At 38.8% G+C, this 72,089-nt stretch overlaps 1 protein-coding gene, 1 long non-coding RNA gene and 1 pseudogene across 2 annotated transcripts; 1 reads left to right on the forward strand and 2 right to left on the reverse strand.

Annotated features, from left to right (window-relative positions):
• Positions 1-5,478: 5,478 nt before the first annotated feature.
• LOC129890554 (uncharacterized) lies at positions 5,479-6,945 on the reverse strand. The gene is made up of 3 exons (XM_055966088.1): positions 6,777-6,945; positions 6,313-6,479; positions 5,479-6,141 (listed from the first exon to the last, which is right to left on the reverse strand). The coding sequence occupies exons 1-3, from the start codon at positions 6,943-6,945 to the stop codon at positions 5,479-5,481; spliced, it is 999 nt and encodes a 332-aa protein (XP_055822063.1).
• A 4,011-nt stretch (positions 6,946-10,956) lies between these two features.
• Positions 10,957-13,018, reverse strand: LOC129888282 (uncharacterized). The gene is made up of 3 exons (XR_008766612.1): positions 12,845-13,018; positions 12,009-12,059; positions 10,957-11,039 (listed from the first exon to the last, which is right to left on the reverse strand). It is a non-coding gene; the product is annotated as an uncharacterized LOC129888282 (long non-coding RNA).
• A 27,817-nt stretch (positions 13,019-40,835) lies between these two features.
• LOC129890555 (uncharacterized) lies at positions 40,836-68,435 on the forward strand (annotated as a pseudogene).
• The last annotated feature ends 3,654 nt before the right edge of the window (positions 68,436-72,089 follow it).

A 72,089-nucleotide genomic window follows, 5' to 3' on the forward strand; every position in this document is an offset into this window, starting at 1 on the left:
GATGCAACCCTTGGAAATTTTTTTGTCAATCTTTAAGGCACGAAATGAATTGACCTTTGAACACAGAATTAATACCCTTTCATTCTAGGATCGGCTCATTTGAAATTGAAACTTAACTACTCAGGCTCTAAAATTAATAGAACCATAACATGCATATAGCCAATTCATACCAAGGATAATATCAAAATTAGTCATATAAAGCTCAACTAGATCACATAGAGTAACTTTAAGTAAAACCAAAATTGGACAGTTTCTATAGACTATTTTAGCCACAACCGACTTACTACGGGAGTATATACGAAAAAAGGCTCTAACAATATTTTGGGTCTAACATCAAATCTTATGGCCATATAAGGAGTAACAAAAGACAAATTTGCATCTAGATTAAGTAAGGCATAAACATCATAGTGAAGACCCGTAACATACCAATAATAACATCGGGAGTCTCCTCCACCTCTTGCATACCATAAATAACATAAAACTGATTGTTGTTTTACCCACCCTTTGGTTGCACTTGAGCAACTTGGACTTGAGGACGAACATCTTTAAATTTACATCCCTTAGAATGATGACCCAGCTTGCCACATCGATAGAACACATTCAAACTGCTAGGTACTCTCCCTTGTGACTTTTTCCATAATTCTTGCATGCGGGGGTAACTTGGAAAATAGGAGAAACTCCTTGAGGTTTAGAGTTAGGCATCCTATCCTTGTTAAACCTAGGAGTAGCATTTGAAGATCCTTGACCAGAGAACCTTTGGCAAAAATGAGGACGCCCACCACTTCAGGACGTAACATAAGAAGAATCACCACCATCGGTCCTTACCCTTTTAGCTTCTCATCCTCTATTTGATCTGCATAAGTCATAAGTCTAGAGATGTCCACTTATCAAATCAAAATAGCCATATTTCACTCCTTAGAAACCACATCCAACCCCCCTGGACACAAACTTACTCATTTGAGGTCTTGGGTCGACAACCATGAATGGAGCATATTTTGACCATTGGGTGAACTTGAGAGCATAGTCCCTCACACTCATACCTCCTTGCTTAAGATTGATGAAATATTTTATCTTATCCTCACTCAACTACAATGGGAAGAAACGATCAAGAAACACTCCTTTAAATTCATCCCAAGTCAAAGGATCCACCTCTCTAGGCCGTTCTCTTTTCCATTGATCAAACCAAATTTAAGCGACACTCTTCAATTGATAAGTTGCCAACTCCTCCCTATCAACTAGGCTAACCCCAATAATATCCATAATCTTTTGAATGCTATCAACAAACTCTTGTGGATCCTTTTCTACCCTGGAACCCCAAAACTCGGGGGGATTCATCCTCATGAAATTTCAAACTCTTGTTGCCACCGTACCCATATTTGGGTTCACATAAACAACTACCTCATGATTTTCTTGAGCCATAATGGCTTGAGTAAGTACTTGAAAGTCCGTTCGAAACTCAGCATTTGAGACTTGGCCATTCAAGGGATCATTCAGAGCTTGTTATTCATCTTCAACCATATTTCTTCTAACGGGGTATCTTCTTGGAGGCATTTTCTGAAAATCGCAAAGAACAAGCATTTGAGGGAAAGACTTAATGTACCACTCTACCGCACGACATGAATCATGAAAGAAATGAGATTTTCCTAAGATGTTTCATAGCTTCTTATGCAAGGATGTGGTATACTTCACACCAATGAAAAAGACTCTACTTAAGTGTCATGTTAGACTCCCTAGAACACTCCTAAACCTCATGCTCTGATACCAAGTTTGTCACGATCCGAGCCTAGGACCTAGACATAAAATAGTGATCGGGATTAAAAAGGACTCCAACCAAGATATTTTAGCATACATCACATAAATAAGGTAAAGAAACTTAACAAAATAAGCAGAAGAAATAACTCAAAAGTGAAGTCCAAGAGATAGAAATACTCAAAAAGTGTCAAAAATGGACCACATCAAAGTAACGTCTAAACATGCCTCTAAGTCTATGTTTGATGGGGGATTAGGATAAGCTCCTAGCTCAATTGAATCATACGAAGAAATTTAAAGTAGCAATGTGAAAATAAATTTATGTCCTCAATGAAATGAGGACTCACCAACTCTTTCATAACTAAAACAAATCTAGTCACAAATAGGATGGTCACCGTCCGATCCTACATTATGAGTCAATGTAGGCAAAATATGTGTTAGTACATAGAGGGTACTAAGTAAGTGAGTTATGTATGAACAAGTAATAGTACATGAAAAATATGGCATTGGATGCATCACCAATCATAATCAACTTGAGTAAAGCTTAAAGCACATAAAACATATGAAAAATTATTGTCAATGCATCATACTTTGTAGTAAATCTCATATCTTAGCATTCAACTTGTGTGGGATAAGACCTTTAACCGATATCTTAATACCATGCGATCTATAACATGGAATTTGATGTAACTCCCACATCAAAAATAGAGGCTACTTCACAAGGTAGACTCTGTGAGAAACAACTTTAACTTTGTGTTCTATATGTGGATCCACTAGCTAGGCCATAAAGGCAACTGTCACGACCCAGCCCCGTGGGCCGTGACTGGTTCCCTATTAGGACACCCAAACGAACTTACATACCAAATTATCATATTACAAAATAATTCCAATTTAATATTAGTCTTAATCAGAATAACAGGCTATCCTTAATTTCAGTAGCCGCGTGTGCAGAAAATAATTTAACAAACCAAAAAGGGGCAACGAAGGGTGCGTCACCGGATACGTACATATATACAAACATATGGGCCATTTTGGCCGTTATAACAAAAGGGGCCTCATTAAGATACAAATCATATGCGAACGAACATACACGACCCATGACCCACACCTATCTCTACAGGCCTCTACCAAAGCATAACGAAAACATATGACGGGACAGGACCCCGCCATACCCAAATATTCAAATACATAAGAGTGTGTACATCATAAAGGCATATACCAAAATGCGGCTCCAAGTCAATAGAGCACTCTGTAGTAGAAGAAGGTATGCAGCCTATGCCGATGGATCCAGAACGTCTATACCTGCGGGTATGTAACGCAGCCCCCAAAGAAAGGGGGTCAGTACGAAATATGTACTAAATATGTAAAGCACACGTGTAAGGAATATAAATCATAACTGAAAGGGAGGGTACACGGAGCACATACCAAACCAGAACATTAAAATCTGTACTGAAAACATATGTACATAATGCAAGTAAAATCATGCATAAGGCATAAGAACGTGGTCACCACCCTGACACTGGTGCCACAACACATCATACTCCAGAAGGTTTCAAATCTCCGTACCAACCCCAAACATATCGTATCATCACAGCATGCCATATCATCAGAACATATCATATGCCATGTCACATCATGTCACCATAGACGGTACCCGGCCCTATGGCGAGGTCTCGGGACCCGTAACACATCATACTGCCGAGTATATTATAGGGCGCACGATTACAAAGCCAGCCCGGGTTCCGGCGAACGATATCATAGTAATATGCACGAGCGGAGTAGTGAGAAACTAATGCAGCACATATATATATCAAACATTTCTGAAATTATGTTTACAGTCCCAAAACGGGTATTAGAACATAAGGGGACGATCAGGATATTATTATTTTATTCTTAGTTTTTGTAGGAAAACTCATGGGCAAAAGTTATCCCTTTATGTTATATCAGAATAAACAAGATAGGAGAACTAGGTGAATTTCGGAGCTAGTGGGCCCACCTTTGGCCAAGCTGAGGTGGCGTACATAAATTTCAAACATTTGGCCCTACAGAGTCATCTATCAAGGTTGTAGGATGATGCGGTCATATAAGTAGAAGTTACGGATATTTGCATGTTTCTTTTCAACATACATGAATTTTTAATTCAATTTCACTGAATGGATTTCTAGGAAATTTAAGCTTGGATTCTCATGAGTAGAGTTTTTCCCGAGACTCAAATTACAACCTACTACACTTAGGATATGCCAAAACAAGAAAAAGAGGAGCTTTACATACCTTATCTGCTTCTTACGCTCACTCAAATTCAAATCCCGTTTCTTCCAAAATCTACAAATGGTCACAATTACCAATTGTAAATTATAAGCCTTTAAGAGTTCAATTTTTTTTTTCCTTTACTTGCCTACAAAAATTTGGGCAGCACCTCCCCTATAAATTCAACATCCCCGAGAATTTAACTCGGCTAGAATATCAACAACAACACCCACAAGCATACCAACAATATCAACAATTACTACAAAGCACAATTTACACTAAAAATCTTTCTTCTTCTTCTCTTTTGTCACATAAGGCCACAAGTTCTATTTCACCTCACCTTCAAACTAATATCAACATTTCATATTCATTTACTAGCTCAAGACCACGTAATCATAATTCGAAAGAAGTTAACATTATGCCATACAATATGTAAGAATTCCACCAAAACCATAATCCACCCAAAACTTCTACGAATGTAACGAAACTACCAAATTGCATTGTCTCCCTCCAAATTCATTAAGAATAACAATAATCCACATACTAGAATTCTATTTCCATAATTACACAAAAACTATACTAAAATCACATAATTCTCTATAACAACTTATAACCAATTTTAATGCCATCTCGAATCATTAAACTTTTAGTTACACCATAATCGCCATAACGACACCACTAACAAGCTAAATAAAGTTCAATTCCTCTTCTCCCAACCATCACACCACATGACCACACACACCCACTTGCACACCCACATGGTCACACACCCACATACATCATAATTACATGATTTCCACTTAATTCCACTAGCTACAACACATAGACTTCTTCCATAACATAAAAAGATAGAGTTCTTACCTTTTCTTCAATTTTCGACTTGCCACAAATGAAATTTTCTCGCTCAATTAATTATACTACGTTGAAGAGGGCCTCAAACTTGACAAGAATTCAAGAAGATAAGATTTTTGGATCAAAGTTGAAAAACTTGGAATTTTTCCCCTTTTCTTCCTCTAGTATCGGTCTCTTCTTCTCTTGGAAGATGACTTAGCTCTCTTTGGAAGTCTTGAAACTTCTAGAGACACATATACTAAATAGATGATGGGCCAATATAATTAATGAACTAAATTTTCAAGGCTTGGGCCATATCATGTATTGGGCCCTAATTTCTCTTATTCCTTATTATTATTATTTTGAGCCCAACTATAAGTCTTACTAGTAATTCACAAAATTAGTTTCCAAAATTTCCAATTTTTTTTTTGCCCTCGGTCTTCCTCCGTATTTCCACACCATTTTTTTTCATGAACATCACACCGGTACTAATTGAAATAAATAAAATAATCCAAAAATATTTTTTCCTCTTTCCGAATGCGCAAAGGTGCGAGATGTAACATCCTCCCCTCTTTTAGAACATTCGTCCCCGAATGTTAAATTAGCCTTATGGGTTGGATTCTTTATATGGGCGGCACACATAATTAATTACTAATTAATGTAATTAATTAAGAAATTTAAGTTACCTGACGGCATAGGAAACAGGTACAGATATTTCTTCTTCATCTCGCTTTCAGCCTCCCAGGTCATTTCCTCTCGGTTATTGTTCCTCCATAGAACCTTGACAGAGGGTACATCCTTGGTGCGCAATCTTCTCACCTGCCGATCTAAAATGACTACGTGATGTTCTTCATAAGATAGCTCTTCCGTTATCTGTACATCTTCTATAGGAAATATTCTGGAAGGATCACCAACACATTTATGAAGCATAGATACATGAAATACCGGGTGCACTGCCTCCAGATCGGACAGTAAGTCTAGCTCATAGGCGACTTCGCCTATCCTCCGGGTGATCTGATAAGGTCCGATATACCGCGGACTAAGCTTACCCTTTTTGCCAAACCTCATCACACCCTTCATGGGAGACACCTTCAGAAATACCCAATCGCCAATCTGAAACTCTAGTGGTTGACGTTGCTTATCTGCATATAATTTTTGTCGACTCTGGGTAGCCAATAATCGCTCCCGAATAAGCTTTACCTTATCAACTGCTTGCTGTACCACATCTGGCCCAATTAATTTAGTCTCGCCCACATCAAACCAACCAATCGGGGATCTGCACTTCCTACCATATAGGGCTTCATACGGAGCCATCTAAATGCTAGAATGGTAGCTATTATTATAAGCAAATTCAATAAGTGGCAAATGATCATCCCAGCTACCTTTGAAATCAATTACACAGGCCTGCAACATATCTTCCAGCGTCTGAATAGTGCGCTTGGCCTATCCATCGGATTGAGGATGAAATACGGTGCTAAGACTCACCTGAGTCCCTAATCCTTCCTGGAACGATCTCCAGAAGTTAACCGTAAATTGGGCACCTCTGTCAGTTATAATAGATACAGGAACTCCATGGAGCCTTACTATCTCCTTAATATATAATCTAGCATAATCCCCAGCCGAATACGTAGTCCGAACAGGAAGAAAATGGGCTGATTTTGTTAATCTATCAACAATAACCCAAATAGAATCATATCTGCGTAGAGTGCGTGGTAATCGTGTAACAAAATCCATATTAATTCTTTCCCACTTCAAAGCGGGAATTTCCATTTGCTATAGTAATCCAGCGGGCTTTTGATGCTCGATCTTGACTTGCTGACAGTTAGAACACTGACCAACAAACTCTGCAATGTCTCTTTTCATCCCGTCCCACCAATATAAACATTTGAGATCATGATACATTTTTGTGGATCCAGGATGAATAGAATATCGGGCATTATGTGCCTCGCCCATAATTTGCTGCCGCAGCCCTGCAACGTCAGGTACACATATCCTGCCTTCACATAATAATACCCCATCAGACAAAATTTTGAACTGAGTCCTTTCTTTGTTAAAAGCCACATTTTTGTACTGTAACAAATTGGGATCCTCGAACTGCCGCCGTTTTACCTCTTCCATAAGTGATGATTCAACAATATCTCAGATAGAAATCCCGGTATCTCCAGAATCGGCCAAACGAACTCCAAGGCTGGCTAACTGATTAATCTCACGAACCAATTCTTTCTTTTCTGGTGGCACGTCGGTTAAACTGCTCATAGACTTGCGGCTAAGTGCATCAGCTACCACATTGGCTTTCCCTGGATGATACAAAATATCGACATCATAATCTTTCAATAATTCAAGCCATCTTCTCTGCTGCAAATTTAGCTCTTTTTGCTTAAAAATATATTGGAGGCTCTTGTGGTCCATATAAATATCAACGTGGACCCCATATAAATAATGCCGCCACATCTTCAAGGCATGAATCACCGCGGCTAATTCTAAATCATGAGTGGGATAATTTCTCTCGTGCGGTCTAAGCTGTCGGGAAGCATAAGCTATGACTCGATCGTGCTGCATTAACACGCAACCTATCCCAATACCCAAAGCATCACAATAAATGACATACCCCTCTGACCCCTCTGGAAGAGCTAAAACTGGAGCTGTAATCAACTTTTCCTTCAGCAATCGAAAACTGCATTCACAAGCATCAGTCCAATGAAATTTTGCTGCCTTCTGAGTTAGCTTTGTTAAGGGTGTCGCAATAGAAGCAAAATTTTCTACAAATCTTCTATAATACCCAGCTAACCCCAGAAAACTGCGTACCTCTGTCGGTGTGGTAGGCCTGGGCCAATTTTGTACAGCCTCAATCTTTTATGTATCGACCCGAATGCCATCTGCTCCAACAATATGCCCTAGGAATGCCACGGAGGTTAACCAGAATTCACATTTAGAGAATTTAGCATATAATTTTTGTTGTCAAAGTATGCTGAGTACTGTTCTCAGATGATCGGAATGTGCTTCTGCTGATCATGAGTAAACTAAAATATCATCAATAAATATAATCACGAACATATCAAGGTACAGCCGAAATACCCGATTCATCAAGTCCATAAACACCGCTGGAGCATTAGTTAGCCCAAAAGACATCACCCTGAATTCATAATGCCCATATCGGGTCCTGAAAGCAGTCTTTGGAATATCTGCCTCTCGTACCCGTACCTGATGGTAGCCCGAACGTAAATCAATCTTTGAAAAATATTTGGAACCCAGCAACTGATCAAATAAATCGTCAATCCGGGGGAGGGGGTATTTATTTTTTATGGTCACCTTATTTAATTATCTGTAGTCAATACACATCCGCAGTGACCCATCTTTCTTCCTTACAAATAATACCGGCGCTCCCCAGGGCGATGTGCTGGGCCTAATGAAGCCTTTGTCTAATAAGTCTTTCAGTTGCTCTTTCAATTCTTTTAATTCCCTCGGCGCCATTCTATACGGAGGGATGGATATAGGTTGAGTAGCCGATAGTAAATCTATCATGAACTCTACCTCCCGTTCAGGGGGAAGGCCTGGAAGCTCTTCCGGAAATACATCTGGGAATTCATTGACTACCGGAACTGATTGGAGAACAGGTGTCTCGGCCTTAGTATCATATACCCGAACCAAATGATAAATATAGCCTTTTTGAATCATCTTTTTCGCCTTGAGGTATGAAATAAACTTACCCCTTGGTGATGCTGTACTTCCTGCCCATTCTACCACTGGTTCTCCTGGAAATTGAAACCGAACTACCTTTTTCCGGCAGTCGACATTAGCATAACAGGAAGCTAACCAGTCCATCCCCATAATAACATCAAATTCGATCATATCTAATTCCACCAAATCAGCTTTAGTACAACAATCACATATAATCACAGAACAATCCTTATATGCCTGCCTAGCTATAATAAAATCCCCAACTGGTGTAGCTACCTCAAATGGCTCTATAGGTTTGGGAGTTATTCCAATTTTACTAGCAACGAGCGAAGAGATATATGATAAAGTAGATCCGGGATCAATCAATGCATATACAGATCGAGAGAAAACCAATAATGTACCCTTGACAATATTTGGCGACGCCTCCTGATCCTAGCGGCTAGCCAATGCATATATGCGTTTCGAAGGACCGCTAGAATCAGAAACCCCACCACAACTTCGACTACGACCCGCCAGTGATGGCATACCTCATCCCGCAGAACGTACAGCTGGAGGGGTAGACGATTAACCAGCAACTGATCCTGTCGGCTGAACTACGCCAGCTGCACCACTCACCAACGGACAATCTCGCATGATATGGCCTTGACGGCCGCAAGAAAAGCAGGCTTCTGTAGCTCGGTAGCACTCCCCGGGATGTGATCTCCCATAATAAGAACACCGAGGCATAGGGGGCCTGGACTGACCAGAACCTCTGCTCGTCTGTGGACCTGATGCTCTGGAACTCTGGCCGGCCCCAGACGGCCCTGCACCATCAAGTCGTCTAACGGCGGACTACGTACTCCGACTTAACAGAGGAAGATATCTACCGGACTGCTGCTGAGGCTGCCCGCCTTGAAAATCTCTGGAATACCCCACTAATCTGGACCTCTTAGGCGGCCTCCTGTCACGATCTCTACCAGAATAATCTCCCCTGTCCCGGTCCTCCATTCCCTGCGCATAGGCCTGTAGTCGGCCAATATCCATGCCGACCTGAGATGCCATCGCCATACAACTGTCAACCAAATAACGATCTAACCCTATCACGTACCGATGCATCCTGTCCTCCATATGAGCTACAATAGTAGGTGCATATCGAGCCAGAGAATCAAACTCCAAGCTGTACTCTCGAACACTCCTGCCTCGCTGCCTCAGCTGTAAAAATCTATCAACTCTCGCCCGCCGTAGCTCCGGGGGCAATAAATGGCTAAGGAAGGCAGCTGCAAACTCATCTCATACCGCTGGGGGAGCACTCTCGCCCCTGGACAGCTCCGAGGACTCATACCAGTTAATCGCAATATGCCGTAACCTGTGTGAAGCTAACTCAACAGACTCAGTCTCAGAAGCCCTGACCAGTCTCAATGAGTGCTGCATCTGCCGAATAAAATCTTGGGGGTCCTCCTCGGGCTTAGACCCGAAAAACTCTGGAGGATTACATGTTAGGAAATCGCGGACCCTCAAACTATCACGTCTGTCATCATCATCACCTCTCTACCCACGTCCGTGAGCCTGACCCGCTACTATCGTCGTCAGCAACTGCACAGCCTCCTTCAGCATCCTATCCTCCGCCCCAGGCTGAGGAGTTGGAGGCTCGGGCGCTGGAGCCTCTGGAGCTAATGGGGGAGCTGCTCCAGGCTCCTCCGGTGGTGGTGTAGCAGACCCTTCTGACTGGGGCATAACATTTGGCATAGTCTGAGCACGAGCCCGGGTAGCTCTCGGCCTTCGACTCGTCCATCCAACCACTGCTTTGCCCTTCTGGGCCGCCATTGCATTCTTTGGAGGCATCACTGAAAAATACAACAGCCGATTAGAAAAGGAATTCATCCTAATAGCATAGCTCTCACGCATGATCTAAGATTCAAAGAAAAGTAACACCCTAAATGTCCTGCAGCCTCCTATTTATAGATGTGGTGCACAATACACCGATAAACAGGACTCTACGAGACATGGCCTGTAGACACTCCGAGGACAAACCGCTCTGATACCACTTTTGTCATGACCCAGCCCCGTGGGCCGCGACTGGTGCCCTATTAGGACACCCAAACGAACTTACATACCAAATTATCATATTACAAAATAATTCCAATTTAATATTAGTCTCAATCAGAATAACAGGCTATCCTTAATTTCAGTAGCCGCGTGTGCAGAAAATAATTTATCAAACCAAAAAGGGGCAACGAAGGGTGCATCACCGGATACGTATATATATACAAACATATGGGCCGTTTTGGCCATTATAACAAAAGGGGCCGCATTAAGATACAAATCATACGCGAACGAACATACACGACCCATGACCCACACCTATGTCTACAGGCCTCTACCAAAGCATAACGAAAACATATGACGGGATAAGACCCCGCCATACCCAAATATTCAAATACATAAGAGTGTGTACATCAGAAAGGCATATACCAAAATGCGGCTCCGAGTCAATAGAGCACTCTGTAGTAGAAGAAGGTATGCAGCCTACGCCGATGGATCCAGAACGTCTATACCTGCAGGCATGTAACGCAGCCCCCGAAGAAAGGGGGTCAGTACGAAATATGTACTGAATATGTAAAGCACACGTGTAAGGAATATAAATCATAACTGAAAGGGAGGGTACACAGAGCACATACCAAACCAGAACATCAAAATCTGTACTGAAAACATATGTACATAATGCAAGTAAAATCATGCATAAGGCATAAGAACGTGGTCACCACCCTGACACTGGTGCCACAACACATCATACTCCAGAAGGTTTCGAATCTCCGTACCAACCCCAAACATATCGTATCATCACAGCATGCCATATCATCAGAACATATCATATGCCATGTCACATCATGTCACCATAGACGGTACTCGGCCCTATGGTGAGGTGTCGGGACCCGTAACACATCATACTGCCGAGTATATTATAGGGCGCACGATTACAAAGCCGGCCCAGGTTCCGGCGAATGATATCATAGTAATATGCACGAGCGGAGTAGTGAGAAACTAATGCAGCACATATATATATCAAACATTTCTGAAATTATGTTTACAGTCCCAAAACGGGTATTAGAACATAAGGGGACGATCAGGATATTATTATTTTATTCTTAGTTTTTGTAGGAAAACTCATGGGCAAAAGTTATCCTTTTATGTTATATCAGAATAAACTAGATAGGAGAACTAGGTGAATTTCGGAGCTAGTGGGCCCACCTTTGGCCAAGCCGAGGTGGCGTACATAAATTTCAAACATTTGGCCCTACGGAGTCATCTATCAAGGTTGTAGGATGATGCGGTCATATAAGTAGAAGTTACGGATATTTGCATGTTTCTTTTCAACATATATGAATTTTTAATTTAATTTCACTGAATGGATTTCTAGGAAATTTAAGCTTGGATTCTCATGAGTAGAGTTTTTCCCGAGACTCAAATTACAACCTACTACACTTAGGATATGCCAAAACAAGAAAAAGAGGAACTTTACATACCTTATCCGCTTCTTACGCTCACTCAAATTCAAATCCCGTTTCTTCCAAAATCTACAAATGGTCACAATTACCAATTGTAAATTATAAGCCTTTAAGAGTTCAATTTTTTTTTTCTTTACTTGCCTACAAAAATTTGGGCAGCACCTCCCCTATAAATTCAACATCCCCGATAATTTAACTCAGCTAGAATATCAACAACAACACCCACAAGCATACCAACAATATCAACAATTACTACAAAGCACAATTTACACTAAAAATCTTTCTTCTTCTTCTCTTTTGTCACATAAGGCCACAAGTTCTATTTCACCTCACCTTCAAACTAATATCAACATTTCATATTCATTTACTAGCTCAAGACCACGTAATCATAATTCGAAAGAAGTTAACATTATGCCATACAATATGTAAGAATTCCACCAAAACCATAATCCACCCAAAACTTCTACGAATGTAACGAAACTACCAAATTGCATTGTCTCCCTCCAAATTCATTAAGAATAACAATAATCCACATACTAGAATTCTATTTCTATAATTACACAAAAACTATACTAAAATCACATAATTCTCTATAACAACTTATAACCAATTTCAATGCAATCTCGAATCATTAAACTTTTAGTTACACCATAATCGCCATAACGACACCACTAACAAGCTAAATAAAGTTCAATTCCTCTTCTCCAAACCATCACACCACATGACCACACACACCCACTTGCACACCCACATGGTCACACACCCACATACATCATAATTACATGATTTTCACTTAATTCCACTAGCTACAACACATAGACTTCTTCCATAACATAAAAAGATAGAGTTCTTACCTTTTCTTCAATTTTCGACTTGCCACAAATGAAATTTTCTCGCTCAATTAATTATACTACGTTGAAGAGGGCCTCGAACTTGACAAGAATTCAAGAAGACAAGATTTTTGGATCAAAGTTGAAAAACTTGGAATTTTTTCCCTTTTCTTCCTCTAGTATCGGTCTCTTTTTCTCTTGGAAGATGACTTAGCTCTCTTTGGAAGTCTTGAAACTTCTAGAGACACATATACTAAATAGATGATGGGCCAATATAATTAATGAACTAAATTTTCAAGGCTTGGGCCATATCATGTATTGGGCCCTAATTTCTCTTATTCCTTATTATTATTATTTTGAGCCCAACTATAAGTCTTACTAGTAATTCACAAAATTAGTTTCCAAAATTTCCAATTTTTTTTTTGCCCTCGGTCTTCCTCCGTATTTCCACACCATTCTTTTTTCATGAACATCACACCGGTACTAATTGAAATAAATAAAATAATTCACAACCTCATTCTTTGCAAGCCAAAAATATTTTTTCCTCTTTCCGAATGCGCAAAGGTGCGAGATGTAACAGCAACCTACTTGGACAACGTAGTTTGGGACTTTAGGTTGGTACTAGGATTCTCTTGGGTAACTAACTGCATTACTAGATCGAACCCCACCAAGAAATCCACTCAATGCTTAGTCAATATCCCAACAAAATTCATTAAAACATGATCATAAATATTATAGGGGAAGATAGTAACTACCTTTCAATCTATCTTAATAAAACATATTAGGAGTAGCTCATTAACTTTAGTGATTCATCTGAATCCATAACTTCAATGGGAATTGTCCTTATCACCATTTTAGTATGATTGTATGAGAATTGTACTTAACATACCATAATAACTATTTTGGATCATAATTGATCATCATCATAACTTTCATCATTAAATCATAATCTCAACTTCATTGATGACAACTTTGTTTGAAAATCATTGAACTCATAATCAACTCATGAAAATCATCTTTAACTCATAATCATAATTTGAAATAGCTTTATGAACGGGAATTCATAATTCAACTTAAAAATATGCAATTCATGTAGAAACATGCTTGGAATAGTCATTGATAACAATTCAAAACGAAATTGAAAAAGCCCAATGCAATTCATCAAAACTAGGGTTCATAAATAATTTGAAATTGAAGAATAACTTTGAGGAAACCTTAGGACTCCTTGGGTGAAAGGGACCTATGGATCAGTCTCCACATACCTTGTTAAAATATATTCAAAATTGAAGAAGAACCTTTGAAGAACTTGAAACCCAAGCTTGGAATTTGAAGGAGAGCTTGAGAGAACCCTTTGGTCTTGCCTTAGGAGAATTTTTGAAGAATGATTTAGAATAGAGGGAATTTTGAAAAATTGAACTTATATAAACTTAGAACTTGGCCATAAAAATAACTAGGTTCATTAAACCAAACTTTGGGAAAAGACATAATTGCCTTTTACTAAAACTTAAATTCGAACCTACGAAGTGACTCTACGAGTTGTAGGAAAAATGAGGAGTCATCTTGACGACTCATCCGGAATGTTTTAGAAACACCTTGAAAATCTAGTCTCTGATGTTTTGTTATGACTCACCTCTATGAGTTGTCAAAGCTTCTATGATTCGTCCTGTCAAGTCGTAGACTTGATCCTGAGAAATTTTGCAACTAAGGCTTTTATGGTTTGGTTACGACTCATTGTTATGACTCGTAGTCTTCATTGCGATTCATGAATGTCAGTTGTCCTACAGGTTTGGAAACCTGGAAGCTATTGAGCCTCTAAAGCTTTTCAATGAGTCATTCTTATGACTTGTCAATAGGATGATGACTCGTCTTGCTGAGTCGTAGGGATACTCCTAAGCAAGGTCCTAAACAGGCTCTGAGGCTCACTCTACGACTCACTCTTACGAGTCGTAGAAGGCTCTACGAATCGTAGAGTGACTCATGAGGTTAGTCCAAAATTTATAATTTTCTCCTTGGTTCCAACTTTCCATGTTCTGGGGTCTTACATCTTTGTCCCTCTTAGTTTGACCTTTTTTGCCTTTTGATAAACTAGAGGTGATAAACCTGCTTCTTGACAAATCTTTGCTTCAATTTGATCACTCTCATCCCCCTCATTGTCTTCTTTTATCTCTGCCTCATTATATATAATCTGACTACCTACCACCTTGTTATTAAAAGATTGACGAGGTACCAATGCATGTTGTTTGTCCATTGGTTCTAATTTCAAACCACCATTACTAGGTATTAATGTTGTGTTCACAGACTTCTGCATAAGTGATGTCTCCTGATTTGCTATTGTTTCAGGTGGAAACCTAGCCTCACAATCTTAAGGGGTATCTGGTAGGTAGCTTCTACTATTTTTTTCACCATTCATAGATCCTATACATGTGCCTCATAATATGTTGCTACCAACAAGGCATCATAAATTACCTCCTTCTCAATTGGTATACTATTTGTATTTAACTGTGATATCTCAACTTCACCATTATCTCTATTTATAGACTCCTCCATTTATTTCAACTATGATTTCTCTCCAATTAGTGCAGGTGTTGTTGTCGCATTCCTTTCTCCCTCTTGTTGTTGTGAATTGTTGCCACTCAGATTTCCACTCACTTCACTTCCCATCCCCTTATGATTCACAAATGCTTGATTGATCCATTCTTTGGTAGAGGTATGATGTTGATCTATCTTGCCAATAGCTTGCTTCTTAGGACTCACCTTCTTAGCACTGCCTTCATCACCAACACTAGGCTCCTCTACTCCCCCCTCCTCAGACTTCTTAGAAAGAGCAACAACCACATTACTGGTATTTATTTCTTGACTAGGCTCTGATCTCCATAGCTATAATTTTTGAAGTCAGATGTTAATTGTACTTTATTGAGATAATTTTATTTAATAATTTTCATACTTTACAATATTTGCTAAAATAATTGCATTCTACATGTAGATTGTACATCCGTGGATACTTTCTACTGAAAGTGAGAGCAAATAAACGTTTTGATTGGATTTGTACCTTTGGAAGTCAAGAAACAAGAAACTAAAAGTTGAAAAATTAGTGAAAGATTTGATCGGAGTGAGAACCATTAAAAGTGATTTCGTTGGAGTTGATGATGAATTCAATGATTCAAAAGTTGTTGATGATGTTCTGACAGATGTTATGGGTGTTGGTGGTACCGATGCTGGTGCCGATGGAAGATGAGGATCTTCTCTAATTGTGAATAATGATTTTGATGATCTTTGTGGTGGTAGTGGAATAGGAGAATCTTCTCTAGTTGTCGGTAGTGATACTGGTGGTGTTGGCAGAGGAGATACTCAAACTCCATTCACAATGAATAAATCTTTTAATATTGATGCACCTAAAGTGACTTGTTCTTCTTGTGAATGTGTAAAAGGCTGAGAGGAATGAATTATTGGTTACAAAGGTGGAGCCTTTAGAGCAAGTCGTCAATACTATAATGTCTAAGAGAGATATCATTCCATCATCAAATATCTCGTTGCCATATATTTTTTTCAACTCTAAAAGAGGAAAAGAGAAATTTCAAATATATTAAAAACTGCCAAGAAAAAACTAATGGAGTCTACGAAGAATCAATAATTTGTAGATGGTGCACTGGAGATGGAGGTTGATGGTGGTGTTGAGAAGAATTTGGTGCCCTAATTGAATCAAAAATAATATATTTTAATTGTATTTTGTGATTAGTTTATTGAATGTTTGAATTAGTTAGAATTATTTAAATGCTAATTTTTGTATTGAATATTACAATTTGTTTCAAATTATAATTGGTGTTTATTATTTTTCACTTGTTAAATTTTGTTGTGGTAGCTATTGAATCATAGAAATTGTTGAAACTCTTCTGGCAATTATTGTTATATACATCAACAAGTTAGGTACTTGCTGGAATTGTTCTAGCAATTATTATAAAATACAACATCAAGTTAATTATTAGCTTAATTTTATTTAACAATAAATGTAAAATGCCTCAACAAGTTAGATATTTGCTGAAATATTTTTAGCAATTATTGTAAAATACATCAGCAAGTGTGATGGATCGCCTGACTTCTAAAAGTAGTCCTAACTCTCCTAAAAATCATATCTAATGATAAGTGGGGTGTTGTTAGTCCAATTTAAGACCAAAAAATAAATTTAGTAAATATTGTAATTGAATATGTCGTAGTAAGTTAGCTAGTTGCCAAAAGTGTTGTAGCACTGAATTATAACAATTGTTGAAACTCTTTTGGCAATTGTTGTAACATACATCAACAAATAATTGTTGTAAAGTGTATCAACAAGTTAGCTAGTTGTTGAAAGTGTTACAACAATTGTTGTAAAATGTATAAACAAGTTAGCTACTTGTTGGGACTCTTCTAGCAATTGTTGAAACTATTCATAACACGTTAGTGAGTTACAGTGAATTATCTAGTAGTTGCTGAAAATTGCTATAGCAAGTTAGTTAGTTGCCATAGTAAATAAATTATTAGCTAGATGGATCAATCACACCTAGTGATAAATAAGGTAGTGTTAATCTAATTTAAGAGTAAAAATACTTTCAATAATGATCTTATACGTTGAGCTAGTAATTACACAAATAATGTATGATCAATTGGAAAACTGCACACGTAAGTCGATATTACTATAGTAAATTGATTATTAGTTCAACGAGTCAATCATACCTAATGATAATAGGGCGGTGTTAATTTAATTCAAGATTAAAAATTAGATTCAATAGTGACATTATATATTGAGATAGTTATTAGACAAGTAATGTGTGATCAATTGAGCAATTGCACATGTAAATCGATTTTGATTGAGTAAATTGACTATTAGTTGATTGAATCAATCATATTTATTGATAAATACAGTGATGTTAGACCAATTTTAAGCTACAAGTTAGATTTAATAGAGATTTAGTAGCTAGTTGCTGAAAGTGTTATAGCAATTACTATAAATACATAAGTGAATTAGCTACTTGATAGGACTCTTCTAGCAGTTGGTGTAAAATACATCCGCAAGTTAGTTATTTGCTGAATTTTATTTAGCAATTTAGTGAGGTGTTGCAATTTTTGTTGCAGTTACTATTTTTTTCTAAAGCAAGTTAGTTAGTTGCTATAGCAAATCACTTATTTGTTAGATGGATCAATCAAATCTAATGATATTAATTTATTTTAAACTAGATTTAGGATGTGACTTTCCTAGCAATTTCTATGATTTTTATAGTGGTTGTTGTAAACTACTGCAATAAATTAGTTCAACTGCTACAACTGTTGTAAACTGCTGCAATAATTTAATATGTAATTTTTTGATAGCAGAAGCATTCAAAAACAGAAGTATCCAAACAACAACAACAATGATAAGTTTAGAATGGAAAATGAAACAAAGTTCACAAATAATAAGTAAAAGTGAGTGCTTTTATGGAGCATTCCTCTCTGAGCATGTAGTACTTTTGTGCCCAATCATTTTGCATATGAAATATTTGTTATTTTTTGCATGAAAATGATTCTCCAATAATTATATTCTTATTTTCCTTTCTTTCCAACTTTCCTGGTTCAACATATGGAAAAAGATTTCCCTCTCTAAACTTTTCATAGGAATTTCCCAAGATCTTTCAAATGAAACAAATTTAATTTCCTCCAAGTATGCAAAAAGATGTCTTTACTTTATAATATGGAGAGGAATATTTATAAATACGTGTCCCATAGTCTTCATCATATTACGAGAAGAGCACTGTTATATCATGTGGACAAGGTATCATGTCAAGATTAAAGACTTCACCAGTATAAAATTTGCAATCTAAATCGACCATTGCAATTGCTTCATGACCAGAATAACATATTTGTAGTTGGCATTTGATGAACTAATAACTTGTTCCCTAAATAATTTTTTTCCAATGACATCTTCTATCGAAGGAAAAAAGATAGTTGGTGCATTGAGAAACTCCATACGTCTTTGATTAAAGAAATTCTGCAAACTTCTTGCTATTTCATCAAATAGAACAGAAATGAAAAATTCTCTTTCATCACAAATAGTGTGTTAATTGACTCAACAATATTTGATGTCATAATATTAAATTTGTAAAAATGAACAGCTAAATTAGTTACTACAAGAAATTTTACGGTTGTTGCAGCAGATTTTGCAATTGTTGCAACAGATGCGACAGTTGTTACAAACTACTGTACCTTAAATATGTCAAGATCTAAAAATATATTTGAAAAATGACAAAAAAGTATCCATCTATGAAATCCAAAATGTTCAACATGTGATGTGGCCCCTGGAACCATATCTCTAATTTAATTGAAGTGATTAGTGAATCCATCTTCACTATATGTTTGTATTTCTTTATAAAAGTGGTAGATGATTTTTTCATTGTGAAAGTTGTTTCAGATATTTTTTATGAAGTGCCACATGCAACAACCATAATCAACTAAAGAATAGACAATTGAAATCATTTTTAATGCCTAGATGTCGATCGGACATTATGCACAATTCAGGGATATCATCAACATATCTTCTTATTTCCTAAAAAAAATACCGATAGGAGGCATCACACTTAGAATCTAGTACACAAAAAGCCACTAAAAATATGGATCTCTCCATCCTGTGCAACAGTAGATGACAACCATCCACTGTACTTATCCTTTAAAAATGTTCCATTGACAACTATGACTCTCTCATATGCCTAAAACTAAGAATCCAAGCTCCTATGGCCATAAAAATACTTTATTATTTTCATCAAGCTTCAATATTGTCTTAGTTTCCGAATTTACTGTGCTAAGCATCTAATGATATACATCAAGGACTGCATATCCATGCTTATGTGTTTCCCTTAGAAAAAACATTACTATCCCGCTTCCCTTCCAAACTTTCCAATACCTGACTTTGTAACCCAATTCCTTATGGATTGAAGTCTTCACATTTTTTGTAGATGGGTCTTTACCCTCAGAAAACTTATCTTTGAAGTAAGCACCTGTCACGACCCAATTTCTTAGGTATGATGACACCTGCTAACACCCACCCGCAGGTAAGCCTAACCCTTAAACCATAGCCTGAAACCAAAGAGTATGGGCTATCAAGCGAAAGATGAATAAATAGGAAGAAAGTAAGTAATAATAAGAAGAAAGAGGATGATTGAAACAATTACAAGAAACCACCCCAAAACCTGCCATTAGTCAATAATTGAGCATCTAAACCAAAATAGAAGTACAAGGCTTTTACAAATACAGTGTGAGTACAGACAGTCTTTGAAAGCAAGTAAACACTAGTCCTCATCTGGCATGGATAGAAATCAGCAACTCCGAATGTCAGGAGCTCACCAAATCTCCAAGTAGAAGCTGTTCCACACTAGTCCAAATCAACATCAATGACCCGTACTATGATCTGCAGGGGGCATAAGTGTAGAATGAGTATCAAAGAATGGTACTCAATAGGCATAGGACAACTGAGCTTCAGAGATAAAGCAAGTATAATTAACATATGAGCAGGTAAATACTGCACAAGTAACTAATCAGGAATTATCACAAGCATGACAGAAACAAAAGGCAAGAAGACTGAAATATAGATAAAGAAATAGAGTCAATGAACACACCTGGAATGCAATCAAACAACCTATCAATGGGAAGAAGGCATCATAAAAGTCTACTAATGAAAGTACAGTGCTAACTAACAACTCTAACCACATTATCACTTCGGAACTATTCTTACTGAGCCTAGTAGGAATTACCAACCATAATCTAACTCAAATTCTACGTAAACCATCTATCAATACAACCAAAGGCACCAGCTACAAGTACAACAAGGGATAAGAGAAAGTATAATCAGTCAATAACCAACCAGACGCCTATACCCTCGAAAGGTACAAATAATGAAAACATACCCCTGTAGCCTCAAAAATTGGGGGACCACTCCATACAAGTATTCTGGTTATATTCCATGCTAATGAATGCAAGTCTATAGTAAAAACTAGTGACATCATCGGTGGGTCACACAGAACAACAACAATAAGTGTATAGACCCACCCCGGCTCCTGGCTTTCAAGGTGGGACCAATGAGACACCCTTATCTAGTTCAGTGGTGCACTAGCTAGAAGGGCCCATATGGGACTTAGAAGTCCGTATACACTGCTTGGATACATAGATATATAGTATCCCTATAGTTGTTAGAGAAGCCAAGCCGATGTAGAAAGGGCGTCGCCGCGCTGAATATCAGTAAACTAATAACCTCAACCATGACCACCCTGAAAAGAGGCCACCCACCCAGCTAGTAAAGTCCCAAGGGAATGGCCCAACTAGCAAGAGTAAACTCGGGGGCATCAGTGAACTAAGAAAGGGCATCGATGCGCCGAATAGCCAAGTAAAACTGAGCGCATCCAGATGTCTCTAATGCCTCAAGTAGAAAAAGGAGCACGTCCCTGAGGCCTCATAAGTTTCCAAAACTAGTGTCCAAGTATCCAAGTATCCAAGTGGTATGACTCCCATTAAAACAAGTTTAAAAGTAGAAAAAGTGTGAGAAATCCTTCTCAAAACAGTAGTGAAAAACTAATGAAATACTAGGATCATACCACAAAATGAGTGAATATGGTCAAACAATGCAAGCATGCCATCACCAGCATCATAACAAGATACACATAGCCATAAAGATATATCAGGTCCTAGTATACAACAATTCAAGGGAATAACCTAGGATCCAATTGTTCTTCAGAGACGACCTCAGGCCTAATAATAGATAATAGATAAGATGGCATCATAAGCCTATTACTAAACAAAAGCGAAATCGAGGCATGGCTTTAAATCATAAAGGGGGAGAAATATCTCTAGGTACGATGCCTTACCCCAAAATAAGCCACCTCAACTCTCAACTAGCACCATTAAGACAAACCTACGGCTTGATGATCCTTAGAGGTCTCAAGCACTAGCATAAATGGGTTATCCTATCCATAATATGCCCTACCAAAGTTATGCCTAGCTATGAGGGTAACAACCACATGATAAGGCGCCTAAGGCTCAAACATAGCCTAAGTCCATCAATATTGATCTTAAAAAGTCTAATAAATGCTATGTCACCACCTCAACCAAGCTTAAAACTTAATCTAATAAATTCATGGGACTATTCCAGCCTAAGGCTTACCCAAGAACAAGAAAACAGGATCGGGTGAGGAGAATGTGAATCTCATCAAATACTCACCTAAGTCACATGTAAAGTATACTACACAATATCTAATAGAGTTCAGTCAAAAGGGGGAGACCGTAGCCTACCTCAAAGCCGATCACGCGCGCTATGAATCCACCACAATAAAGCTCTCATCCTCAAAATTGCCTCCAATCGCCATCACGCAAACAAAATATTAAGGACTTCGTCAATACGATCGTTATGACACTAAAATTATCGAATTCAAAGATGGCCCAATTTCGGAGTCTATAATGGGGAAAGTGGGACTCACATCTGGAATTCCAGAATTGACCACAAAATAGATTCTAAACGTCACCCCGATCTCACAAATCAACATTACAAAACAATTTAGGGTTGGAAAACTATGCAAAACAAGCATACAACGAAAATTCATTAAAATCCAAACTAAAGAAGAAAATAGCAGCTTGTTGATCGTCTAATTCCAAAAACACAAGACCCTTCCAACCCAAAAAAATTACACTCCGATGATTATTGCAAAAAAACCCACAATCTAGCCTAAAAAAACACTCAAATTGGATTTAAATTGACCAAGTTACAACCTCCATAATTTTAATAAAATACAACTCCGAAAATCACTGTAGCAGTGGATAAAAAAGAATTCTTACCTCATACGAAGCTTCTCCTCATGTTTCTGAGCTCACCACCCAATTCCTCACAAAATTCCCATGAAATTGGACATTTGAATAGCCCAATTTGACCTTAAGATGATGGAGAAAACAATGTTTAAAGTTTGGAAGACAAGCTGAATTTATCGGTGTCTTCATTTAAAAGACCATGTCAATGGCCTTCGCAAACGCGGTTGCAGTGCTCCCCAAATGCAGAGGCCAAGAAACTTGACATTCGCGAACGCACCTAGAGGACCACGATCGCAGAGGTAAAGTTCTCACACCTCTATGAATGCGGCCAAGGCCCCGTGAACACGAAGAGCAACTTCCAAAACCTCCGTGAATGTGGCCAAGGGCCTACGATCGCGGAGAGAAAAACTCCTTGCACCAGATATCAGCTAAAAAGCTGATATTTTTCAAATTTGAATATTTTGATGGGGTGCTCGAAACTCATTTGGAATCCCAAGCGTGTAAATGAGATATGCTACCCCACTAAATTTGACAATGTGGACTCAATGACACATTTGAAATTTCTATACGAGGCCCTTACGACTGAAAGTAGGTCCCACACCCAAGGACTATTTTGAGCCAAACTCCACAACGGGCCTCGGAATTATACCGGAAGCCTTAGGAAGCGAACAAAGGATCTTTATAGACCAAACTAGACATTCCGGAACTAACCATGCTGTTAGAATTTTCATCCGAGTACGACTTTCAAGAATATTGAACAAAGTCAACTATTACCCAAATTTCAAAGGAAAAAGCGCCAAATGGTCCTAAACTTGTACCGATCATCCCGGCACTTGTACCGACCATGCTACTAGTCTAATTTGGTCATTCTAGAGCTGATGAAACCGTCAGAATTTCGTTGTGAGGTTGTTTTTCAGAAGTTATGACCGAAGTCAACTTTTTAAGTTATAAAAGATCCAAAATAGGGAAATGGGCATAAAACCTAAACGAAAGACCAGGCGACCAAACTATCAGTGTTGGAAAGTCATAAATGACTTGGGGTCATTGCAGGAAAGATCTCAATACTGAAAATATTAGAGAATGAAGAAAATAACCTGGAGGGTCATTATAACATCCACTACTAAAAGAACTTTAGTAAAGGTATAGTCGGGCTTGGAGGCACAAAAGGATGAGGGAATTAGACCCGTACGCTCTGCCAGACCCTCAAACACCCTCTCGGGTCGAAAGACGCCATCACAAAACTCGGGCTGAGAGAAAAATCCTCAAATTCCCTTCAAACTCCCAAAACTCCTCCAAATCCATTTATGGGCTTCAACTCTCACTCACTTAGACTAAACTTGATCAAAACACCAGGTTTCAACTAAGGTCGACAAAACTAAACAAAAACTACCGATATGAGCAATACAGGACCATGGCAGATGCAACTCATTCCAAAATTCAAGATACTTGTCTTATGCTTCTAAATCCCTTTCTTCAAGCCAATAAGAACGTTCTATCAGTCCTTAGCTATCCTTAGTGCTACCAATACCATTTGAAACTTGCTTACCGAACCACACCGCATAACCTCAGGGAAGTCACATAACTTAACTGGACCTCAAGGAATGATAACACCCAAAATTAGGAAAGTGAGCTTGGGAAAAGCTCAAAATTCCAATATGAACTTTCAAATAAAAAAAAAACAATGAAAATTCACCTTCTGAAACTGAACACTTCACTCAAAAAGACCAAGTTACCCCGCAAAGTACAAGGCAAAACTGTATCTAGCTCCTCCGACTTACTCCTATCATAGGCACCTCCGAAACACTTGTACTAGGTTCCCACAAACCACAATGCCTTCTCAAATTTCAGAAAAAAATCCTAGTCCAAGGGTACCAAATCGGTAGCTGACATGCAAATATGGAAAACCGATCGGTAATGGTCCAAGGTAATCTACCCCCACTCACAACCATTGTAATCTATCGAATATGCCAAAATCAAGCCTTCCATCCTAAACTAATTCAAAGTTCCCACATGACATGCATTACGTCGACCCCATTCTATTGATGAGGTTTCTAACCAACTCTCCAACTTCCAACATAGGCTATATCTGAAACAACCAATGAATACCACTACTCCAACTCTGACTGACCAACAAAGCCTCGGGAGTTACCAACCCCACCACGAAGAACTAAGAAAAGCAGTAATAAGACCCAATGAGAGGTCACCCATCCTATATTCTCAACAAACCATAACTGGCACCAAAACTTTTAAAGATATAGCTCCCAAAAAATTGAACGAACAGACCACAATGTGTAATTGAGAATAAGACTGAGGCAAATGGGAAGAGACAACTAACTAGGATTACCACAAAGGATCCAACCTGGTAGGGTAACAGAGAAAACCTCAACCGATAACCTAGAACCCAACTAGCCAATACCTAGCAATGAAGATAGCCATCTAGGCCAAGAAGGTAGAACGCCAGAGAGAATACTAACCACAACAACTCTAACTGTGTAAAAAGGATATGAGGAGCTATTCGACCACTAGCCACTGGGCAACACCCAACTAGGGCGACCCTTAATTCCAACTAGATCTTTTAGTATCAAAAATCCCAAAACTAACACAGCTGGTCTAGACACCTATCCAATCAGGGTCGGCACCATATCAAAATTAATGGTAGGAGAGATGAAAATAAAGGCTAACTAACCTAGACATAACTCAAAACAATATCACCCAGGCAAGGCACAGAGAGTTGCTCAACCGTCACTGCACCAACAGAAGATCTACTTAGTCCATCCACTACTATAAGAAATCAACTACGGGGCTGAAACACACACACACATAAATCCAGATGAGGCAACCACAAAAGTCAGGAGATAACTAACTAGACAAATAGACAAATATGGGGGTAAAAACCCTAAAATCACATCAAATGAATAATATAAAGCAAAATAAGGAAATTAAGCGGATATCACTAATACCTAGATCCTTCGCCTCTGACCAACTCATGGAAGCATGGAATAGATTGCGAATGACCTCAGCCTGAACAACTAAAACATCAGCAGCAACCCTCTGCACTCTACCTCTATCAGGAGGAGGGATAAAACCCTAATACTAACCTGACTGAGCAAACTATGCATGAGTCCCACTCTAGGGAAAATCTCTAGATCAATGGACAAGCTCTCCACAGGTACAACAAGGACTAACAACTTTGGTCTGGTGAGTATGAGGAGCCTAAAACATTGAATCTAACTTGGGGCACTCCCGAGACCAGTGGTCAAGTGAACCGCAGTCATAACACCCCCGTGGCTGTCGGCTAAAAGATGGAGGTAGGACACCTTGGCCCTGACTCGGACCAACACTAGAGCCACCTTGACAAGGCTATCTACCATAGCTATCCTTTTCCCTAGCTGTCTGTATCGGGGCCCTGCGAAGCTCCCTAACAAAGTGATATTCCTTTCCATCCTTATAACAATCTCCACCAATGAAATCCTATTGAAAGAATCCAAATGGAATAATATAAGCTCCAATACCTAAAGGCCTAATAAGCTCACCCTAAGAAGTCTGACCTGTACCCAGTCTATTGTAAAACCCAAATCCTACCTCAAAACCTTCTAGGACCTGAGGTACTATCGCTATGGGTCTGATAAGTTGAGAAGGAAGATGACCCTTGCCATATTCATACTTGCCCTGAAATGGAATTCCATTACCACTATGCTGATGGAGAGGATAGTTACCACCACTCTGTATGCCTCAAAGCATATCTTCTCTATTGACCTCATGTGGCCGATAATCTAGGAAAAGATAGACTAATTTTCTATCAAATGCTCTGATGCCAAATAGAGCAGCAAAGAAACTCTCCTGATAAACTGCCGACTCATATCCAGATTCGTAAGGGATTATGTGGGGTTATTCCCATCCCACTCAAGGAATTCCATGGCATAGTCTGATACTGAGGATGAACTTTGCTAAGCAATAACTAACCCATTTATAGCTTTAGAGCCACCTATCAAAATTCTGGTAGAACTTGTTGACGCTCCGACCATGTTCACCAGGAAACTCATGCTATCCATCTAAGAAGGAATGGATTCCAAATTATCAGTTTAGAGATTATTCAAAATAAGGACACACGATAAGGTGTCAAGAACATAATTCTCTAAAAATAACCTATAGCCTCCCAAAGATAGGATACGAATGTCACCGCATAGATCCGTAGGATTCTACTAGACATTTCCCTTATGCCAATGACACCGGTCAACCTAGAGTTATGATACCAACTTGTCATGACCCAATTCCTTAAGTTGTAATGGCACCGGGTAACACCCACCCGTAGGTAATCCTAACCCTTAAACCTTATCCCAGAACTAAAGGAAATGGGCTATCAAGTGGAAGATGAATAAATAGGAAAAAAGTAAGTAATAATAAGAAGAAAAAGGACAACTGAAACAATTACAAGAAACCACCCCAACACCTAGCATCAGTAAGTAATTGAGCATCTAAACAAAAACAGAAGTTCAAGTCTTTTACAAATACAATATGAGTACAGACAGTGTTTGAAATCAAGTAAAGACTAGTCTTATATCAGGCATGCATAGAAATCGGCAAATCTGAATGCCATGAGCTCACCAAATCTCTGAGTAGAAGCTACTCTGCACCTGTCCAAATCAACAGCGATGACCTATACTATGATATACAGAGGGCAGAAATATAGAATGAGTACCAAACGTATGGTACTCAGTAGGCATAGGCTGACTAAGATCTACAGATAAAGCAAGTATAATTAACATATAATAAGGAAACTACTGCACAAGCAACTAACCAGGAATTATCAAAAGTATGATCGAAAGATAAGGCAGGAAGATTGGAAATAAAGATAAAGAAATAGAGTCAAAGAACACACCTGAAACACAATCCAAAAACCTATTATTGGGAAGAAGGCATCATAGGATCTACTAATGAAAATACGGTGCTACCTGACAACTCTAACCACATTATCACTTAGGAACTATTCCAATTGAGCCTAGAAGGAATTACCAACCATAATCCAACTCAAATTACACGTAAACCATCTATCAATACAACTAAAGGTACCAGCTACAAGTACAACAAGAGATAAGAGCAAGTATAATCAAACAATATGTAACACCCCCCAAAATATTTCCCTAAGATTCGGACTTTTCTTATATTCGTGTAGGGTCAAACTCTATTATTGTGAAGTATATGCATGTGTTAAGATGCGTCCCTGAGAAATTGAAAAGTGTTAGAGGTGATATGGGGTCACAAAGGACCCCTAGGACCAAGCTAAGTCCAAAAGATTCGTCGTGGCTAAGTTTTAAAATGCGTTCGTATAAGGGGTCGACTTCTAATGACCCTATCTTTTGAAAGACGACAATCTGGGTGGCCCACCCTAAATTCGAAACTCTCCATTATCTAATAAAAACCTAAAATTCCTAATAATAAACAAAAATCCCCTACACGATTAGTTATAAATGCTTTCAAATTAAAGGTCGTCGAGTCTTCTTTCCAATGCCACCAAGAATGTAATTTTTGAAGTTCGGAGTCAAAAGATATGATGATCCTAAGACGAACTAGCACGGCAGGAATTTCAGGTTGGGGTTGCAACTGCTGGAAGTTTGGACTTGGCGCCGCAGTGGCGCGATGTGCCACTATCGCGCTAGGAACAAGCCTTAGTAGTTTGTTCCCTGGTGCAGCACGCCACTACGAGATGTATAGGGTTTTCAAGCCAATTTTCCAGAACCCATAAAACTTGGGCTTGGCGCTGTAAGGGCACGACGCACCACTATCATGCCATAAAATAGCCTAAGTAGTTTGGTCCTTGGTGTGGCCCGCCACTAGCTGATGTGTAGGTTTTTAGCCTATTCAACTTGGTGCCACAGTGGCGCGACGCGCCACTATCGCGCCAAGGGTGTTTTTGGCCTATTTTCCAGATTTTTGGAGAAAAGGCAATTTGGGTATTTCCCCAAATTATATATACACAGCCTTGGGACGTTTTGGGGACCATTTTCAATCCCTCTCTCTCTCTAAAAGCCCTAGAAATCCCTCTCTTCTTCTTCTTCTTCTCCAAATCCTTCTCCAACAAGAAGTGCCTCCAAGAGCTTCAAGAGTTTAAGTTCCCATTGAAGACCCAGCATCAAGGTTTTCTTCAAGTCTTCACCAAGGTATGTAAGGCTACTCAAAACATGGGTTGAGTCCACCCATGTGTCCTACACTTTCTTTGAGGTTAAATATTCATAAGAATGGAGTTTTTTGATAGGCATATGTCCAAATGAGTCTTGTCATTCATTAATGTGATTCTTATTATGTTGATGTTGTTGAGACAAGAAATTTTTAGAAAGAACCTTCATGTCAGTATGAGTTGATGAATATGAGTTGTTAAACATGCTTTATTGATTTTCTTAACTATGTGGATTATGACAAAAATGCTAATTCTCTTAAATATGTTGTTCATTTTAAATTGTTGGTCTAAAACCTTGGAGTTGTGATGAGTTCCAAAGATGTGTTAAATGAATAGAGAAATGGTTGGATATGTTTGTATGATGCCATAAATGTATATTTAAATTTACTTTTAAATGATATGATTGGAATCGGTCGGATAGTATGATTGGGAGATGTTTGATGGTGATAGAGTTGACGAGTTGACAAAGTTGTAAATGAGACATGTTGATATGATTTGATTTAGTTGATTGGATGGAGTTTTATGAGCATTGAGTCTTGGGAGGAGTATCGAACACCAAATTGGGCAAGAGTATAGTCCATACTCGAACCTAATAACTACGTCGCCAAATGTATGAGGGAATTGAACCGTTAAAGTCGGATGCTTCCCTAAAATTATTGTCCTGACATTATAGGACTTGGTTGGATTGGATCCATGATTGGTTGATTCATTCATACCCTAGCAAAGTATGAACGGACGCGGCAACAACGTTGGTTTGTTGTACTATCACTAGCTCATAAGTGATGGTTGTCGGATAAAAGAAACTCCCATATAGGTCTTGATAGTACTCCAAGTCGGATTGAGATGAATGGTATGTGATTGGTCCTGTCTAAATCATATTTTTGTTTAGACATAGGACGTTGGATGGAGTTGTTATTTCTCTTGAGTTGAGATTCCGAGTTGATTTGATTCTCCTTTGATGTTTATTTCATTCGGCCAGTTTACATACTCGTACATTCCATGTACTGACGCCATTTGGCCTGCATCATTTCATGATGCAGAGACAGGTACTAGAGATCATCAACTGGTGCACCATTGAAGTTCCACACACTCCCAGCTAGTTGGTGAGTCCTCCTAGTTTCTGGAGGATGTTGAGTTTCATGTATAGTTTTGTGTTATTTCCTTTATTTTGATTGTTGGTAGCCATGGGCTTGTCATTGGCACCTCCTAGATTGTTTATAGAGGCTTCATAGACCAGAGCGTAGAAATGTTGGATTAATCGTTTGAGTAGTTCTTCTATAACTGTTTGTTGATTTGATAGTTATTTGGCCTTTGGCCCTAAATTATGAATAGTACTTCATTGATCGAGTCTTCCACTGAGAGAATATGTTTGAATGAATGTGTGACTGGACCAGGTGGTTTGCTTGGAGGCCAGAAATGGCTTTCGAGTGCCAGCCCCGCCTAGAGTACCTTCTCGGGGCATGACACAATAACCGATCGAACGCTATAGCCTCAGAAAGTACAAATAATGACAAACATACCCCCGACCCCTATAAAACTGAGAGACCACACCATGCAAGTATGCTGGTTATAAGGGATGCGAATGAATGCAAGTTTGTAGTAAAAATCAGTGTCATCATCGGTGGCTCTCACAGAACAACAACAATAAGTGTATAGACCACCTCGGCTCTGTACATGCTAGGTGGGACCTATGAGACTCCCTCATCCAGTTCAGTGGTGCACTGGCCAGTGGTGCCCAAAAGGGATGCAGGAAGTCTATATACACTGCCTAGGCCTGAACCAGTTCTTACATAGAAAATTAGCATCCCCGTAGTAGTACCGAAGAGTGAGCAGCAAAGCCAATATAGAAAGGGCATCGCCGCACCGAATATTAGTAAACCACTAACCTTAACCGTGAGCACCGTAAAAAGGGGAGCCCACCCAGCAAGTAAACTCTAAACTCTAGGGCCATGGCCTAGCTAGCATGAGTAAACCCGGGGACATCGGTTGGCTAAGAAAGGGCATTGATGCACCGAATAGACAAGTAAAACTGAGCACATACCATATGCCTCTAATTCTTCAAGTAGAAAGAGGAGCACGTCCCCGATGCCTAATAAGTTTTGAAAACTAGTGACCAAGTATCCATGTGGTATGAAAACCATTAAAACTAGTTTAAAAGTAGAAAAAGTATGAGAAATCCTTCTCAAAACAGTAGTTAAAAACCAATGAAATACCGAGATTGTACTACAAAATGAGTGAATATGCTCAAACAATACAAGCATGCCATCACTAGTATCCAAACAAGATATACACAGCCAACAGGAAATACCAGGTCCTAGCATACAACAAGTCAAGGGACTAACTTGGGATCTAATTGTTCCTTAGAGACGGCATCAGGCCTAATAATAGATAATAGATAAGATGGTAACACAAGCCTATCGCTAAACAAAAGCAAAACGATTAAGGCGTGGCTTCAAATTATAAAAGGGGAGAAGTATCTCTATGTACGATGCCTTACCCTAAAATTACCCACCTCAGCTCCCAACCATCACCGCTAAGTCAAAACTACGGCTACGACAAGACCAGTGGTCTCAAAAACAAGCCTAAAAGGGGCATCCTATCCATAATAAGCCCTACCAAAAGCTACGCTTATCTAAGAGGGAAACAATAACATGATAAGGCGCCTAAGGCTCAAACCTAGCCTATGGCCATAAATATCAATCCTAAACAGGATAATAAATGCTAAGTCACCACCACAACCAAATCTTACAACCTAATCTAAGGATTTCACGGTACTTTTCTAGCTTAAGGCTCACCTAGGAACAAGAAAATGGGATCAGGTGAGGAGAATGCTAATCTAGGCAAATACTCTCCTAAGTCACATATAATGTATACTATAAGATATCTAATAGAGTTTAGTCAAAAAGAAGAGATCGTAGCCTACCTCGAAGCCGATCACGCATGCTCCGAATCCACCACAATGAAGCTCTCATCCTATAAATCCCCTCTAATAGTCGCCATACTAACAAAATGTTAATCAAATCACCAATACGATCGTTATGACACTAAAATTATCAAATTTAGAGATGGGCCAATTTCGGAGTCTAAACTAGGAAAAGTGGGACCCGCATCTAGAATTCTAGAATTGACCCCAAAAATAGGTTCTAAACGTCATCCGAGCTCATAAATCAACATTATAACACAATTTAGGATACAAAAACTACACAAAATGAGCATGCAATGAAAATTCTTAAAAATATGAATTAAAGAAGAAAATGGCAGCTTCGTGATCATCTAATGTCGAAAAAACGAGACCCTTCAAACCCAAACAAATTACACTAGGATGATCCTTGCGAAACCCCCCACAATCTACCCACAAAAATCACTCAAATTGGATTTAAATTGATCAAGTTACAACCTCCACAACTTCAACAAAATACAACTCCGAAAAGCACTATAGCAATGGCTAAAAACAAATTATTACCCCACATGAAGCTTCTCCTCAAGTTTCCAAGCTCACCACCAGATTCCTCACCAAATTCCCCTGAAATTGGACCTTGAATCGCACCAATTTGGCCATTTGTTTATCCTTTCAACGTCAAATATAACGATTGTTGTACTCAACCCATTCACCTTTACAATCAACCCCTAATGTTATTTTGTCCCCCATTAATGATGTTCAAGGTACCTGAAGCTATTATGATTTAAAACATAAAATAGTCATGAAACAAGAAAAACATGTACTAAAATGTAACAACGGTTGTGTTTTATTTAACAATTGCTTCATCAGTTGAAGCAACATATGCAATAGGTGCTACAGATTATTGAACAACTAATGCATATGTTGCATCAGTCGTTGAATATGATGCAACAACTATTGAAAAATGTGGCAACTATTGAAACATAGTCAACAATTGTATCTACTTCAGTTGTTGTTGCTGTTGATGAAACAATTGTTGAAAAAATATCAAAGCTATTGTTGCATATTTTGCAGGAACTACTCGATCTATTTTAGCACTAGCTGCAACGTTGTTGAAACACCAACAGCAGTTGCTGAAACAACATAATTAATTAAAACCAAAGAAATAGCTCTAATGAACAATGCACACAAAAATTACATAATTTCATTTATCAAATGATTAAAAATCACCAATTAAGTAATTCCCAAGCTACACTAATAAAAGTTAGTCCAAAAATTGAGAATTTTCAAAAATTTGAGATTTTTTTTCATCTCATTTTTTTTTAAAAATAACCCAACTCTCACTACAAAAGCAAAATCAATAGCAACATGAGAAACAAAGGTAAGAGAAGAAGAAGAAGAAGGAGGAGGAGGAGGAGGAGGAGGAGGAGGAGGAGAAGAAGAAGAAAACGCAAGTGAGAGAGGAGAAAAGTGCGGATAAAAAAAAAAGAAAATGCGGGTATTCGTTATTCTTCCAATTAGGGATTTGGGTTTTATTTTATACGGTGAAAGTAAGAAAACTTGAGGACTTATTTAAAAATGGTCAAATATCATTAAATCGTAATCATAAACTTGTCACCTACACTCAATATTTAAAACTTGAATCACATTTTTTACATTTTAAAACCTTTTTTCACCCTTAATTGATTCTCCCAAGTAATTGTGGCATACTCTTGCTGATAATCAACTCCGGGAGACAACAGTGGTTGAAGGAGACATAGGAGAAAAGAAAATAGAGAAGAGAGAGTTGATATCCAGAATGTATAGAAGAAAATGAAGGGTGAAATGTTAGAATTTTATTGTTCTAACTTATCATTATTTTAGGCCTAAATCATATTCAGGGTCATATAGTCTAAAGTTGAGGAATTTAAATTGTTGGAAGCCACATCATGTCGTTTTTCATTATTTTAACGATTCATCAGGTAATTTATTTATGTAATGAATAATTTAGAAATAAGCTTCTTTTGTCACAATCCAAAACTGGGTGTGATGACACTTGTTCAATCCCACCAGAACAAGTCAGTCTAAACCCAACAAATATAAATAATACTACAAAAGTAATTAAAGAGATAAATTATACCAATGCAAAAGTCTTAAATAATCTCAAATAAACCCCAAAAATCTGGTTGTCACGTGTACACGTCAATAGTAAAAATGGAATGAAAGATAAATACAAGTATCAAATGTCTTTGTATATCAACTAAAACAAAACACAATTAAATGGGCAAGGGAGTGTCGGGCGTCAATCAACTACTTTTCAAGTCACCTCAAAGCCGCAGAGGAAAAAGAATGACTCAAACTCACTGTTAGACCTCGGAACCTACACAAATATTGAACGAAGAAATGAGTACCAAACAACACGATACATAGAAAGAAAATTAATAACACTAGCAAAATCTACTAGAATACAAGAACTCCTTTCAACGGAAATCAAACCTCCATAACTACAACCTGCAAAACAATCAACCCAACCTAGAGTTCACAATACATGGTTCAAATAAATTTTGTAATCACAGTTAAGTCATCACAAGTCAGAAATCACAAGTATCACTCAGATTAGTCACAAGGATCAAAACACCACACATAAATATATGAGGATACTCATGCATAATCAATAGTCGAGCATCATACACATTCTCCGATAATGACCTCGACATGACAATCTCATCAGAAATGACCTAGGCATCACACTCTAACTGAAAATGACCTCAACAACACAATCTTGTCAGAAATGACCTTGAATCCATACATATCCATAACATCACAATGTTCAAGAAAAAAATGCAATTTGACTTTTTCACTCAATAATGATAAAATGACAAGTTCACTAAGCTCACAAACACAATGAAGCTATCAAAGCATTTCATCAAATACACATCCAACCACAAGATTAGCACACATTTCCAGTTAGTTATTCTCGTCTATTAAATTAGATTAATTCATGTTAAAATATAACCCACAACCTCATTCACATTACACCCCAACACATACAATAAAGGAAATTTGAGGATACTACAAGACGTACATAGTTTTAGAAGTTCACTTTCCTTAATCAAATCATGATCAATCAACCACTTGAAAATTTCCCTATAAAATCTTATCCAAAATATCACAATCTAATCAAATAATAATGTAACACCCCTCAAACTTTTTCCCAAGATTCAGGCTTTTTTTTGTACACGTGTGGGGCCCATCGTATTTATTTCGAAGTACGTGCTTGAGTTAAGATGAGTCCTTGAGGAGTTTAAGAGCGTTGGAGGTGATGTGGGGTCATTGAGGACCCCTAGGACCGAGCTAAGTCCAAAAGATTCGTCGTGGCTAAGTTTAGGACGAGTTCATGTAAGGGTCGACTTTTAACGACCCTATCTTTTGAAGGACATCAATCTGGGTGGCCCACGACCTATCAAATTAAAGGTCGTCGAGTCTTCTTTCCAACGCCACCAAGAACGTAAATTTTGGAGTTCGGAGTCAAAAGATATGACGATCCGAAGACGAACTAGCACGACAGGAATTTCATTTTTGGCCTGGGTTGCAACTGCTGGGGATATGGCTTTGGCGCTGTAAGGGCGCGACGCGCCACTATCGCGCCAGAAACATGCCTCAGTAGTTTGGTCCTTGGCGCGACGCGCCACTAAAAGTTGTGCAGGGTTTTTCAGGCCAAATTCCCAGAATTTAGAATAATAGGCTTGGCGCTGTAAGGGCGCGACGCGCCACTATCGCGCCAGAAATATGCCTCAGTAGTTTGGTCCCTGGCGCGACGCGCCACTAAAAGTTGTGCAGGTTTTGGGCGTAATTGGCCTTGGCGCTGTAAGGGCGCAACGCGCCACTATCGCGCCAAGGGCGTTTTTGCCTGATTTTTAGAAATTAGAGGAAGGGCAATTTGGGAAATTTCCCAAATTATATATACACAAGCCTTGTGTATTTTGGGGGCATTTATTCAGCCCCCACTCTCTCTCTAAAGAAAAGCCCTAGCTCCTCTCCCTTCTCTCTTCTCTTCTTCTCCATTTCCAACTAAAAAGGAGTCCAAGAACTTCAAGATTTAAGTCCTCCATTGAAGACCCAACTACAAGGTTTTCTTCAAGTCTTCACTAAGGTATGTAAGGCTAACCAAAACATGGGTTGAGTCCACCCATGTGCCCTATTCTTGTCTTGAGGTTAGATATCCATGAAAATTGAGTTTCTTGGTATGGTACATGTTTGAATGAACTTGGTCTCCATTTTATTTAATTATTTATGTGCTAATGTTGTTGAGCTAAGAGGTTCCTAAAATGAGCCCTTATGTGAGTATGAGATGATGAAGGAATGAGTTGCTAAATATGTTTTATTGATCTTCTTAATTATGTAGATTTGATAAAGTATATTACTTTCTTAAAAATGTTGCCTATTATAAAAATGTCGATTTGAAGTCTTGAAGATGTGGTGAGTCATGAGGATTTTCTCAAATGGATGAGGTAATGATTGATTATATCTAGATGATGTTATACATGTGCATTTAAAGCTTCCTTGAAGATATGATTGAGATTGAGCACTGAGATTGATATTTGATTGTGACAGAGTTGATGAGTCGACAAGGTTGTAATGAGACTTGTTGATATGAGTTGATTGAGTTGAGTTGATGGAGTTTTATGAGCATTGAGTCTTGGGAGGAGTATCGAGCACCGAATTGGGCAAGAGTATAGTCCATACTCGAACCCAATACCTGTGTTGCCAAACGTAGGGGGGATTGAACCGTTAAAGTCGGATGTTTCCCCGAGAGCTTTTGTCCTGACATTATAGGACCTGGTTGGATTGGATCCATGAGTGTTCGTCGTTCATGCCCTGGCAAGGTATGAACGGGCGTGGCAACGACGTCGTTTCGTTGTACCTTCACTGGCTCATAAGTGTTGGTTGTCGGTTAAGAGAAACTCCCAAATAAGTGTTGATAGTACTCTGAGTCAGATTGAGTTGAATTGTATATGATTGGTCTAGTCTAAATCATATCCTTGTTTAGACTTAGGACATTTGATTGAGTTGTCATCCCTTTTAAGTTGAGCTCCCGAGTTGAATTATTCTTCCTTGATGTTCGTTGTATTCGGCCATTTTACATACTCGTACATTCCATGTACTGACGCCATTTGGCCTGCATCGTTTCATGATGCAGAGACAGGTACTAGAGATCATCAACCGGCGCTCCGTTGAAGATCAACTTACACTTTCAGCCAGTCGGTGAGTCCTCCTAGTTCCTGGAGGATATTGGGCCTTCCTGTACAGTTTTTGGATTGTCTCTTCTTTATTTAGATTGTCGGTAGCCATGGGCTTGTCATTGGTACCTTTTAGACTGGAATAGAGGCTTCATAGACTAAGATGTGAGGAGGTCGAGCGGCCATCTTGAGGATTCCTATTTTGATTATCGTCTTGATTGTAAATGTTTGGCCTTCGGCCCTTATGATATGAGAAGTATTTCTGAAAATTGAGTTTTCTGCTAATAGAATGTGCTTGAATGAATAAGTGATTGTCCCAAGTGGTTCGCTCGGAGGTCAGAGATGGCCTTCGAGTGCCGGTTACGTCTAGGGTACCCTCCCGGGGCGTGACAAACATGGTATCAGAGCACAGAGTTCAAGTGTCCTAGGGAGTCTATGAAGCCGTGTCTAGTAGAGTCTTGCTTATGGGTGTGTTGTGCACCACACTTATGAGCAGGAGGCTATAGGACATTAGGAATTGTTTCCCTTCTTTCATACTCTAAATTCGTGCGATGGAGTTGAACTCCATGAAACTTCCTTTCTAATTTGTGCGTTCATACATTACAGATAATGCCTCCTAAACGTACCGCTAGCCAGAGGAATATTGATAATGCAGGGATGCCACAGTTAGAGGCACGCCCAGCAAGAGCTAGAGGCCGACCCGCGAGATATGCGGAGGCACCTCAAGTGCCATCTACTCCACCTGCACCCACATCAGAAGCTGAATTTCGAGGGGCAATTGCCATGCTCACTCAACTAATGGCCGCCCGAAGTGGCAATCAGAGTTCGCCGACTCTCAGCTCTAGTTCCCAGGAACCATCTGCTGCCACTAGAATTAGAGACTTTCTGAGGATGAACCCACCGGCATTTACGGGTTCTAAGGTTGATGAAGATCCCCAGAATTTCATTGATGAAATGTGGAAGATTCTAAAAGCTATGCACGCTACAGAAATCGAGGGGGTCGAGTTGGTGTCTTATCAACTCAAAGATGTGGCAAATATTTGGTATAATCAATGGGAGCAGAGTAGAGGTGAAGATGCTGAACCTGCTAGATGGGATGAATTCGAGGGGGCTTTTCTTGACCACTTCTTTCCCCAAGAATTGAGGGAAGCGAAGGTGGAGGAATTCGTTAATCTGAAGCAGGAAGGAATGTCGGTTAAGGAGTATGGCCTAAGGTTCATCCAGCTGTCCCGGTATGCTCCAGAAATGATTCCTGATGTGAGGTCGAAGATGAGGAAGTTCATCTCCGGATTAGGGAGGCATGTGAAGAAGGAATGCAAGGCAGCATTGTTGATCTTGGATATGGACCTTTCCCGATTAATGGTGTATGCTCAACAGGTAGAGGAGGAGAAGAGGAAAGACAGAGAAGAGCACCTGAGCAAAAAGGCAAGGTCATCTGGGTATGAGAATGAGCAGAGGCAAAGCAAGGGCAACAGGTCCTTCTTCCAGAAGAGGCCTTCCACGTATGCCTCATCTACCGCCAGCGCACCGATGCCGCAGGACAGGTATGATCGGCAGGGACAAAGTCGCCAAAATTTCAGACCTCAGGTTTCTCAATCCCCGGCCAGTGTAAGTCAAGGTTCGAAGGGAAAGCCACCATGCAGCAAGTGTGGTAGGCTCCACTTGGGAGAATGCAGAGCAGGAAGGGTTGGTTGCTATAAATGCGGCCAAATGGGCCATCTTCTGAGGGAATGCCCAACATGGGGGAACAGGGCCCAGTCCTCTGCCACCGCACCACCAGCTAGAGGTAATCAGAGGGGCGCTACTCCAGGGACGAGTGGAGGTACAAACCGCCTATATGCCATGAGTAGTCGCCAAGATCAGGAGAACTCTCCAAACGTCGTGACGGGTATGATTCGAGTCTCTTCTTTTGATTGTTATATATTGATGGACCCAGGTGCCACCCTATCTTTTGTGACTCCTTATGTGGCTAGCAAATTCAATAAAATTCCTGAACGTCTTCTTGAGCCTTTTAGTGTGGCCACTCCTATCGGTGATTCTGTCCTAGCTGAGAGAGTCTATAGAGATTGTACCATGTCAATTCATCACAGGGACACCTTGGCTGACTTGGTTGAGTTAGACATGGTTGATTTCGATGTGATCCTTGGCATGGACTGGCTTTATGTCTGTTATGCCTCTATTGATTGTAGAACTCAGATTATCACGTTCAAATTCCCGAATGAGGCTGTCATAGAGTGGAAGGGTAGTCCTGTTGTGCCTAAGGGTAAGTTTATTTCATACCTTAGGGCCAGGAAGCTAATCTCAAAAGGGTGTATTTATCACCTTGTCCGAGTGAAAGATGACAGCATTGAGTCTCCATCCCTTGAGTCGGTCCCGATTGTCAACGAGTTTCCGGATGTCTTTCCTGAAGATCTGCCTGGAGTCCCTCCTGATAGAGAGATCGACTTCGGGATTGATGTTCTTCCTGATACCCAGCCTATCTCAATTCCTCCATATAGAATGGCTCCGGCTGAGTTGAAGGAGTTGAAGGAGCAGCTGAAGGACTTGTTAGATAAGGGATTCATTAGGCCGAGTGTCTCGCCATGGGGTGCTCCGATCCTATTTGTGCGAAAGAAGGATGGGTCCCTTAGAATGTGTATCGACTACAGGCAGTTGAATAAAGTCACTGTGAAGAACAAATACCCTCTCCCCAGAATAGATGACTTATTCAACCAACTTCAAGGTGCCACTTGTTTCTCAAAGATAGACTTGAGATCCGGCTACCACCAGTTGAAGGTGAGAGAATGCGATGTTCCGAAGACTGCTTTCCGGACTCGTTATGGCCACTTTGAATTCTTGGTCATGTCTTTTGGGCTGACTAATGCTCCCGCCGCTTTTATGGATCTCATGAACCGGGTATTCAAACCGTACCTTGATATGTTTGTGATTGTATTCATAGATGATATTCTGGTTTACTCCAAGAACGAAGAGGAGCACGCCTATCATCTTAGGGTCGTTCTACAAACTTTGAGGGACCAGGTATTATATGCAAAGTTCTCTAAATGTGAATTTTGGCTTGCATCGGTGGCCTTCTTAGGCCACATTGTATCTGGAGATGGTATTCAGGTGGATGCTCAGAAAATAGAAGCTGTGAAAAATTGGCCTAGACCCACATCCCCAACAGAGGTAAGGAGCTTTCTAGGCTTGGCCGGGTACTATCGAAGGTTTGTAGAGGGATTCTCATCCATATCATCACCATTGACTAAGCTGACCCAAAAGAAGACTAAGTTCCAATGGTCTGATGCTTGTGAGGAGAGTTTCCAGAAATTGAAGACCAAGCTAACCAATGCTCCTGTTCTAACCTTGCCCGATGGGACAGAAGGTTTTGTGATTTATTGTGATGCCTCCAGAATTGGTTTGGGTTGTGTGTTGATGCAAAGGGGGAAGGTGATAGCCTATGCTTCAAGACAGCTTAAGCTTCATGAGAGGAATTACCCAACTCATGACCTTGAGCTGGCAGCTGTGGTGTTTGCACTTAAAATCTGGCGCCACTACCTGTATGGAGTGCATATCGATGTATTCACCGATCACAAGAGCTTGCAATACGTCTTTAGCTAGAAGAAACTCAACCTTAGGCAAAGGAGATGGCTTGAGCTACTCAAGGACTATGATATGAGCATCCTCTACCATCCAGGTAAAGCTAATGTTGTTGCTGATGCTCTTAGCAGGTTGTCCATGGGTAGCACTAGCCACGTGGAGGAAGGAAAGAGGGAATTGGCGAAGGAGGTACACAGATTAGCCCGATTGGGAGTTCATCTGGAAGAGAACAATGAAGGCAGAGTTACCATTCAGGATGGGTCTACGTCCTCACTTGTGGCAGAGGTGAAGGAGAAGCAAGACCAAGATCCCGTCCTTCTCCAATTGAAGGGAGGCGTTCACAAACAAGAGGTAATGGTTTTTACCCAAGGGGGAGATGGTGTGTTACGGTACCAAAATAGATTGTGCGTGCCGGATGTTGATGATGTTCGAGAGAGGATTATGGCCGAAGCGCATAGTTCTAGATACTCTATTCATCCGGGTTCCACAAAAATGTACCATGACTTAAGAGAGATCTACTGGTGGAGCGGGATGAAGAAGGATATTGTGGAATTCGTTTCCAAATGCCCGAATTGTCAACAAGTGAAGGTTGAGCATCAAAGGCCCTGTGGTCTAGCCTAAAACATAGAAATTCCAGAATGGAAGTGGGAGATGATCAACATGGACTTTATTACAGGCTTGCCGAAGTCCCGAAAGCACTATGATTCCATTTGGGTAATTGTGGATAGAATGACGAAATCAGCTCACTTCTTGGCGGTTAAGACTACTGAAACCGCAGAAGAATATGCAAAGTTGTATATACAAGAGATCGTCAGATTGCATGGGGTCCCTTTGTCTATTATCTCAGACAGAGGAGCCTAATTCACTTCCCAATTTTGGAAATCCTTTCAGAAGGGATTAGGTTCGAGGGTGAACTTGAGTACAGCATTCCATCCCCAGACAGATGGCCAAGCAGAGCGCACAATTCAGACATTGGAAGATATGCTGAGAGCGTGTGTGCTTGACTTCAAGGGAAATTGGGACGATCACTTGCCTCTTATAGAGTTTGCATATAACAATAGCTACCATGCAAGCATTTAAATGGCTCCTTATGAAGCCTTGTATGGGAGGAGGTGTAGATCGCCCATTGGGTGGTTTGAAGTTGGTGAAGCCGAGTTGATTGGGCCTGACCTCGTCCATCAAGCCATAGAGAAGGTACGAGTTATCCGAGAGAGGCTAAAGACAGCCCAAAGTCGCCAAAAATCGTACACCGATGTGAGGAGGAGAGACTTAGAGTTTGAGGTGGATGATTGGGTGTATTTGAAAGTGTCACCCATGAAGGGGGTCATGAGGTTTGGAAAGAAGGGGAAACTTAGTCCTCGATACATTGGCCCATACCAAATTTTGAGGCGGATCGGGAGTGTCGCTTATGAGCTGGACCTACCCTCAGAACTAGCTTCTATTCATCCGGTGTTCCACGTTTCAATATTGAAAAAGTGCTTGGGTGACCCCTCATTGGTAGTCCCTATTGAAAGCGTTGGAATTAAGGATAGCTTATCCTATGAGGAGGTCCCAATCCAAATCCTTGATCGCCAAATCCACAAATTGAGGAATAAGGAGGTCGCCTCAGTCAAAGTCTTGTGGAGGAACCAATTTGTTGAGGAAGCCACGTGGGAAGCGGAGGAAGCCATGAAGTCTAAATACCCACATCTATTCGTGCCTACCGAGGAGAGCATTGAAGGTAATGACTACTTCCTTGACTCAAATTCATTCGTACCTTTTTGAGTTTTGATTGATATTTGATTGAGAATTTGATTGATTGAATGACTGAATTTTGATTGTGATTTATACCCCGAGTCTATTCTTGGTTGCTCGTCATTCGAGGACGAATGATCCCAAGGGGGAGATAATGTAACACCCCTCAAACTTTTTCCCAAGATTCGGGCTTTTTTTTGTACACGTGTGGGGCCCATCGTATTTATTTCGAAGTACGTGCTTGAGTTAAGATGAGTCCTTGAGGAGTTTAAGAGCGTTGGAGGTGATGTGGGGTCATTGAGGACCCCTAGGACCGAGCTAAGTCCAAAAGATTCGTCGTGGCTAAGTTTAGGACGAGTTCATGTAAGGGTCGACTTTTAACGACCCTATCTTTTGAAGGACATCAATCTGGGTGGCCCATGACCTATCAAATTAAAGGTCGTCGAGTCTTCTTTCCAACGCCACCAAGAACGTAAATTTTGGAGTTCGGAGTCAAAAGATATGACGATCCGAAGACGAACTAGCACGACAGGAATTTCATTTTTGGCCTGGGTTGCAACTGCTGGGGATATGGCTTTGGCGCTGTAAGGGCGCGACGCGCCACTATCGCGCCAGAAACATGCCTCAGTAGTTTGGTCCTTGGCGCGACGCGCCACTAAAAGTTGTGCAGGGTTTTTCAGGCCAAATTCCCAGAATTTAGAATAATAGGCTTGGCGCTGTAAGGGCGCGACGCGCCACTATCGCGCCAGAAACATGCCTCAGTAGTTTGGTCCCTGGCGCGACGCGCCACTAAAAGTTGTGCAGGTTTTGGGCGTAATTGGCCTTGGCGCTGTAAGGGCGCAACGCGCCACTATCGCGCCAAGGGCGTTTTTGCCTGATTTTTAGAAATTAGAGGAAGGGCAATTTGGGAAATTACCCAAATTATATATACACAAGCCTTGTGTATTTTGGGGGCATTTATTCAGCCCCCACTCTCTCTCTAAAGAAAAGCCCTAGCTCCTCTCCCTTCTCTCTTCTCTTCTTCTCCATTTCCAACTAAAAAGGAGTCCAAGAACTTCAAGATTTAAGTCCTCCATTGAAGACCCAACTACAAGGTTTTCTTCAAGTCTTCACTAAGGTATGTAAGGCTAACCAAAACATGGGTTGAGTCCACCCATGTGCCCTATTCTTGTCTTGAGGTTAGATATCCATGAAAATTGAGTTTCTTGGTATGGTACATGTTTGAATGAACTTGGTCTCCATTTTATTTAATTATTTATGTGCTAATGTTGTTGAGCTAAGAGGTTCCTAAAATGAGCCCTTATGTGAGTATGAGATGATGAAGGAATGAGTTGCTAAATATGTTTTATTGATCTTCTTAATTATGTAGATTTGATAAAGTATATTACTTTCTTAAAAATGTTGCCTATTATAAAAATGTCGATTTGAAGTCTTGAAGATGTGGTGAGTCATGAGGATTTTCTCAAATGGATGAGGTAATGATTGATTATATCTAGATGATGTTATACATGTGCATTTAAAGCTTCCTTGAAGATATGATTGAGATTGAGCACTGAGATTGATATTTGATTGTGACAGAGTTGATGAGTCGACAAGGTTGTAATGAGACTTGTTGATATGAGTTGATTGAGTTGAGTTGATGGAGTTTTATGAGCATTGAGTCTTGGGAGGAGTATCGAGCACCGAATTGGGCAAGAGTATAGTCCATACTCGAACCCAATACCTGTGTTGCCAAACGTAGGGGGGATTGAACCGTTAAAGTCGGATGTTTCCCCGAGAGCTTTTGTCCTGACATTATAGGACCTGGTTGGATTGGATCCATGAGTGTTCGTCGTTCATACCCTGGCAAGGTATGAACGGGCGTGGCAACGACGTCGTTTCGTTGTACCTTCACTGGCTCATAAGTGTTGGTTGTCGGTTAAGAGAAACTCCCAAATAAGTGTTGATAGTACTCTGAGTCAGATTGAGTTGAATTGTATATGATTGGTCTAGTCTAAATCATATCCTTGTTTAGACTTAGGACATTTGATTGAGTTGTCATCCCTTTTAAGTTGAGCTCCCGAGTTGAATTATTCTTCCTTGATGTTCGTTGTATTCGGCCATTTTACATACTCGTACATTCCATGTACTGACGCCATTTGGCCTGCATCGTTTCATGATGCAGAGACAGGTACTAGAGATCATCAACCGGCGCTCCGTTGAAGATCAACTTACACTTTCAGCCAGTCGGTGAGTCCTCCTAGTTCCTGGAGGATATTGGGCCTTCCTGTACAGTTTTTGGATTGTCTCTTCTTTATTTAGATTGTCGGTAGCCATGGGCTTGTCATTGGTACCTTTTAGACTGGAATAGAGGCTTCATAGACTAAGATGTGAGGAGGTCGAGCGGCCATCTTGAGGATTCCTATTTTGATTATCGTCTTGATTGTAAATGTTTGGCCTTCGGCCCTTATGATATGAGAAGTATTTCTGAAAATTGAGTTTTCTGCTAATAGAATGTGCTTGAATGAATGAGTGATTGTCCCAAGTGGTTCGCTCGGAGGTCAGAGATGGCCTTCGGGTGCCGGTTACGTCTAGGGTACCCTCCCGGGGCGTGACAAATAAATCACAATAAGATTCTAGAACTAGCGACACCAAATTCACAAAATTTGGAAAAAAGAGTTAAAGCCGCTCAAAATTCCAATTTTGAAAATGTGGTTCAAATCTTGAAATTTTTACATGAAAATTTTTCTTAAAGCATTTGGAATCCATTAATGAACACCACTTCAAAAACAAAGTTAAAATCAACTCATAATCACCATTTTAGTAAAACCCAAATTCTTGAGCAAAAACCCCATTTTTGTAATCAAAATAGAGAAATTAGAGGTTGAAATCACCATATTGAAGAATCTTAGATAAAATTGCTTACCAAATGAAGAATCTTGAAAATCCCTCTAAAAATCACACCTATCGACTCTCTAAACTCAACAATAATGGAAAAATATCAATTCCCAAGTTTTGAGAATATTTTATTAATGGAAAAAAAATACACTCTGTGAACGCAGATGCAACGCCGTAAATGCGAAGCCGGAACATGTCAGTCATTCACAAATATGGAGGCTACGCCGCGAACAAGAAGGTTCTTCTTCCTGGCCTTTTGGAAATGCAGACAAGGACCACGAATGTGAAGGTCGTCCAACCGAACCCTCCATGAACGTGGTTAGGGCTCGCAATCACAGAGAAGATGGACTTAGACACCAGATCAAAACAAAGGCACAAGCACAAGAAATCACCAAATGGACCCTCAGGATTTTTTCGGAACTCCATGCACACAAACTATATATGCTACCCCATTAAATTTGGCATTTTAGACTCAATGAAATCATCAAAATTTAGATTCAAGGTCTCCTTGACTCGAAATACGTTTGGTAGCAACTACATTAACTTCTCAAAAACATGAAATTAAGCTTGAGACCTCTAAATATTCAACCAAGACCTCCCCTAGGGCTAAAATCACTAGTCGGATCAAATGGAGTCATTAGAATTCTAATCTGAGTGTTCAAACTATGGATATTGACCAAAGTCAAATCTAAATCTAACAGTTCACAATTTTCAACTTAGGACCACAATTCCTTGATACAACCCTAATTCTAAAACTGACAACTCTCCTTGACCAATTTCATAATTCCAGAGCTAATCAAATTGACATAATTCCATTCTGAGACTCAAAACTCTAAATATAATGACCTCTAAGATTATTTCCTTGCTCTTGCATATTTTTACCATTTTGCCCCTCCCCTTAGCTTTTTTATAGGCCTTGTGTGATGTTGGATGGGTGGCATGCTTCTCGAGGTGATTGGGTGAACTTGGTGCGAGTTTTTATTAATTAGAGGTTTAAAGTGAAAAGAGTTAATTTTAGTAAACATTTTGAGATTCGATAATCATATGGGAATATTGACGGTTTCATCTAGAAGAAAGGTTGGTTTGGGTTTTTGAGTTTGTGTGATTTTTCCATTTTAACTTTAAAGTTTTGGCCAAGTTTAACTTTGGTCAACATTTCATGTAAACACGCTTCGGTGAAAATTCTATTAGCACAATTAGTTCCAAAATGCTGAGTTTTGTCTTGAACGACCTTTGGTTTGATACCCGAGACACTGGGAATGAGTATATGTCCATTTGGGCATTTTATGTGTTTTCTTTGAAAGAGTTGACTTTGTTCAATATTTTGATGAGATGACCTCCGTTCGTCATTTTATTGATTCTGTTTAGTCTAGAATGCTATTTCTAATAGGGTAGCATAGTTTTTTTCATCGACGGAATTCCAAACGAGATCCGCGCCACCCTTTGGGATTTTTTTCCCCTTAGTGTTTAACTGCTGGTACAACTAAAATTCCTTCTCCATAATCGGGGGCCTTTGACCACATTTGTAGAGGTCTAATAGGTTGTGCTCCGCATTTGCAGGCTAGCTTCCGCATTCGCGGAAAGTAAGTTGGCTGACCTTCGTGTTCGTAGAGCTAGCCTCCGCATCGCAAAGACAAAAATACCTGGCATTAGTGGTCTTTTAAAACCCATTTTCAGCATATATTTCCCTGTTTCCCACATAATCAAAACCCACTTTTGAAAGCAATTCTTGATCACTTTCAATAATTTTTGTTGCCTTGCATCGTGAACTCTTACGGAAATGTTCCAAAAACCTATAATCGTCCCAAAAATCTTGTAAGTATTGCGTGTTTTCTTTGAATTCTTCTATTTTTGACCCTCTTAGGGCTTGCGTTTTGTGGAACTAATTTGAGCCCTTTCGATGCTCGGAATGTACCCATTTTGGGGGCACAATTTCCTCGAACTATTTAGAACTTTGTAATAAAGTTGGTTTCTCAATTTCGTGTGTGGGTCCCAATGTCGAATTTTGACCCAATTTTGGTTTCATTTTTATTTGTGGTAATATAGGTATCGTTGGCTTTGTTTTGATGTGTTCTTCAATAATTTAGTAGAGTGGCATCATTCAGAGGCAACATGGACAGGACAATCTCTGGTTTAGCAGTTTGTGTGCGGTTTCGACCTTGAGGTAGGTTACAGTTTCTTCTCTTTAGACTTGGTTTAGTTAGAATTGGTATAATATGAGTAGTGTTGCATAATTAGGTTGGCTTCTAGGTATTAGTAGCCCTTTAAGAAAATTAGGAGGTGATGTCCGTCATTGATAGCTACTATGGATTTTAGCCATTAGAACCTTTATGGATTTTAACCATTGGAACCTTAGACTAGGTGCTTGCTTGTCGTATTTGCACCGCTTAGTATCCCTAGCAATTGCTCCTAGGTGATTTAAAAATTAGGGTGCCTCTTTTAAGTTTTGGTTGGTTGCATTTTTCCTTTTTGGTATGCTTTTGGGTTCTACTTTTGTTTGCTTGCGCTTGTATTTGAAATGTTGGGCCCGATGCCATGCTGTTGGGGCGTTGGAGTCTAGGTTAGTAATTTGATGCCCTTGGCGGAATTTTCCCTCGGATTTTAGGAATATATGTTAAGGCGATATGTTGTTTGCCTTATTGCTTTACTGATGAATAAAACTGGAAATTTTCCCTCTAAATGGACTAATCTATGAAAAGACTGAGATTTTGGTAAATGAATAAATAAAAGGATTTGAAAATATTAGTAATCTCATTGTTTTTGTCATTACTTTTGATGAGCTCAAGGTATAATTTTGGGCGGCGCCTTTTATTAACTTTGGGCTACACTGTTACATTTATTGTTGATAAGATTGAGGCGTGAATTTTGGGCTACCCGTTGATACATATTTTGGGGTTTTACTTTGATATTGATGATCTTGAGGGTTATTTTGGGCATTCCGTAATATTTTCAGGATTATATTTAAATCTTTGCTATCTTATATCTTACACACTCCTGAAGTATTCTATGAGTTAAAAAAATTATTATGATTACCTGTTGTTGATGGTTTATTTGGCCTTTTATTTTCTCCCTGTACCCCGATGAACCCGTAGTTGTAGTTTATGGTTCGCTTTAGTTGTTATTAGTATCATAATGCTGCTTATTATATATTTATTCTATCTGAGCTCGGTCGGCCTGCGAGGCTTACTGGGTACCCCGTGTTTGGTACTCTTACTACACTTCTGCATCTTTTGATATAACTCCCAGTTCAAGTCACCACCAGCATGCACCGGATCATCCGTAGCTGTGCTAGATCTGGAAAGTGGTGAGCTCCCAGCGTTCAGAGACTTGCTTCTTTCCATCTTTTGTACTGGCTTGCACTTGTATTTTTTGAAAGTTAACTATGTATTGTGTATATATATTGTTAGCTTTTGTACTTAGCATCTACTTTATAGGTGACACCAGGTCCGGGGATTGGTCTAGTGTCGGTTTGTCATTTTTGGTCACTTTCGGGACTTTTTGTATATTTTGTATTATATTTATACATCTATATCATGACCCTCTCTCTTTTGTTATATTATTCTTACTTTTGCCTTTTTATGTTAGTATTTATTTATTAATTTGATGTTTGAATTCCACTTCATGGGTTGGGTTTGGCTTGCCTACTCGAGGATTAAAGTAGACACCGTCATGGCCCGGATTTGAGTCATAAGACTAAAACACCCTAAAAATTACTATATCACAACTTAAGCCTTTTGAAAGTCCAAACTTTTAAAAATCACAACTTTTTCCAAGAATTTTCAAAACTAACATTGTAAATTGATCAAATATGATTTGGAGCACCTATCGGGAAGGGTAACACGGTTATTTTATGAAAATTTCCAAAAATGGCCTTCAAGTTCATTACCTTATCCACCACTAAAATCTATGTTCATCCTCGAATATAAAGTAAAGTACCAAAAGCCTCAAGGATCTGGAGATATCGGGCACACATGTCAGCCTCTATCTCCCAATCGCCTCAATGAGTAAACAGTGCTTTCACTGTACCTTCACTTAAGCTATCTTCTTGGTCCTAATCTTACTGACCTTCCTATACAGAAGTTCTATAGGCTCCTCCAAAAATGTCAAATCTATACCCAACTCTACGGAATTGAGTGAAAGCACATGATACTCATCCAGAAAACTTTCAGAGCATGGGAATATGAAACACAAGATGCACAACTGATAAGACAGGTGGATAGGCCAACCAATAGGCCACTTCTCTAATTATGAGTGGGTAATTTTTACTCATTTAGAGCTCTTTGCTTATGATTTTGTGTTGTTAATATAACGATTAAGGCTAATTATTCTTTGAATGGTGCTTATTTTAGGTATTTGTGGCTTACAGGGAGTTTTGATGAAAACTCAAGAATTGAGAAGAAATAAGCCAAAAAATAGAGCAAAAGGAATCTCTGATGTTGCTTGTACGACAAGAGCTTCTCTTTAGCGAAGAAGTCAACTAAGGTCAAAGGGTCGCTAAAACAACCGGGCGGAGTTCACTTTAGTGATAAGGTCAAACAAGTTAGTGTTTGTGTTTGCGGTTAGCCTATCACTTTAGCAAGGTTCGCTTTTGTGAAGTTCTACCTTCTTTAGTGACTGTTGGCTAAATGACTGGAAGGACAATTATGGAATTTTACATATTTGGATTATAAATTCTCACAAAATTTGATGGGGAGCCTAGGGGAAAAACATTTTTCACATGTGACACATCTTTGGCATCTTTTACGTATTGGAACACCTTGAAGAGCACTCTATAGCTTGGGCTTAGGTTTTCATAGCAAGTTTCCTACAATTCACTATTAGATTGAAGATTTAAATCTTAATTGTAACTATTTTTATCCTTTCTTCATTTCCTTGCTTTGTATTCTATGAATTGTAGGTGTTATTATCATAGTAGAATTGGGGTTTTGTTCTTGAAATAGACAATTGATTGGGTTATTGATTTTATTCTTGTACTTTTGCAATTAATTGAATATTATCTCATTTATGAATTGGGTCTTTGATTATCTAATAAATATCATGCTTTAATTAATTTCCTATGGACTTGATCACTCTTTGGACTTGTGCATTTACTTTGATTGAGCTTGAAAGAGTAAATTGAGGTTGGGTAAATTTGATTAGTGTACAATTTGAGATTTAGCTACTCCCATCTAGGATTTTAGCTAAAAATAGTGAATCCATACATTGCCTATGTTGAATTAATTGTGTTGTCAGTCAATTTGGGTCGAAAGAACTTGTTGAGAAATATTTTACTATATTCGAGAGAAATAGGTGGATGATTTAGACTATGCCTTATATTTTAGAGAAATAGGTGGATAATTTAGACTCTAGGCATATATTATTTTATCCATGATTGAGTGAGAGTATATGAGATTAACGTGCAATGGATCATGTGAATGTTAATTGACTTCCCATTCCCCAAATTCTCATTGATTCCTTGCTTGAAAAGATCTTTGTCCTCATTCTCGTGTTCCCTTTTTATTCTCATTGATAATTACCGAAACATTCATATTATAATTGTATTATTTATTTCGGATTTAAACTAGTAGATTGTAACTCTTTATTTCTTTAATTGCCTACACATTGTTACTTGTGGGATTCGACCCCAACCTTACTCGTTGGGTTTATATTGCTAATGACTGTCTATACTTTGAATCGTAAAGGTCTAGTTTAGCATTATCATCTAATTCATCCCAAAATCTCAAATAGACCAAAGAACTGAGGGCTAAGCTTTCCCTTTTCCTGAACCACATTATGCCCTTCAATGGAAACACTCTAAGCCATACATGATCACCCTCCATAAACTCTAATGGTTGAACTCTCTAGTCTGCATAACTCTTCTGCCGACCTTAGGTTGTCAACATTCTACCCTAAATCATATTGACCTAGTACATGGCATCTTTAAGAAAGTCTGTATGTAAAGAGTCTATCTCTGTCGAGTCAAACCACCCAATCATACATCTATACCATATGCCATACAATGCCTAAAATGGGGCCATCTGAATATTAGAATAATAACTATTGTTGTAGGAAAATTCTACTGAGGGAAAATGCTAATCCCAGTTAGCACCATAAGTAATCATACAGGCTCAAAGCATGTACTCCAACACCTGAATTATCCTCTTAAACTGGCCATCAGTCTGAGGGTGGAAGTTTGTGCTCATATCTAACAGACTAACCAAACCATGCTATAAATCCCTCCAAAAGTGAGAAGTGAACAATGAACCTCGTTTAGAGACGATAGAAATAGGCACACCATGAAGTTGTACTATCTCACTAACATAAAGCTGGTCTAACTTCTCCGTTGTATACTTCACCTGAACTAGGATGAAATGGGCAGACTCGGTCAGTCTATCAACAACCACCCAAATTGAATCATAACCACCCACGGTGTTAGGTAGGCCTACAAAAAAATCCATAGTGATCCGCTATCACTTCCAAGTAGGAATGAGCATCCTCTGAGATACACCTTCAAGATACTAGTGCTCACACTTGACCTATTGATAGGTAAAACATCTAGATACAAAATGTAATGACTCTAAAAGTCATTTCTGGTTATTTTTTCAAAATGACACATTTTACCCCTCTCAATAGTAGTTTTGACTCACGTTTGATCAGTATTCAAAGTTGGATTTGTAAAATCCCTTGAAATGTTGTGGTTTTTTGAAAGTTTTATGTTTTGAAGGTTTAAGTTTTCAAATAGTGGTTTTTAGTGTCATTCAGAGTTTTAATTCTCGGAATGGAATTCCATCAATTCCATCAACTATGGAATGTGGAATTTGGTCTAAGAGAGTTGATGGATTTTGATCATGGAGTTGTAGAGTTTTTGATTCTAGAGTTGACTTTTGTCAACATTCAAAGTTCAGATGCTTAGATTGGATTTTTGATGACTCCATTGGATATGATTTTAGGCCTGGGAAGAGTATCAATGTATTTTTTAGAAGATTCGAGGATGTTTTGGTTTTTTCAAGTCCCAAACTAGTTTAGGTGCAAATAAATGGATTTTGGATTAAGGAGATCTTGAATTTGAATTCTAATTATTCCAATGAGTCCAGAACATTGAATTTAGTATGGTAGAATATATGGTTTATGTGTGCATGTTTCCAAATGAATCCCAAGGGTCGATTTGCAAGTTTGAGAAGTGGAGGATTTCTTGATACTTGTGTTTTGGTGCAAGTCCGATTTAGCGAGGGTAGGATCACGAAAGCGACCTCTTCTTTAGAGACGAACCCATCTCTTTTACAATAGGGACCACTTCTAATGTCGCGGAAGCAACTCCGTGAAAGCAAACCCTGTTTCGCTTCCTGCTGGGGTTTGACCGAGGTTTTACTTCATTTTTCCCATTTTGAGACCTAAGAGCTCATTTAGTCAATTTTTGAGGTGATTTTTCAAGTCTTATACAATGGGAAAATACTCCTGACCTATAATATTCATTACCCATCGTTTATATCATGATTTTAACTCCAAATTATTGATTTTGAACTTTAAACTTTGGGAATTTCTTCAAGAACTCAAAGTTTTTTAAAATAGTGATTAATGGTTGTTTGGAACTCTATTTTTGAAATTGTTTTCGCTAATGAATTCCAAATGCTTCAAAAAATATTTTCATGTAAAAATTTTCAGATTTGAGTCCCATTTTCGAAATTGGATTTTTGAGCCATCTTGACACTTTTGCCTAAATTTCATGATCTTGGTGTCGTTTGATTTCGAATTTGATTGCAAATCATTAAATGCTTAGATTGTGATTTTTTGGAGAATATTCGGAAGGGAAAGAATGAAGGACTTGATTGATCGGATATTGATTAAGGCAAGTAAACTTCTAAAACTCCATAAATCTTGTTGAATAATTGTACTTGTTACACCCCACACTCTTGAGATAGGAATGTCTCCTAAGCTTCTTAGAAGTTATCATGTGAGCCAGAAAATCTACGACACCATCAAATGATTCTAAGTAAGGGAGGATGTGGTACCCCATGGTAGGGAAGGTTGGAACTAGGGTCATGAGAGGTCAAAAGGAGTTGGAGGCCAAGTAATGAGTCGTAGGACTCAACTTACCTACATAAGCTACTAACTTGGAAGTCTTACATACCTAAGCTACTTGGGCACAAACCAAGATTACGTAGAAAGAATTACATAGGTTCTTAAAATAAGATGAGATTACGAACCCACGCGGAAAGGGAGAGAATGACACGTGGCAGCAAGAGGAGGTACCACGTGGCAGCATGGTAAAGTGCCACGTGGAAGAAGGTGACCCACCTACTTGGGGTTAAGTAGGTGACCCACCTGCTTGGGGGGTTGGACCTACTGCAACATGGCAGCCCCTAATTGGCTACATAGATTTGTTGGCCCAATAAGGGCTGGACACGTGTCACCCTAAGGGGATGACATGTGTCACCTCCTAGGGAAGCGCATATATATGTGTTATGTGACTAATAACTTCAATTTCTATCCAAAACTTCATCCAAAAAAAAGAGAAAATGCTAGAGAAGAAGAGAGGCAGCTTCGGCTTGGAAGAGTTCAAGGTAAGTTCTCTAATTTTTCTTCGTGAATTACTTACCTACGGTGTTCCTTAATGATGGGGAGATGTATATATGTATTTTATGATTCCTACGGAATCATTTCTTCAGCTTTACACTTGGAAAAAATTGGAGAAAGTTGAAAAAAAAACTTAGAGAGCCAAGGAGAGGAGCTACGGGTTTGGCCACCTTGAGGTGAGCCTCCAACTTTCATTCCATAAATTAATTATTTTTGGTATCCTACAATTACATAACGATGTTTAATAGCCTAAAATCACTATTTGGTGCAGCGAAGAAGTGACCCAAACAGTCCACTCCATTTCAGCTCATCAAAGAGATTTCCGAGATGAGTTTTGGCAAGCTTTTACAAATTTCGGGTAAGGTAAGGTATTTTCTTTCAATTTGGATTTGATGGTGTTGTTATGAAGTGTATTACACATTTTTTAAGTTTCTGTAAACATGAAAATTCCATAAATATGATTGACGATTCGAAACAAACTAAATTGGAGTCACTATAGTTAAATTATAGTCGAAGCAAAGTGTTATGCTTGTTATGTGCGGCTGCAGGGTGTTGTGGTGTGTTGCAGGGAATAGAAGTATTCTAAAAGAGGTGTGGTAGCTTCTGGTTTCAGCCTTACAACCCTCCGCTTCGTACGGTTAAAGGTTTTACAAAATAGAGACTAGAAACCCTATTTTGGTATCATAATTTTCAGCAAGTTGTTTGGAGCTTGTGTGGTGTAATGTTGCCATGTTTTGTGTGTATATGATCAGAAGGTTATTGTTTTTGGTTGGCTGTAGTACTTAGGGATGTTATAGGAGAAGTGTTTCCCGATTTCCAATAATGCCTTAACTAACCAAAGAACTAGTCGAGAAGACGAGCGAGAAAATGAGTTCTATTAATACTTGGGTGCAACTTAAGATGCTGAAAAGTCAAGGGTTATTGATATTCGTATTGCTTCTGGTTTGAATAGGTTCAAAGGACGATGAGGCGAACGTGATAAAAAGTCTCATAAGAGGTATGTGAAGCTTTCTCTTGGCATGTTTTTGGCATAAGTATGTAAAGCTATCTTTCTTTCCTTTTGGCATGTCTTAGCCGTAAGTGAATTGTATGTGAAATAAGGGGGTAATTCCATTCCCAAAACTCCAAGTACACCTCATAATCCCAATCCACTATTTGGTATTGGTACTTCTGCAAGAATTGAGTATTGCCAGTTAAGGCTTTTACGTGTTAAAACATAGTGTGTGGAAAGCTATCTCTCCTTTCTCTTGATATGTACTTGGTATGAAAATGAGATTATGATGCCATAGGTTTTCACCGAGCTCCAGGATGGGCCGGGTAAGAAATATGTACATGATGATCACATGAAGGGAACTACAGACTATATAGAGCTTATTCTCTTTATTCTTTTGGCATGCCTTAGTTCTAAGTTAAATATGATATGAGCTCTGGGGTAATTCCATTCTTAAGCATCTCCTATTTACTTCTGAATATTGAACTCCTATAATAGTTGAACTATTTCTCTGGAAACTCCTATATGTTAAAGAGGTACCAAATGTATAGGCTCCAAGTCTTAAAGACTATACGATAACAAGTGTTTCTGGTTCCATAAGGGATTTGGCCTTATGTTAATACATGTATAAGGTCCCCGAGATTATAATTGATATAGCCCATAATGGTATTTAGAGTGCACTCGAGATGACTACACTACTACTCGGGTCCTCAGACAAAAGTTTAATCTTCGTATACGGTCAAGTCTCTAATAATATTTTCAATTGCTTATGGATACTCACTACTCTACTCGTATATACTGTAATCCTTCTATCACCGAGTCTTGAGCCAAGGTATGTAGATGTGCACAGTTCACTGAATTATCCACCGAGTCCCTCACTAAAGGGTCGGGTATACTATACGAGGACATGATAATGCAATGACATGAAAAACTCACCGAGTCCCTCCCTAGATGGCCGGGTACGTATATATATATGTGATGATGTGTTGTAATAAGGTGGTGATGGCGTCGGGCCTATGATGGTCCTATAGATATGATTCACCAAATCCCTGATAGGGATGGCTATATTGTATAATTTGAGCATGCATGTTTTATGATTCACAGGGCACAGGTACAGGTTTTTGATTTGATATTTTATCCCCTGCTTCTCTATTTCAGATATGCTTCTAGTGGTATTATGTTATGTTTTACATACTAAGTACATATATTGTACTGACCCCTTTCTTTGGGGGGATGCATTTCATGCCCGCAGGTACAGATATAGTATTTGGGAGTCCATCAGCTAAGGATTCTGTTTAGCTCAGCTGGAAGAGGCTCCATTATATCGGAGCCTAATTTTTGCACTGACTGCTGATGTATATAATTATTTTTATTTATCCATGGGTAGTGTGGGGGCCCTATCCCGATACATTTTGTCGTTAATATTTTTAAAGGTCTGCAGACACAAGGCACGCAGGTAAGCAAAGGCATGAAAGATATCTGTTGGGTAAGGTATTGAAGTAAAATTGAAATGTAAGGTCGAAAACTGAAAGGAAAAGTAGACAGGAAGTGCAATAGATGCAGTTCGAAGTTGGAAATACAAGGTAAGTCCAGTATTTTTATGTTATTATTGACATTGGAAGCCCTGTGTGGCTGCGATATAAGATGATATTGAAAGCCTTGTATGGCTGTGATATGATACGAATATATATATATATATATATATATATATATATATATATATGTATTGGCCCTACGAGACATTGTTGGTATTTTCTGCGTGCAGGTTTTGGGATAGTAAGGAGTATAGAGGAAACTCTACCAAAACTTTCCCAGAGTAATAAAAAGGGAATGAAACATAGCTTCATAAAATGTCATGGAAGTTGATACCGAGTACCCATATTATGTTAAACTAAAGCTGTAAGAGGTACTCTCCATGTCATCGATAAGGGGCACCCTTTTTACTTGGGTAATTTTATTTCAGAGAAACAAAAGCCTATCTGAGCAGTAAAGTTCAGACCACGGCATCTCCAGCCGTATTTGTGCCGTCGAAAAAAAACTCAGGTTGAAGGATAAGATATCCAGTAATTGAGTTTCACTTTTCCTTGAAAAGTACCAAGCCCCCAACTCCTAGTTATAAATTAGATAAGTTTTTCATGACTTGAGGATAAACTCAGGGGGATACGCAAGTATGAATTGAAAGGTGTGGTACAACAATATGGGGATAAGGTAAGACCGCTAGTAAGGCACACTTGGTAGATGTTGACTAAGTTAAAAGCCTGTGTTGGGTACACAGCAAGGACGAGGGGCAGAAGGTATAAAAGAATGATGCGTGTACACAACGTCGCCCCAAAAATAATGGAATCCTTAAGAGACAAAGATGGGAAACTTAAGGAATAAATGGCGCAACTTCCATTCACCCTAGGAAACAAAGGATATAGGGGGGGTAAAGCTACTACTTCAAGAGAACCTTGGACAGTTATCGTCGGAATACTAGTACTGCCTAATTGAAATTGGAACGACTACAGGTGCTAATTAATTTTTGATGAAGATAAGTAGAATGTGGCCTTGGACGAGTTGTTCCATGCGTCCCATTACTCAAGTACAAATTAATAAATAAGATGTCGCACTATGTATGGGAAGGCTCTCGTCGCTTTATGATTTAGCCAAGGTTCCGTACATGGATAATCAGGTTAAAATAATATGCAGAAAGACGGGGACATGATACAGTACCAAGTAGATTGGGGAAGGAGATTGGATGAATTTGAGACTGAACATAGAGACATAGAGCAATGTATAGGCAGATAACGGTATAAGTACCCTTTAAAGGGGGGAAGCAAATGAAAAACAACTGCAAGGGTAAAGTGGAGGCAATTGATATGGCAACATATTTGAGATGGATGTTTAAATTTCAATAGGAACCCTGGATGAACCAAGTTAGGAAGGTGTAGAAGTCACCAATAATTGGATAAAAGTCAAAATGCTATGTAAGGCAGTGTTAAGAAGTTTTTAATAAGACATTGAATGACATTATGCTAGACCAGAAGCCAAAATGTTGGCTATAGAGTTGGTCGCAAATGATGTTGCGATAGATAACTAACTAAGGAAAAAGGAACACGAAACCTCCTACGATAGGGGACGAGAAGAGAAAAGAGTAAATAAGGGACAAGAAAGGAATATAACAAGATGGGACAAGCAAGATTCAATGTGAGTGAGATGCGTACAACAAAAGGAACTAGGAGACGGAAGGATTACATCTACCTCCTACAAGTTGCATCAGAATGGTTGTGCAACCTCGGATATGTATATATAAGCATCAGGCTAAGTGAGTAAATACATGATAAAAGGAATAGGGTTTCAATAATGACAATGTAGTTATGATATTTTGGATACCCTACTAAGAGATGCGAAGATAGGTTAAACCAAACTATCGAGATAGAATTAGTCCTATGGGCAAAGTAAGACATGGCCACGGTTGGACCAAAGATCTACCCCAACATCGATTGTAGGATAAGGAAGGAAATAGAAAAGTAACATATGAGACCTAGCGAGAGGATGCTAAAATATTTCTCAGGTTAAGTTGAATGCCTTCTTAAATTCTCGTAAAGGTAAAGAACGACACGAGATAACGTATCTAAAGGGTTATAAGTTGGGATAAGGAAATTGCGAAATAATTTAACCAAGAGGAGCAGAAATGACTGGATACTAAAGGATGGCGGACTTATATGCCAAGTTCCTTCAAAATTATACCAGGTAATGATAGACACAGCATAGAATGACTATGAGAGACATTATATGAGGGGACTTCAGCATTATTTAGCAGCCAACCCTAAGGATGGGGAAAAAAAGAAAAGAAGAAGAAAGGTAAAATACCAATTAAAGTCTTCTAAGGAAATTGAGGAGTAATACATGAGGTCCCCACAACTATTGCCTTGAGTAGAGGGGTTTAAAACATAGCTATTTCTTGGATGTCAGTCCAAGAAAAGATTGGGAACACAGACTTGTCTTACTACCGCCTTTTACCCTCAAAATTGATAAATGGGCTAAGAGTACCACTTAAACATTAGAAGATATGTTGTGAGCTGGTGTTGTTAACTTTAAAGGTAGCTTGGATGATTATCTATCACTTGTCAAGTTGCCTATAAATTTGTCCCTACTATCTGGTTTAAGAACAATACGTCCAATTTTCCACCCATCAATGTTTCGTAACTGTATAGTAAACCCTTCCAGAATATTCTTTGTGGATGAAGTCAACATAAGGAAGGAGTGATCCTATGAAGAGCAACCTAACGCCAACCTACATCGACAGATTAAAAGATTACGGACTAAGAATGTAGTGTTTGTCAAGGTGTCGTAGTAAAATAAAAATCGTGAAGAAATGACCTGAGAAGCTAAAGAAGACAAGAAACATAGTATGTGTGATCTCAATAGAAAAGAATCTCCCTACAATCTATATAAAGTCTTGAAGGAGGTTTTGTTTAACATTCGAGGATGAATGTTCTAAAGGGGGAAGGATGTTACACCCTACACTCTTGAGATTGGAATATCTCCTAAGCTTCTTAGAAGTTATCATGTGAGCCGGATAATCTACGACACCATCAAATGACTCTAAGTAAGGGAGGATGTGATACCCCATGGTAGGGAAGGTTGGAAGTAGGGTCATGAGAGGTCGAAAGGAGTTGGAGGCCAAGTAATGAGTCGTAGGACTCAACTTACCTACATAAGCTACTAACTTGGAAGTTTTACATACCTAAGCTACTTGGGCACAAACCAAGATTACGTAGAAAGGATTACATAGGTTCTTAAAATAAGATGAGATTACTAACCCACACGGAAGGGGAGAGAATAACACGTGGCAGCAAGAGGAGGTACCACGTGGCAGCATGGTAAAGTGCCACGTGGAAGAAGGTGTGCTTGGGTTTAAGTAGGTGACCCACCTGCTTGGGGGGTTGGACCCACTGCAACATGGCAGCCCCTAATTGGCTACATAGATTTGTTGGCCCAATAAGGGTTGGACACGTGTCACCCTAAGGGGCTGACATGTGTCACCTCCTAGGGAAGCACATATATATGTGTTATGTGACTAATAACTTCAGTTTCTATCCAAAACTTCATCCAAAAAAAGAGAGAAAATGCTAGAGAAGAAGAGAGGCAGCTTCGACTTGGAAGAGTTCAAGGTAAGTTCTCCATATTTTCTCCGTGAATTACTTACCTACGGTGTTCCTTAATCACGGGGAGATGTATATATGTATATTATGATTCCTACGGAATCATTTATTCAGTTTTACACTTGGAAAAAATAGGAGAAAGTTGAAAGAAAAACTTAGAGAGACAAGGAGAGGAGCTACCGGTTTGGCCACCTTGAGGTGCGCCTCCGACTATTTTTCTGTAAATTAATTATTTGTAGTATACCAAAGTTACATAATGATGTTTAATAGCCTAAAATAACTATTTGTGGCAGAGAAGAAGTGACCCAAACAGTCCACTCCGTTTCAGCACATCAAAGAGATTTCCGAGGTGAGTTTTGGCAAGCTTTGACCAATTTCGGGTAATGTAAGGTCTTTCCTTTTAATTTAGAGTTTATTTTGTTGTTATTTAGTGTATTACACGCTGTATAAATGTCTGGAAACATGAAAATTCCATAAATATGATTGACGATTCAAAACAAACTAAATTGGAGTCGCTATAATAAAATTGTAGTCGAAGCAAGGTGTTATGCTTGTGGTGTGCGGCTGCAGGGTGTGGTGGTGTGTTACAGGGCCTAGAAGTATTCTAAAAGAGGTGTGGGAACTTCTTATTGCAGCCACATGGCCCTCTTCTTCGTACGGTTAAAGGTTTTACAAAATAGAGACTAGAAACCCTATTTTGGTATCATAATTTTCAGCAAGTTGTTTGGAGCTTGTATGGTGTAATGCTGCCATGTTTTATGTGTCTATGAGATTCAGGGGATTGTTGTTGTTTTGCTGTAGTACTTAGGGATGTAATTGGAAATTCGTATAGGGCATGTTATAGGGGAAGTGCTTCCCGATTTCCGGTAACGCCTTAACTAACCAAAGAACTAGTCGAGAAGACGAGCGAGAAGTGCAACTTAAGATGCCTAAAAGTCAAGGGTTTTTGATATTCATATTTCTTCCGTGTTGAATAGGTTCAAAGTACAATGAGGCGAATGTGATAAAGAGTAACTCGTAAGAGGTATGTGAAGCTTTCACTTGGCATATTTTTGGCATAAGTATGTAAAGCTAAATTTCTTTCCTTTTGTCATGTCTTAGCCGTAAGTGAATTGTATGTGAAATGTGGGGGTAATTCCATTCCCAGGAATCCAAGTATGCCTCATAATCCCTATCCACTGCTTGGTATTGGAACCCCTACAAGAACTGAGTATTGCCTGTTAAGGCTTCTACGTGTTAAAAAGTAGTGTGTGGAAAGTTATCTCTCCTTTCTCTTGATGTGTACTTGGTATGAAAATGAGATTATGATGCCATAGTTGTTCGCCGAGCCCTAGGATGGGCCGGGTATGAAATAAGTACATGATGACCACATGAAGGGAAGTACAGACTATATAGAGCTTATTCTCTTTCTTCTTTTGGCATGTCTTAATTATAAGTTAAATTTGATATGAGCTCCGAGGTAATTCCATTATTAAGCATCTCTTATTTACTTCTGAATATTGAACTCCTATAATAGTTGAACTATTTCTTTGGAAACTCCTATATGTTAAAGAGGTACCAAATGTACAGGCTCCAAGTCTTAAAGACTATATGATAACAAGTGTTTCTGGTTCTATAAGCGATTCAGCCTTATGTTAATACATGTCTAGGGTCCCCGAGATTACAATTGATATAGCTCATAATGGCATTTAGAGGGCACTCGATATTTCTACACTACTACTCGGGTCCTCAAACGAAAGTTTAATCTTCGTATACGGTCAAGTCTTTGATAATATTTTAAATTACATATGGATACTCACTACTCTACTCATGCATACTGTAAACCTTCTATCACCAAGTCTCAGGCCGGGGTATATAGACATGCGCAGTTCACTACATTAGCCATTGAGTCCCTCACTAAAGGGTCAGGTACACTATATGAGGACATGATAATGCAATGACATGAAAAACTCACTGAGTCCCTCACTAGAGGGCCGAGTACGTATGTATATATGTGATGATGTATTGTAATAAGGTGGTGATGGCATCGGGCCTATGATGGTTTTTAGATATGATTCACCAGATCCCTGATAGGGCCGGCTATATTGTATAATTTTAGCATGCATATTTTATGATTCACAGGGTACAAGTACAGGTTTTTGATTTGATATTTTATCCCCTGCTTCTCTATTTCAGATATTCTTCCAATGGTATTATGTTATGTTTTACATACTCAGTACATATATTATACTGACCCCTTTCTTTGAGAGGCTGTGTTTCATGCCCGCAGGTAAAAATACAGGATTTGGGAGTCCATTAGCTTAGAATTCCGTTCAGCTCAGCTGGAAGAGGCTCTATTATATCAGAGCCAAATTTTTGCACTGACTATTGATGTATATAATTGTTTTTGTTTATCCAGGGGTATGACGGGGGCCCTGTCCTACCACAATATGTCGTTAATATTTTTAGAGGTTTGCAGACATGTATATGTGGGTTTTGTATGTCAGTTTGGTTCAGCTGGGTCTATATGATATATGGTACATGTTTTTATGTTATGGCAGCCTTGTCGGCTTGCGTGCCCTTTCATAATGTGATGCAAATAGAAGAGGCTATAGGTTTGTGAAAATATTATCACCCATTAGGGTTCTGTTGCATGGTATGATTTTATTTATAGTTTGACTTGAACACAACTGATAGACATATATACGGGGGTTCAGGTCAGACCCCAGTCGCGGCCTACTGGGTTAGGTCGTGATAGTACTTTCTTTTATATATGTGTTAGGGAGTAATGGTTATAAGGATTGGGACTTTATTTATGTAAATTATGCTTAATAAAATGGGGTTAATAAAATTCAATGTGTGCGGTAATTATGATTGGAAATATGAACGTTTGGACTTGAAATTGATGTGAGTTTGATGAAATGCTATGATAGCCTTAATATGATTGTGAATGTGATGAAATTGTTATTTGCTCATTATTGATTATGGGAGTTGATTTGACTTTCTCACTGATTGATCCTTATTATGTGATAAATGGGTTATGAAATAAAGACTTTGATGACTATAATAATGTGAAAATATTGGTGTTGATGTACTATTGATATGGTAATGTGAATGATATTGATATGAATTAAGTTATGGTTGTGGACACTAGTATATTCTCATTATCTATGTAAACATGTGTATGTGCATTAGTTCTGGAACATTGTGATGAGACCTAATTAATACTTATGCCAATGGGAAATGGTTTCGATGATTGGTACTTATATCCATGGAAATGGCTATGGTGATACCGATGGGAAATAGTTCTTATAATTGATGATTATGCTGATGATAAATAGTCTCATAGATACATGGACCTTGTGCGTCCCTCATGGATTCGAGCCTGCTACTCAGCAGAAGTGTATCATTAGAACAGATATGCATCACTTTAATTGACATCACATTGCATTGTATTACATCTTATCTGTCATCATGAAATTATATATATATCCTGTATTGTCTTTGTTATTGATATACTTGATACTGATGTGACTTATTCGGTGAGTAATGATGAGTTATTGTTGAAATATGTGCCATATGAACTGTGTACTCTACATTAGGATAATTTCTATGCAGATTTGTAGTTGGGGAGGTTTAGTTGGGATGAAAAAAGTTCTAGTTTTTTATTAGAATTACCTTGTTTTGTTAGCTGGCTTGTTGAGTACCATGTTGTTTGGTACTCACTCATCTCTATCTACACTTGTGTAGGTTCTGAGCCCCGGACTGTGATTCAACTTTTCCTTTTTCCTTATCTGAAGCTTTTAGAGAGACTTGAGAGGTAGTTGATCCCATTTATTATTCTTTGTTCTATTAGAGAAACAACCATATTGAGACTTGTACTTATCTTTTATTTCCTTCTATTTAGATGCTTGTTCATGTGACAACTAGTATTTGGAGTTATTGTAGTTGATTAAGACTTCTGGTTTTATATATCTATCTTATTTAAATTGCTTCTGTATTGCTTTCCATAGTTGATTCAGTTTAGGCTGACTTATTCTAGTGGGAATGGACAAGTGACATCACACCCAAATTTAGCTTATGACAAAAGGGTATCAGAGCTCCAGAATCCTAGGTCTTATGTGTACAACCCAAGTCTAAGTAGAGTTTCAAGAATTGGTGAGGAGACATCTATACTTCTCTTCGAGATGCTACAAAGACAATTAGGAAACTTCTCTTATTTATTCTTTCTTATCATGTGTGGTTATTATCGCTAATGGTGAGTGTTGTGTGTTGTTTTATCTGATGCCAAGGACCAAAACTTCTATTTCAGGTTTTTGAGAGGAGGCATTCCCCGAGGTAGTTGTTGATATACAACCAACAGCAGCAAATTCAGATTAAGTCAACAACAACCAATCTGAAGTTGTTAGAGCACTACATGGCTATTCTCCAGCACCTCTTCAGCAGCAACATATCTCCAACAAGTTGCACCTTCTTCAGCATCAACAATTCCAACAAATGGGATCACAACTTACTTCCTTTTCAGCATCTTCAGCATTCATAGAAGCTGATTCACAGCTTTTTGGCAAAACTCCGAAAGCTAACAAAATACAACAACTTGTTTGTTAGGTCTTATATGGTGTGTTCGGCAACAAAATACATCGTCTTAAACTCCAACAAGATCCAACATGAGCTTAAGTTACCGAGAAAAAACAAAGTACCTTGGGAACTCAGAAATTACAGGAGCAGTAGATGGTTTTGCTTGTTTCTACAGCGATAAGAATCCAGACCAGCCATACAACATCCAATACTTGGAGCTACACTCAACGGCCATCAAAATGAAACTAGTTTTCAATTTTGGTCACTGTTGTGTGTCTCATGGTTTAGTTGTACTGACCTTGAGCCTTGTATTGGAGTTGTGAGGCTGATCCTGGATTTAGGGAACCAGCATCTGCAGATCCCAAGAAGTTAAAGCTCGAATGCATACTCGGAAATGTTAGTCGAGCGACATAGAAGACATGACCGATCTCGATCTATGCAAATGGAAGTTGTGTATACTTGATTTTCTTCAATTTAGCTAGGTTAGAATGTACCTTAGTTGAATAGGACTAGTTTCGTATACTTACTCTTCTTGGTCGCATTGTATCGAGAGGAGTCCTCTTAGTAGTTATCATTCATATTATTATTTTTGGAGGTAAGGTTTTCTATGTCCCCCTCCTTATACTATCTTTTTGTTATGTATGATATAAAAATTTCGCAAAAAAAAAACTAAGGGTTGGGGTAGGGATCAAGTTAGAGGACATGCTCATAGAGTGGAAGCAGGTAGAAGTCATGCTCGAGAGGTTGCATAAATTAGAGGTCGTGCTAGAGAGGCTTCTCTATAGACCCATGTTGATACTAGAGAGGACCAAGCCCCTCTAGAGCTTGTTATTGCATCGTTGCTTTAGGCTACTTTGATGCGAGTGTTTGGTACGCTTGAGGGATTTACAAAGAGTGTGGATGCTATAGGTACCCTTGAGGGTTGTTAGACTAGAGCAGGAGCTTAGACCCAGAATAGTGTTAGGTCCTGATTGTTCAGGATCAGGTGGGTCATCCACTAGAGGTTCCCACACTAGCTGTCGGTGCTTGAGTTTTTCCTAATATACTTATGATAATGGATGATCAACAGTGTTATGAGAGGTTTCAGAAGATGAAACCACCCCATTTTCATGGTGGTAGGAGTGAGGATGCTCATGAGTTTTTGACTTTGTGTTATGAAATGCTTCAGACAGTGTGGATGGTTGACGCCCGTAGTGTTCATTTTATTGCATTACAGCTTCATGGTTCATCTAAGGTGTAGTGGAGAACATTTATGAGGTCTAGACCAATGGTATCCCCTCCGGTACAGTGGGATGCATGTTCTAGGTTATTTGAGGAATGCTACAATCTATGGAGCGTGCGTGAGAAGATAAGGTTGAGGTTAGAGGGTTTTACCCAGAGTGGTATTTCCATTTCTGAGTATGAGACAGAATTTTGCTAGCTGTCTCGACATGCCATGGCTTTAATTCTAGATGAGGAAAAGAGAGTTTGTAGGTTTGTGAGAGGACTAACCTTTTCCATTAGATCGTATGTGTTCAGATCAGCCGATGAGAGGCCTTACTTCCAATCCATAGTGAACACCATTAATGAGGCATAGTTGATGGTTAGAGAGGAGTTTTGGGACCCCAACCAGGCTCATTTTAGTGATCAGTTTTCCAGAGCCTCATTTGGAGGCAGAGGTTCGTACAGGGGTAGTAGTTCATTTCAGCATTAGAGATCTATTCATGCTTCCATTCCCACAGCTAAGGGTGGACAGGTATCTCGAGGGTCCTAGAATTCTGGCTAGGTGGCTATGGTATTTTGTCGGGTTAATTGTAGTAGCTTTCTGTTCCGAGATCTTTTAATAATTATGGGGATTTGGGTAATTTATTGTGACAATTCCCTTTGCAGACTCGTTTAAGGCCCCACTATACCTATTCAGCTGCTCTAGAGAGAAATTCAATGCCTCCAGCTAGAGGTCAAGCCAGGGGTCAGACAATAGAGGTGGTACGACCTCTGGTAGTAGTTTTGTGGTTCGGTAAGGTGGTATAAGTGTGGTGCAGATAGGTGGCGGCAGGGGAGCTCAGTGTTATGGCTTTTCGGGGAGACAGATTGTGACACGGTTATCACAGGTATCATTTAGTTTGCCATTGACCTTTTTTTGTGTTACTCTGCGAAAGCGAACCTTGTGTCTCTTAAGCGACACCTGCAGGGGTTGTGGCTAGGGTCTTACTTCATTCTTTCATTTTTGAGACCCAAGAGCTAGGTTAGGCAATTTTTGAGGTGATTTTTCAAGGATAATTGATTGGGCAAGTTTTCTTAACCTAGAATCTTCATTACTCATCATTTACACCATGATTTTAACTCTGAATTATTAATTTTTGGACTTTAAATTTTGGGAATTTCTTCAAGAACTCAAAGTTTCTTAAAGTGGTGATTAAGGATTGTTTTGAACTCTATTTTTTAAATGGCTTTCTCTAATGAGTTCCAAATATTTTAAGGAATATTTTCATGTAAAAATTTCCATATTTAAGTCCCATTTTTGAAATCGCAATTCTGAACGGCTTTGACTATTTTGCCCTAATTTAGTATTTTGGTGTTGTTAGATTTGGAATTTGATTGTGAATCATTAAATGCTTATATTGTGGTAATTTGGAGACTATTCAGAAGGGAAAGGCTCAAGTACTTGATTGATCGAATATTGATTAAGGGAAGTAAATTTCTAAAAACTTGTAAATCTTGTAGAATACTTAAACTTTCTTATTTATGTGTGTTGGGGAGTAATAAGAATAAGTTTTGGAGACTTTATCATGTGAATTGTGCTTAATGAAAGAATGGGGTTCATAAAAGGCAATGTGTGCTATGATTGTGATTGGAAATGTGAACTTCTTTACTTGAAATTGATGTGAGTTTGATGAAATGCTATGATATCCTTAATGTGATTGTGAAGTTGATGAAATTTTCATTTGGTCATTATTGATTATGGGAATTGACTTGAAATACTTTCTCCCCTATTGATCCTAATAATGTGATAAAGGGGTGATGGAACTGAGACTTTGAGGACTATGATGATGTAAATGGTGGTGTTGATGTACTATTGATATGGTGACTTGAATGATCTTGATATGAATTAAGTTGTTGTTATGGAAACTATTATATTCTTATTATCTGTGTTAACATGCTTATTTTCATTGGTTATGAAACATCTTGATGAGACTTGATTGATACTTATGCCGATGGAAAATAGTTCCGACTATTAATACTTATGCTGATGGGAAATGTTCTGACTATTGATACTTATGCTGGTGAAAAATGATTCTGACGATACCAATGAGAAATAATTTTGATGATTGATGATTATGTCAATGGTAAATGGTTCCGATGGATACATGGACCTTTTGCATCTTTCATGGGTTCCAACCCGCTAGTCAGCGGATATGTATCATTAGGACAAACATGCATCACTTTATGTGACATCACATTGAACTACATTACATCTTATCTATCATCGTTAAATTTGTATGTACCCTTTGTTGTCTTTGTGATTTTAGTACTTGAAACTGATGTGAATTATATGTTGAGTGATGATGAGATATTACTGATCTATGCGCCATATGAATTGTGTACTCTAGATTGGGTTGATTTCTGTGACAGTTTGTAGTTGAGGAGGTTCGGTTGGGATAAAAGGAGTTCTAGTATTCTATTAGATTTACCTTATTTTTTTAGTTAGCTTACTGAGTACCATGTTGTTTGGTACTCACTCCTTGTTATCTAACTTGTGTAGGTTTTGATCCTGGACCATGATTCAGGTTTTTCTTTTTCTTATATGAGGATTTTGAGGAGACTTGAGAGGTAGCTGATTGATAATGGCAATCTCCCTTGTCCCTTTCATTATTCTTTGGTCTATTTGCGAAACAAATACATTGATACTTGTACTTATCTTTGATTTCCGCTTATTTAGAGGTTTGTAGATGTGACAATGATGAGTCCGGAATTGGGGCTCATTTATAGCTGAAAACACAATGAATTAGTGACCTTTTTGCATATATAATATCTAAAACTGACTCTAAAATGATCATTTGCAGATGCAAGGAGTTAAGGACAATGCAAGAGCAAAATGTTGAAGAAAAGAGATAAAAAGAACAAAATTTAGCAAAATGAAAGGTGAGGCTCGTAGAGAGCTACTTGCAAGTTTCCAAATGCACCAAAAGATCGCCAAATGCATCAGAACTCAAGGTTAACAACTCAACTATTTCGGCAATGGAAAGAGACTTTAGCTACTCGCCGAGTGAAGATGGGTGATCCACATCATGCTCGCCTATAGTCATTGAGATATAAGCATCATATGAATAGCAGAAATGAGAGCAAGGAAGAACCTTTATGACTCATCAATCAGTAAGGAGAGCTCATCTGAACTCGCCCAAAAGATCAGAACTCCAAGGAAAGAATGCAACTGAAGAACTATGTAAACAGAAAGAAAGGAGACTCGCCGAACATATTGGGGAGAATGATCGACATCACCGAATCAGTAAGCATGAACTAAAGAACGAATGCACTAGAGGTAAAGGAAGAAATCATAAAGGCGACTCGACGAATACTTTGGCGAGCGCGACTAAAGTCACCAAAGATGTCCAAACTAACAGTTTCTTCCTATATTTTACACACGCATAAATATATTTTTCAAAGGCAAATGAAGGAGGTTGTTTTTATAGGTAAGACTTAGAGAGAAGAACCAGAGATATATCTTGGGATTTTGATTTTGTTTTTGAGATTTTGGCTTTGGTCATTGTGATTTGAAGTTGTTAACTTGAATAGAGGACAATTAGTTTGGGAAAACTCTCTTAAATTTCTCTATGTGTAGATAAAATCCATACTTCTAGGAGGTGCTTATGTATATAATTTGTTGTTTTAGGATTTGGATTTTTGTATTCAGCTCAAGAATCATTAATTTGATATGGGTTTTGTTAATTTGACATGCTTGATTTATGATTTATAGTTGCAAACATATGTCTATGTTAGATCTATATGTCAGTTCGAGAGGGTGATATGAAGTGATTAGATTAACAAATAGTCGTTGATTTGATCTTATCAATAGTAATCTCACTCGAGAGAGAAGGTTTTGCTAAGGATCAGATTAGTTGTGTTAATACCCTTGTCTAGGCTTGAGAGAGCTAGCATGGATAAATGACAGTGATCGAGAGATACTTTTCATATTGATTGATCTTTGCCAATTCATTGATAATTAACGAAATTGAGTTGTGCATTTACCCTCATTCGAACAATATAATTAACTACATACCTACCCTTGAAGTCCTTTCTACCTTGTTACAACTCAAATTGGTGTAATCATTTTATTATTGAATCTTGTTAACTCTCCGAATTTTGATAATGAAACTTATAGATTTAATTCATGTCGCAATTCAATTGTTCCTACGTACAAAAGTCAGGAACAAGTTCTTACTTCTTGATTGAATTCTATTCCTAATTGTTCTTTATGGGATTATACCCTAACCTTATACGTTGGGTTTATACTACTAACAATCGCCTACACTCTAAATCATAAGAAGTGTAGTTTGAGTATTATTGGACAACCAGTCTTTGAGGTTATTATAGTTGATTAAGACTTTTGCTTTTATATATCTATCCTGTTTTTATTGTTTCCACACTGCTTTTCGTAGTTGATTATGTTTAGGCTAATTTGTTTTCCGTGGAAATGGACAAGTGCAATCACACCCAGATTCTAGTCATAACACAAAATATGTGATATTCTTCTTTATACCACACAGCCAATAATGCTGACTCAGATCATGATACATCTTCGCCACTCCCTGATTGATAAAATATGGACAGTGATCCTCCTTTAGAATCATGATAAAATCACCCACCTTGAGCACACAAATCCTTACTCTGATCCTCAAAACACCATTTAGAATCAAGTACGGCCTTCTTGGCATCATCTCTCAACACCTTTATAGAATGAGACACAACTTCTCATTACCCAGCTAGCGCTCTTGGATCTACTCAACTAAGGAAGAACGAGCCTCAATGTAACCAAGTAACCCACCACTCTCCTTTGAAACCCGCAATCGGACAAGGCTGTTGGCTAGCCTTTAAACATTTCAAGCCAAGGACCTCCTATCAACACTGATTGCGGTAAGACTCCCCATACTAGGAGTCTTCCTCAGATGATATAAGATATTCATGTCGTATTCCTTTAGCAACTCAAGCCATCTACGCTACCTAAAGTTTAGATTTCTCTGACAAAAAATGTATTAAAGATTCTAATGATCGGTGAAGACCTCACAATGTACCCTTTTCAAGTAGTGTTGTCACAACTTAAGCACAAATACCACCATCACCAACTCTAAGTCATGAATAGGATAGTTGTTCTGATAGGTATCAAACAGCCTAGAAGCATAGGCAATGACTTTTCCCATTTGCATTAACACACCATCCAAATCAACACCAAAAATATCATAATACATGGTAAAGACCACACCCTTCTCTGGTAGAGTCAAAACATGAGCCAATTTCAACATGGTCTTAAGCTTTTGAAAGCTCACTTCACACTCATCAGACTAATGAAAATCCACTGTCTTCTAAGTAAATCTAGTCAATGGAGTTGCAATAAAGGAGAAGCCCTGCACAAACCATGTGTAGTAGCCTTCCAACCCTACATAGATTTGAATCTTGATAGGATACTAGGTCTCGCCCAGCCCTTAACTGCCTTAATCTAGGCAAGATCCACTCTAATACCTTCCTTGGACACGTGTCTGAAAAATGTCACTGAATCAAGACATAACTCACACTTGGAGAACTTTGCATATAAATTCTTCTCCCTTAATCTCTATAACCCCATCCTTAAGTGAAGGACATGATCCTCTTTAGTCTTGGAATTTATGAAAATGTCATCAATGAATACAATCACAAAGGACTCCAACTAAGGTTAGAACACTCCGTTCATCAACTCCATAAATGCCGCAAGGGTGTATTTCAGCCCAAAAGACATCACCAAGAACTCATCGTGGCCATAATGAGTCTACAAAAGATGTCTTAAGGATATCAAATGCCATAATCTTCAACTGATGATAATCGGACCTCAAGTCAATCTTAGATAACAATGCCACTCTATACGGGGAAGAGGATACTTGTTCTTGAGAGTTACCTTGTTCTATTGTCTATAATTGATACACATCATCATGGACCCATCTCTTTTCTTCACAAATAAAATCAATGTGTCAAAAAGTGACATACTAAGGCGAATAAGCCATTTTCTTAATAGGTCTTGCCACTGATCTTTCAATTCCTTCAACTCAGTTGGAGCCATATAATATGGAGCAATGTAAATGGGCTTAGTTCCCACTCTAAATAAATAGAAAAATCAATAACCCTATCCGAAGGAACAACTGAAAGGTTAGTAGGAAACACATGTGGAAACTCCTGAATCAGAGAATGGACTCCATAGATGGTTACTGAACACTAGTGTCCTGCATAAAAGCCAAATAAGATATACACCCTCTATTAATCAACCTCTGAGAATGGATGTAAGAGATAACCTTACTAGGATAAGAACTACTAGTACCCTTCCACTCTATATTTGGGAGACCAAGCATCACTAAGGTGAAAATCTTACCATAATAATTAAGATTCCCATGATAATGAGAGAGATAATTCATACCGAATATAACATCAATATCCACATCCTCAAGGTAATCATGTCTACCCAAGTGTCTTACCCAGCCAAAGAAACAAGACATGCTCGATACACTCGATCTACCACTAAAGGCTCAC

This window comes from Solanum dulcamara, chromosome 5 (genome assembly GCF_947179165.1).
Source record: "Solanum dulcamara chromosome 5, daSolDulc1.2, whole genome shotgun sequence".
NCBI classification, from domain to species: Eukaryota; Viridiplantae; Streptophyta; class Magnoliopsida; order Solanales; family Solanaceae; genus Solanum; species Solanum dulcamara.

What these genes read in the sequence shown, in the direction of transcription:
- LOC129890554 (XM_055966088.1), bottom strand. Translation starts at nt 6,945, where the DNA reads ATGGAAGAGGTAAAACGGCGGCAGTTCGAGGATCCCAATTTGTTACAG. An exon ending in GCTGCGGCAGCAAATTATGG is followed by an intron (nt 6,480 to 6,776) that starts GCGAGGCACATA and finishes TAACAAAATCAG; the next exon opens with CCCATTTTCTTCCTGTTCGG. An exon ending in AGGAAGGATTAGGGACTCAG is followed by an intron (nt 6,142 to 6,312) that starts GTGAGTCTTAGC and finishes TCTAGCATTTAG; the next exon opens with ATGGCTCCGTATGAAGCCCT.